Source organism: Mytilus trossulus, chromosome 9 (genome assembly GCF_036588685.1).
Source record: "Mytilus trossulus isolate FHL-02 chromosome 9, PNRI_Mtr1.1.1.hap1, whole genome shotgun sequence".
Taxonomy (NCBI): domain Eukaryota; kingdom Metazoa; phylum Mollusca; class Bivalvia; order Mytilida; family Mytilidae; genus Mytilus; species Mytilus trossulus.
The window spans coordinates 47595391-47667479 of record NC_086381.1 but is presented as its reverse complement, the minus strand read 5'-3'; the positions used below and the strand labels follow the sequence as shown (position 1 = coordinate 47667479).

The 72089-nt window shown below is 32.2% G+C and overlaps 4 protein-coding genes across 4 annotated transcripts; all 4 read right to left on the bottom strand.

The window, feature by feature from the left end:
* Positions 1 to 9622: 9622 nt before the first annotated feature.
* LOC134683034 (tissue alpha-L-fucosidase-like) lies at positions 9623 to 18734 on the bottom strand. The gene is made up of 8 exons (XM_063542053.1): positions 18178 to 18734; positions 16411 to 16517; positions 15527 to 15657; positions 14686 to 14819; positions 14196 to 14293; positions 13203 to 13335; positions 10832 to 11002; positions 9623 to 10249 (listed from the first exon to the last, which is right to left on the bottom strand). The coding sequence occupies exons 1-8, from the start codon at positions 18528 to 18530 to the stop codon at positions 9973 to 9975; spliced, it is 1404 nt and encodes a 467-aa protein (XP_063398123.1). The 5' UTR covers positions 18531 to 18734; the 3' UTR covers positions 9623 to 9972.
* Positions 18735 to 22624: 3890 nt separating this feature from the next.
* On the bottom strand, positions 22625 to 23251 carry LOC134684688 (glycoprotein-N-acetylgalactosamine 3-beta-galactosyltransferase 1-like). Its single transcript, XM_063543991.1, has one exon. It carries the CDS (start codon positions 23249 to 23251, stop codon positions 22625 to 22627), a length of 627 nt encoding a protein of 208 aa, XP_063400061.1.
* Positions 23252 to 30407: 7156 nt separating this feature from the next.
* LOC134684686 (uncharacterized) lies at positions 30408 to 31418 on the bottom strand. Its single transcript, XM_063543990.1, has one exon. The coding sequence runs from the start codon at positions 31416 to 31418 to the stop codon at positions 30408 to 30410; it is 1011 nt and encodes a 336-aa protein (XP_063400060.1).
* Positions 31419 to 43140: 11722 nt separating this feature from the next.
* On the bottom strand, positions 43141 to 54457 carry LOC134683033 (glycoprotein-N-acetylgalactosamine 3-beta-galactosyltransferase 1-like). The gene is made up of 3 exons (XM_063542052.1): positions 54111 to 54457; positions 49966 to 50624; positions 43141 to 45015 (listed from the first exon to the last, which is right to left on the bottom strand). Exons 1-3 carry the CDS (start codon positions 54376 to 54378, stop codon positions 44875 to 44877), a joined length of 1068 nt encoding a protein of 355 aa, XP_063398122.1. The 5' UTR covers positions 54379 to 54457; the 3' UTR covers positions 43141 to 44874.
* Between the last annotated feature and the right edge of the window lie 17632 nt (positions 54458 to 72089).

Below are 72089 nucleotides of genomic sequence, written 5' to 3'. Positions count from 1 at the left end.
TAGGCTGCATTTAACAAACCTTATTCAAAATCATATGTCTTTTTTAATAATAATTAGGGTATCTAGTTTTAAATAGTTTACTGTGACCCCGCTTGTCAACCAAGACGGCCTTCATGGCTAAGAAATAAACAAAGGGAGGCATGCAAGTGCATGATGTCAATTATTTAAAAACAGCCGTAGACATAGACAATTCGAAAGGGCCAGAGGATTATCTTCAAAATCTTGAGCTCTACCATTTGTCCATTTACTATAAAATTCTCACAATAGTTCTTAAATGACGAATTTGAAGTTCTTTTTATCAATTTCTATCTTTTATTTTCAAACATATCTATATAAGTCATATAGCAAAAATGACTTAGGAAGTCAAGAAGATATACAAATAAATCGACTTGGCCGATATCCTAATAAAACTTTTGACCTTTAATTAAGAGGGTTTTTTTTTCATTTCATTGCGTTTTAACACGCCCGTCAAAATTTTGACAGGACGTATTATTGTATACATCCGTCCGTTCCTCCATCTATCAGTCATTCTGTCCGGCCGTCCGTCTATCTATCCGTCCAGCGTAAACATGTCGCACTGTAACTTGAGAACAGCTTATCTAGTTTTCATCAAACATAACAAAGTTATTTCTTGAAATGGTCAAACGACCTGTAAACCTTTTAGTGAAAATCAAATGAAATCTTTTTGAGTTACAGAACTTTGTAAGTAAAACAGGAGTGTGGTTTTTTTTTAACATGTCGCGCCATATCTCAAAACGATTTATCATTATTGCATCAAACTTTACACACTTCTTAGTAATATTAATCTTAACTTCTGCATACTTTTTGGTGATGTTTTAAATTTTGTTTATTACGCGTTATTAAGGATTTTTTGGGTAAAAAAAAAGGGGGGTCACATATTGCGATGTATCTCAAAACCTATATAAAAAAAATATCATAGTGTTAATGTTAAAAAAATAATTAAATTGCTATTTAGGATTTATATTCCATTTCAAATTAGTTTAAAGATCAGTGAAATAACGGATACGTCTTTCATTAGGAAAATGTGTAGTACTATAATTACACTGTACCTATGTAAATAAATGTAAACACGCCAAGTTTACTTTATAATAAATGTATATTAAAATTCTGTCGAAAGACACTGTTCAGATCCGTGTTAACGTTGCTTTTCATAAATTGTTGGTTTTAAAACAATATAAAAAACCGGGTGATATATACAGACGAAACCGGGTGATTGTTTGTAAATAACAATGACGAAACCGGTGTATTTTAATTTGACATGACCCATTTCTTTCTTTCCATGCACAGATGTACAAGTATTGAGATGCTCATAATGACAAGTTTTGCAATCTCCGTGTCAGTATCTATCTTCCCGTACCTTTCTTTCCGTACAATGTGAACAATTTAAAGAGAAATTAAACAATTTCAAGGCAAGGTTCACTCAATTCGTCATTTTGACATGTATTTTAACTTATTTCTTCGTTAATATAGAACGATTGTAGAAAATATTGCATATCACAATAGGAAATAGTTGTATATGTATATATATTCTTCGATATCATTAAAAAAAATAAGAAAATAAGGAGAAATCTATCTTTCTTCTGTCTATTGATGTTCCGTCATTGTGCCGGATGTTAGATACCATCGAGTCCGATCAAATTTTCCCGGTGTGGTTTAGACACAGTGGTCTAGACGCCTAGTATGCAAGTCAGTAATTATTTATTTTATAGGATAACAAAGTTAGAACATAGAGCAAGATTTTCTAAAATCCTGTCACAAAAACTTAATTATAACAATACAATTTATGAAAATAATAGATTGTTTTATTTATCTGAAAGTTGACGTTTTTTTTTAATATAACATCGCTGAGTACTTATGTGATTGTATAGCTGTATCTTAGTCAATTAAGTTGGTATGACATAATGTATACGTTTATTAATCCAACACACTTATTGGTTTTCATTTGCAAATAGTCAGTTCATGCTTGGAGATGACAGACGTTATTTGTGATTCAATCTGATTAAAACCAAATCCATGTATTGCTCCCTGTATGACACGCCAATTCAATGATTTCATTTTAATAAGACTGTTTGCGACTAGTCAAATTGAAGAAATACTGGATCAATTTATGTAAGAAAAATTATAATTGTATTAATTAATATGACCCTCAATTTATGTCGCGTATTTATTTTCTGCCTTTGAAAATATATTCGTCTATCCTAGCTTCGACGTCTAGACGTCTAGAATGTGAGTCAGAAATTATTTATTCTCAATGATAACACATTTTGAATATAACTCTACAATTCATAGTGTCTGTTTCTCCGCTAAATATGCGGCATCAAGAATCAAGAACAATAACTGGTAGGATCTGAGTCAGAATAATAATGTGTTCGGGTAGGGTGGCATTTTTTTCTGTGGACTGTTACCTCATAAACTAGCATGTTTAATCACCGACTGGGCGTATCGGTCTTGTATTATATTCATATCCCATTAATTTGTTCTCGTCCGGATTATGCGTCTGGAAATACACGTCCTTTTACATATTGAATAACATGATCCTGGACGTTATGGAGACATTCAACGTCATCATCATTATCATAAGCAATTCTGCATCAATGTTGATTAATAAACCTTTTTTAGAGGATTTCTTATTATGTGTTGTATCTTCCTTTATGTAAGCACATTAAATTCGATAGACATCAGGAAAATATTAATTAAAGAGTTAATTACGTGAACGGATTTTTATCTCATTGACAATTGTCAATATCTTTATGTTTAGAATATACTTATGGTACAATATATCTTTATCAATGTATACATCTGTCAATTAATGTCATATAATCATTTAAACGGAGATTCAGCAAAATGACGGTGCGATATTCAAATTTGTTTCAACAACACACAATCCAGTCAATTCCCTAAATGTCGAATATCAATCGCATTGTTCTTTAAACGCTTGCGGTGATCACTTTCTAGATATTAATAAATTATCGATTAGGTAGGTAAAGCAACGTTATCGACCGTAGTGAAGAATTGGAAATGCCGACTCTGACAGGAAACAAGAGGGCAGAGCACCGACGGATTACTGAAGAAATTGTTTTACATTGTTTTCTGTCAATTTAATGCTCACAAGGAAGCTATTAAATCAAGAGTTCCAAATGATGAAGTTGAAATCATCACGAGTTGGTTGACCGTTATGGACTAACCGTTTCACAAATGATATCGGATATGTTTCTTACGTCGCAACTACAATCCCTTTCCCTTTCATAAATGTGACCTACCGAATTAGACTATTTACCGGATTTGTTATCTCATAAGCAACACGACGGGTGCCACATGTGGAGCAGGATCTGCTTAACCTTCCGGAGCACCTGAGATCACCCCTAGTTTTTGGCGGGGTTAGTGTTGTTTATTTTTTTAGTTTTCTATGTTGTGTTATGTGTACTATTGTTTGGCTGTTTGTCCTTTTCATTTTTAGCCATGGCGTTGTCAGTTTATTTTCAATTTATGAGTTTGACTGTCCCTCTGGTATCTCTCGTCCCTTTTTTTAATGGAATATTATACGACTGTCATACAAGTGTGCAATTTAGCTAGCTATAAAACCAGGTTCAAACCACTATGTTCTACATAATGAGATGCCTGACAGGTTATTTCCATTCATTTGATGTGTTTGAACTTTGGATTTTATCATTTGATAAGGGAATTTTCGTTGGAGTTCGGTATTTTTTTTAGTCAACTTTTTTCAAGTATTGTTGTATGTGCATTGAATCGTTCTCTCATAATGATACATCGGCTTTAACACGTGTATGTTATGTGGAAAAACACAACCAAGCAGACTTTAAGTAACGCAGTGCTTTTATATCAGTATTCAACTTAGTGCTCATCTTATTTGTGTTTGGCTTGTAAGATCCTTCATTGCGTATGTAATACAATTAGTCTTCATTGGTTATCATAAAACACAAATATTTAGATAAAAAGAATATTCACTAGTTTGTTTTTGAGTTTATCAATGTATCAACTGATAAGTGTACAGGTCAACTTTTATCGACATACGTTAACGTCAAAAGATAATTTCACTCACGGGGCCAATTTATAATACAGCAAACGTCAACCTGAAAAAAACCGTGGTACAAATATATCTGTCAGTTAGAATTATTTCTTTTTGTACCAGGGCAATTAATATGTTTAATAAATATGTTAATATTGCAGATACATACGAAATACAGTTGATAGCTCCTTAGAAAAATTGTTCAATCAGTTTTAGACCATACGCTTTCTGTATGCAAGATATATAACAAAAAACGTATATTTCGTATAAAGCTTTTCGTTTAGATTTATTATTTGATCATCAAAGTTCAAATGCCCTAACAAGACTTATATAAACCATTTTGTCTGTTACTTGGTTAATTGAAAAGAAAATATATTTGAAATTTTCAATTCTTTTTCAAACAGTGCTCGGAAATTACAAAATGTTCTTCGTGTGGAATAACCAAATTGATTAGTTTAAACGTAATAATAAAACCAATAGGAAATAATTTGAAAATGTGTTTGAATCTTATTTATTGAAATGTCTCCTTTGAAGTGTAATATTAGATAGGAAAAGTACAAATGATTTGCGGAACGTGCTGAATCAGGTGTTGGCGTACTTAATATGATATTAACTTTGTAATGACTGTGAAGGGCTCCATTGGTATGATCGTGGCAATTGTTTGAGTTAGGCCAAGGAATAATTTGTTACCCTTAACAAGAGGCAATGAATTGCTAGAGTTTAGGCATGGCAGTGAACCGATGCAGATGTTCCAAAACATAGTCTATCACAATTAATTTAGAAAGAATAAAGCTATGTTTTGCATTTTCACTTTTTATTTTTTTAGTGATCAGTTTTCCAATCATGCTACTACCTTGTGATAAAAATCAGGACAAGAAACTACGATCGAATATTTCAATGTAAATATAACAGCGTCAAAAGCAGAAAAGCGATAAACAGATTATCAATGGCCTTTCATAATCTCCTCTCTTATTTGTCGCCCTTTCACCAGCTTGCAGCTGAGATCTATATAGCCCACTATTGCATCAAGTGTGTTACGATATGTTTTCACTATTAACATTTTCAATCCTTTTTCAAACAGTGCTCGGAAAGTACAGAATGTTCTTCGTGTTAAATAACCAAATTGATCAGTTTAAACGTAATAATAAAACCAATAGGAAATAATTCGAAAAAATAATGTGATTGAATCTTATTTATTGAAATTTCTCCTTTGAAGTGTAATATCAGGTAGGAACAGTACAAAAAAATTACGGAACGTGCTGAATCAGGTGTTGGCGTACTTAATATGATATTAACTTTGTAATGACTGTGAAGGGCTCAATCGGTATGATCGTGGCAATTGTTTTGATAGAACAAGGAATAATGTGTTACCCGTAACAAGAGGCAATGAATTGCTAGAGTGTAGGCATGGCAGTGAACCGATGCAGATGTTCCAAAACATAGTCTATCACAATTAATTTAGAAAGAAAAAAGCTATGTTTTGCATTTTCACTTTTGATCTTTTTAGTGATAAGTTTTCAAATCATGCTACTACCTTGTGATAAATATCATGACAAGAAACTACGACCGAACGTTTTCAATGTAAATATAAACAGCGTCAAAGACAGAAAAGCGATAAACAGATTATCAATGGTCTTTCATAAACTCCTCTTTTACTTGTCGCCCTTTCAGCAGCTTGAAGCTGATATCTATATTGCTCACTATTGCATCAAGTGTGTTTTCACTATTAACAGTTCAATGTCAATATTAAAGTTCAAATCTTGTCGAGCTTTATGCATAATTAAAATTTTACTGTTAAGAGTGAATAAATATCGTATTATAAGAGATGTAACGGTAGCCTATGTTTCTCTATTTATTTTGTTTTAGACGATATGTAAAACAAGCTTATTCTTTCCTTTTCAAGATTTTTTAAATTTGGTGAACTCTATATCATATGTGACGTTAACAAAGGGGATAAACGTTCCAAGACAACACAATTGCTTAGAGAAAAAATTCCATTTAGACGAACAATATTACACAAAACACAACAAATATAACTAAAGACTGAGCAACACGAATCCCACCAAAAACTGGGGGTGCTATCGGGTGCTCCGGAAGTGTAAGCAGATTCTGTTCTACATGTGGCACCCGTCGTGTTACTCATTTTATTACAAACCAGGTTATTAGTCAAATAGGTAGGTTACATTTGGGAAAAGGGTACATGATTGTAGTTATGACATTACGAACATATCCGTTATCATCTGTGAAACGGATATTCCATGACCGTACACCAAATATCTATAGCGTCCGTAAAACTTACGACGGGAAGACTTAAAATTCACAAATTCTTGATGCATTTGGTTTCTTGTGAGCAGCAGGAAATTATGATAGACAAAAACAGTACAACCCTGTAGTATCATATCAACTGGCGCTGTTGAAATGTTGACACATCAAATGGAAAGTACACAATTGGGAAGCTGAAATCATCTCCATTGTAGTGAATCGAAGTTTATGTATTTAACTGATCCTCATCGCCAATTCCTAGATGTTAGTTAAAATATAAGGCAGACTTAAGGTAGATTCATGGTATACCGCCATCTTGGATTGTACAATCACAGTACAAAATCGGTCTAGTTATTTGACTAAATCTGCAAATTTGGAGACAGATTTGCAATTCAATGGTTAGACTGTTTTTCCATTTAAAGAAAAATTGTTAATTTATCGTAATATACCAAATATTTTAACAAATATCATTTTTTTTTGTTTTACAATCATTTTTTTCAAATATGCCATTTAAGGGGAGATAACTCTTTTAGTACAAAATTTATACTGGTCTAATAGGGATTTTTTTTATTTTTACTTGTAGCAAGAAAACAAGTTCGGTGACACCATGTTTTCTTTTTATTTTCTTAAAACATATTGTGAATCCTTTCTTCTTACAATTTATTTCAAAATTCTATCTCATAGAATTTTTTTTATGCACACTAATGTGTATTTTCTTGAACAAACTAACCAATTTTTGGCAATTTTCAACGACTCATAGCTTGAAAAATAGCACGGTGACCCATACTTTTTATTAAATTTTTGAAAAGAGCATAGAAAAAACTTCATTTTGTCAAATTATAAAAAAATTCTGTCTCAAAAAATATATACTGGTGATCTACCTTAACTGTATTTCTTTCGTAAACCTTAAGATCGATGATAGATTCTTTCAACATAGTCATCAAGTTTTCAGTTTTTATGAGAAGTACACCATCTTTATAGCGGGAATTAAACTCAAGGGTACTGTTAACTTCTTTTTCTTTCTTCTTAAGTTCTGTATGAAATCAGCTCAAATGAACAGAGTGACAAGTTGGCAAGAAGAGGGTACAGTTTGTTCCCACGTGATTGCTGATCGTTTGTTAACTAACACGTCCCCCAAGCGTATCAAATTAGTTGTCAATTAAGAAATCAAGCATATTGATAATGTTAGTTTCAGAAAATTTGTGGTTTGAAGCAGTGGTTTTTACAAAGTATATATAGGATTTTTCCCTTGTATTTATGTTGAGCATTATTTTTTTATGCAGCTAAGCAGGATAAACTCTTTTCATTTGTCTTATAATTTGGAGTGTGAAATACTTGTGTAAAGTGTATCAAGTCATTTTTCATTTAAAAATAGAGGTTTCTGTAATCATTTTCAAGCTTATCATAAAAATCCCTCCAAAAATGCATTGTTTCCAGATATGTCGCTGTTTGAGGGATAATATATTACGTTATCAACGTCTTTACCTTCCCCAGGTCTGTAATTGTATCGTATGTCTGTAAGGTTAAACTGTTATAACAGTGTCTACATTGTTTTGTCGGAATAATCAACCATTATTAATATATGTACAAAATATATCATGAACCTCGGAATGACCTATATGGATTATGCCTAATATGTTCATATTAGGTGGTCTGGATGGGGTTTTACAGAATAGAAGATAATGTTCAAAACGTTAATGAATAGCAGAATACAAGTTTACGAAAAACTCGAAAAAATAAAAATAGAGAATCCTTTAGTCAAAAGTATAAAGAATAACTGTGGACAATTATATATCTAGTCAATATAACGTGTTATAATAGATACATTTGTCTATATATACACCTGTTTGAGAGAATGAAGCTTAGCGATAATTTTAATGATAAAGATATAATGTATTGAACATTAAGGAATATAAAAAGGAAGGAACACCGTTTAAATCCGTATGTGACTTCAATACAATGTAGATGCATTATATAAAGTATTAAATAATCATATTGCTGAAAAACATAATTTAAATATGTATAGTTCATATACCTCTGTTTCTCGTGTACCCGTTTATTAGTCTATATATGTTATTGTATTTCGTTAGTAATTTTTTTATTTGATTTCAATCCTTTTTCTTTTTCAATGCTTGGAGCGTAATATGCTCACTGCTCAATCGCTAGACAATTTGCCCGTTACATTTTGTGAATATATTATGTAAGTCATAAAGGAAACGTCCATTGCATGTTTGGTTTAAAGAACCAATTAGATGAGCGGAATCGAACTTTCAACGCAGAATTAGTTTTAACAATGGAATTTTCTGTTGATTATGCTTGTAAAACAGATAATTTCAATCATCAACGACAAAAACTTGTCCGATCATATTTCCAGTTTGTTAATTAACGCCACATTCAGTGACACATGATCATCTTAACCTGGTGTTATATTTTCAGTGGCATTGTTGAACGCAATGTACACATCTTCACATGTGCACCATATGTTTTACAGACTTATCTCTATCTTTGAATTTCATTTTACATTTCTGCATGAACATGAAAGTATTGTATCCAGTTGACTTCTTGCATATCAAGTGTGATTTTTATGGAAATCCATTGATGCAAATGAGTTCAAACGGATTCTGAATCAACATATTCACCGTTATAATCCTTGTTGTTATTGGATTATACTTATACATATACCATTATATATTTAAATCTCTTAATATTTGCATTTTCAATAATTTAATTTGCATCTTCAGTTCCTATTCATTATATAACTGACTTAACCTGACGCTAAAACAACTGTTCTTTGTACGCTCCATTAAAAAAGCATTTTTTTCGAGAGCTTTGGTTTATTTTCAAAGTGAAATCATTTTAATCTAAGATAAACCCTTGTTATTCTGTGTTTGACCTACAAAATATGCAAATCTTCAGTCTGACAAAAGGCAATTGTAAGATATTAAAGATAAGTATTTTAAATCTTTTGTGTTATTCAGTGATTAGTATTGGCAATATTGATTTGTATGTAAGAGTGCTGAGTGCCTATTTTTTAGTCAAACTTACTTTGCTAAACATTGTTTTGTAAAAATCATGTGAATTACCGTTCTTTGAGCTAAAAAGTATCTTAACTTGATGTTTGAGTCGGATTTACTACAAAAGACATTGTCTTATGTCATGACAAGTTTGTGTTTATTATTATATTACATTTTTTTCTATGGTTTTCCTTTTAAGATTTAAGAATGATTTCTTTCAGACAAAATTAAATTTAAAAGACAGCATACACAAGCAATTCCCTCACTGCATGATTTGTTTCTGCAAAAAAAAGTCAAATGAATGTATTTTAATTTTATTATAATAATTGTCATTATATGAAGGCAGTGGCAAAAATGCACATGCATGACACAATTATTTATTTTGCTTATCGGACAATTTATGTAAGATATTTAATTAAGAAATAAATACAAACACACATTTGTATTATGCTTTTTTAAGACAAGAGTAGTCCTAACATTACCATGATTACATCATAGAAAAGTATGAAAATAATTGTGACAATATAAAATACAACATCAACAATTTTTTTCAAAAAAATAACAAGCACTATAAAAATATGAGATTCAAAAGTTCAGAAATCAATCAGTACAAAAACTATAGCTGTAAAAAAAAAATAAGGAACACATTCAGTTACGTCTAGAAACGTTTTTCAGTCCTGATATTTTCAATACCCATGCGTCTACACTAGGCATCAAGTTGAAAGGTATTGGTGGTATGGTAACGTCGATTCCTCCATATGCATTTGGTCTCCAGGAAAAGTTACCGTTATATCCTAACATGCTAACGACTGTTGTACTTGTTGTCATGATTGTTGATCCAAGTGATACCGTGTTGTTGTTCCTTGGCCAGGATAACAGGATTGCATACACAAACACATCTTGTTCGACCATATTGGAGGTGTACCTATAAAAATACTGACTTATTAACATTACATAATTGGAAGTTTACCAAGAAAATAATTGTCATACTACAATTTACAACATTTACTTATCAACTTGATTAGTTAACATTGTATTATGATTATATAGTTAATGGTTGAAATACAGATATATCTGAAATTCTAAAATCAAAGTTCACCGTGAAGACATTTTCAATTGCACTGGAAGCCTGAGGTCCTGGATCACAATTCAGTAGTTGCTTACAGATAAGCTTCCCAAAATGAGACGAATGTTGAGAAAAATACTCATTATCAACTGAACATAGTGAAGTTCATTGGTGTTTTTTTTTAAGATGTTACCGGCTGTTTTTCTAAACAGTTTTAAGATGTTACCGGTTGTCTTTCTTTGTCAGTAAAAACGGTAACTTAAATTATCGCTATCATTGTCATTTTTTCATAGATAAAATGGTCATGTCAGATTGCTTTAACTCATGACTCATGTTTATAGTGTTGATAGAGTAAGATTACTTTTATGAAGAAAGAATAAAGAACAAGATGATCTAATTGTATGCTAGTGTTTACAGGTAAAGCGAAATTGAGTGTCTTACCAAACGTCTTTTGTTACGTTGTCACTTTGATATAACCAGGGTCTGGAGCCATAAATAGCTTCTCCGTTGACTTCAAGCCATCCACCGAGTTTCAGCAATATATTCTGAAACACTGGAGTGATTGTGCCCTCTTTGGTGATTCCGATATTAATCAATATATTTCCTCCACAACTGTAAATCAAATATTATTGTATTAGTTCTAAAATTATTACAAATTCAGTCACTTCTTCTAGATTTTTTTTTTATCATAGTCATCTCATAGTAAAAATAACAAAGAGTGCACACGCTGGCATATCTTGCCTGCATGACTACCCGTTTGTTTTATCTAAGAAGTTTAAGGATGAAGGTGTTACTACAAGTATCACAAAAACATGAAAATGAGGTCCAGGTCAGATGATTCTGATATAAAACATTAAGTTAGAAATTATTTTTAAATTAGGGAATGTACCCTGCGAAGCTTTGATTCCTAACCCGGCTTTAGCTATGTTTTTTTGTACCTTTTTGGATAATAGCTCTTCATCTTTTTTTATAAGTCCTTGATATATTTTGGCCCCGACTATTACCGAAGAGTAATTTATTGTCGAAATGCGCATTTGGTGCAGAAAAATTAGTACCGTTTAATAATGTTATTACATTCACTCTATGCATCACATATAGTTGATATTTTGCTTAGTATCTGAGACACGGAACCAATCACGTTACTTGATAATGATCACTGATCAATGAAAGGAGGTCGATGTCAGGTGAACCCTGTCCGGAAAACATGAAGATGTTGCAAGGAACCCATCTACCAAACAAAGTCATCCCATTACTTATAAGAAATGAACATGACAAAAAACAATGTAGTTTTCATGTATGATAGACAAAAACTTAGTAGCATAGTATATCTACATAAAAGGTACAACTCATCAAGGTTTGCAAGGTTTTGAAATATAAAGCTTTATACAGATAGTTATGCCTATGTCGCGCATACTGCGACTATTACTGCTAATTTGACAGCAGGCGAGATAAAATCAATGCAATAGCATTTTTAAGAATCTGCAGGGTATGTGCCAGAGAAAGTCAACCCAATGGCCCAAATAAACAATCAACATCTAGAATGCATATGCAACATACAGTTTTATAATTCTATGTTGATATGTTATGTCTATGAATGAGTCTTATTCAGTGCGCATTCCTATTTTACCGAGTCTTGTTTTGCATGATGAAAGATGCATCCTGCTTAGCATGGGATGGTTACTTGAAACCTTGACTAGTGCATTTTGTTATAATTATACTGTTTGATCTGTGCAACTTGCTGGTGTCCTAATTGTACATGTAGAAATCAACATCGTGTATAATCGTTGAGTACCAAATTGCTTAGAATTAAAAGTATTGTATTTATCATGAATGGTGAAATTAAGATAGATATTTGTACATGTACACACAGTATTATATACAATAATAGTATATTATACTGTGTGTACATGTTCAAAATGATGAACTCATGTACAAATTACAATCAAAATATAAATGAGGTCAATACACACCTGACAGTTTGAGCGACCTCTGTCAGCAGCTCATGCACAGAAAAGTAGTCCGCTGGATACAGAAGAAATGCTAAACTTGCGGACTACTTTTCTACCAATCTACCAAACAAAGTCATCCCATTACTTATAAGAAATGAACATGACAAAAAAACAATGTAGTTTTCATGTATGATAGACAAAAACTTAGTAGCATTGTATATCTACATAAAAGGTACAACTCATCAAGGTTTTCAAAGTTTTGAAATATAAAGCTTTATACAGATAGTTATGCCTATGTCGCGCATACTGCGACTATTACTGCTAATTTGACAGCAGGCGAGATAAAATCAATGCAATAGCATTTTTAAGAATCTGCAGGGTATGTGCCAGAGATAGTCAACCCAATGGTCCAAATAAACAATCAACATCTAGAATGCATATGCAACATACATTTTTATAATTCTATGTTGATATGTTATGTCTATGAATGAGTCTTATTCAGTGCGCATTCCTATTTTACCGAGTCTTGTTTTGCATGATGAAAGATACATCCTGCTTAGCAGGGGATGGTTACTTGAAACCTTGACTAGTGCATTTTGCTATAATTATACTGTTTGATCTGTGTAACTTGCTGGTGTCCTAATTGTACATGTAGAAATCAACATCGTGTATAATCGTTGAGTACCAAATTGCTTAGAATTAAAAGTATTGTATTTATCATGAATGGTGACATTAAGATAGATATTTGTACATGTACACACAGTATTATATACAATAAGAGTATATTATACTGTGTGTACATGTTCAAAATGATGAACTCATGTACAAATTACAATCAAAATATAAATGAGGTCAATACACACCTGACAGTTTGAGCGACCTCTGTCAGCAGCTCATGCACAGAAAAGTAGTCCGCAAGTTTAGCATTTCTTCTGTATCCAGCGGAGTAACGGTCGAGTGTCATCACGTTCTCCCATTTTCTCTTGTGTAGTACCTCTGTTTTAAAAAAGTTAAATTGATACGGTAATGTTTATACTTTTGAATCACCAAGCTCAGATTCAAGTTATCGTACATTAATTGAAAACTAAATGTTGAATGACTATTTTGTCCTGTTATGATTTTTTAAAGAAAATATTGTAGAAATTCTCCCTTCTCACATGTCTATATGTTTCATTTGTCGTGTTACAGATGTTTAAGTACAAACCCGGACCCATTACCAAAACAAATTACAAAATTTGCAGTGGCACATATTTACATGCCTATTAAGATCGAGATTATATTATTAGTTAAGAATCGTCTAATTTTGTCTATTTATGTGCAATTTACACTTAGTCTAGTAACACATGAAGACAAGGCACTTGAGTCGAATCCATGTACAACAAGCTGGCCTCTTAAATTGATCATGTCTTCAATCCTTGTACAAAACTCCAAAATAGAGGCCGAAAATTTTATCTTTAATTAATTTAGTATATTTGGTTTGACGTTTACAACAAAACCTTACCGGCGATACGATCGGTAAATATTGTATTTAGGCAGCAACCATATTAACTTCAGCAGGTTATGGTTTTATGTCTGAGTTAGAAAACACATTTATTTAGTTTTTCAAAGCTATAAATCAAATGTGTTTCTCAAGATTTGACACTATAAGGTAAGGAAGATCTGGATTTAGAATAATTGTTTCATTATTTGCTGGAACAAAAATTGTTTTCATCAAATAGAGGATCAGAATATGTGTTAGGATAAAAACATACCCCCCCCCCCTTTTTTTTAAAGTTAAATGGTCGTTCCCCAACATTTGAGTTGTAATTAAAATGTTGTCACTCCAAGAAACTTATGTTGAAAAATCTACCACTCACTTGGATTGAATCTGTCTCCACAATTGACGAATCCTCCATGTATGCAGTTGTCATTGACACCCCATCTATCATTGGTCACAACATAGTCTTTAACAGGGCTGTAATATTATGAGAAAATACACATGTTGGTATGAATATTTTGAACTATTTTGTATCATAGATAACCAATGATGCTCGGTAAGAGTCCCGCATGACAACGTACATTGTGCATAGTAAAAGGAACTTTGATAAATATGCACACACATAGACATGTTATGTTTGTAAAACTCTAAATAGCTAATTAAGTTTTAAAAAAGAATAAATCTAACAGACACTATGAACATCTTTTCAAAGACAGTCCGATGATATAACAGGTTTACTGGCAGATGACATTATACTGTAAATCATGGTTTGTACCTTGCCTGGACCAGGCAGTTTTTTTCTGACGATTAACGCATAGATCTATGAAAAGAAAGTGTTAAAATATTTATTTATGTTACATTCTTCTTACCTATCGTTATAGAGCCAAGCAAGAAAATTTGTAGCATTCCAGTAGTCGTCCTTGGCAGCATGTGACCCATCAGACCATATTATTTCCGGTTTGTATTTATTGACAATTTCGTATAGTTCTGGCATAGTCTTCATCTACAAGCATTACAATATATGTAAAATAGATAAATAATTTCACTTCATTCCTATTTACAAAATTTGTAGATATTTAACTGTAGTGAGTATTTAACTGTATTGAGTATGGAGCTTTGTTGCTCAGTTTTATTTTCTGTCAATTGTAGCATGAAATAATAGAGAATGGTAACAAGGGTACACACGCTGAACTGTCTCGTCGGCTTTACTGACCATTTTATGTTACAAGTCTCAAAGCTAAACGTTTTACTTGAAGCATTACAGAACTTGACTTTTTGAAAGATATATGGTCAAGGTCATATAAATCGTGTCGGACAAACGTATACACCTTACAGCATTTTTCATACACCAAATATAGCCGAGGCCTTAGCAACTTCTGGCGCGGAGAGAATTAAGGTTAAGGTAAATAAACATGTAGCTGACCTGTTGCATTGGTATTTTATAAACAGAAAAAAAAACACAAAAACGTAACGTTGATCAATGAACCATAAAAACGAGGTCAAGGTTAGTCGAAACCTGTTAGACTGACATGTACTCATTATAATCATCCCATACACCAAATAGAGTTCCCCTACTGCTTATATTTGAGAATCCGACCTAATCACGTAACTTTGACCTTGATCACTGATCCATAAAATGAGGTCGAGGTCAGGTGAACTCTGTCTGATGGACATTGGCTTTCGTGTAAAATCAAGTTTAAAAAAACTTACAGAAACAAAATCTTGTGTTTTGAAACCATTAGCTCTATCTTGCTCAAATATTGGATTGAACCATTCGAACAAGGAGTGGTAAAGTCCAAAATGCATGTCTGTATTCTTCCTAATGGCGTCTGCAACCTCACCTGAAATAAAGCAAAGCACACAAATATGAAATTATCTGATTTTATATTTTCATTTCAGATAGAGGTCTGAAATCCTAAAGCAAATACATTTATTGCATGTTCCAGTTTGTGCTAAACTTAATTCATGTTCTACTACATTTTTAGCCACCGAATATAAAATATCAGATAGATACAAATAGAAATACTTCTATTAAAAACACAAGAGTTGACGTGGCCGGGTACTTGTACATCCCAACAACAAAATGACAGCAAGTACAGATCTGAGAGTACTCACAGTTACTGAAAATCAAGTTTTCTTTTAACCAGTTATAGTTTGTCATTTATAAAGAGCTTTAAATGGTCACATTGTTTGCTCATAATAGAGACATTATGTTACGAGTCTTGCATTTGCGGTCCTCCTTACTCTGAATTTGTATATGACCAGCTCTCACAATGCCATGTTAACTCATTCTCACGATACCTTGTTGCATGTAACCCAATATACATTGTGAACATATCGTATTCATAGAAAGCGATAAACACGGTATTATTTGATTATTTTCACCTTTTGACAGAAAACAAAATTTTATGATATAAAATAAACATCCATTTTGCATTGTAATACGACATACTCCACATCTCCTTTCATTTCATGCAAACTATGTAAAAAAATGTAGCAATCCCTTGGTAACAAACTGAATTACACATTTATTTCTATGATTCTGTTATAATTCAATGATGATTAAAGACATGTTTTCAATTGGAAAACCATACCAACAATATCTCTTTTAGGGCCGACATCCATGCTGTTCCAGTTCCAGGAATAGTTAGAAGGCCACATGGTATAACCTTCATGGTGCTTAGCAACTAATACTACATACCTACAATGTAAATGTTGTAAATATTCAACTAAAAAACGATGTATATTGAATTAGTGTCTTCCAGTTCAAATTCACTCAATATGTATTTTTCCCAAGTTTCAAATAATTGCGCTTAGATATCTTATAAGGCAAGAAGGGGACGGTTTATTTCTTTCGACTTTTGATTGATGAGCGATTATTTATTGTTGCTAAATGCCCCCTTTTAGCACATTTGCCTATACACATGTAATTTTGGTTCAGGAAGCCCGGCAATTTAGCCGGAGCACCGGACTGAAGCACAGGACTCCATAGCAACTACGATAAAAGTCGAACCTGCAACGACCGGGCTTCAAACTCACTTCCTCAAGAGTTTGAATTTCAGTTCACAAATGAAAGGACAAAGTTATAGATATGCCCCTCTCCATCTTCTTCTTTCGTTAATCAGCAACGGAAAAATACTATCACGCTGATGTTGTGTCATAAAGTGCAGGTGCTGTACAAGTTGTGATCAACAAAACCGAAAAGTAAATAAATATATACAAGTTTAAAATTGTGGTCGGTGCCAGGACCATCCATGTCATTGGTTTGTCATTGCAAAATTTATAATGGTATTGAATTTTAGTTTTCAATTTATACAAAAACGCAATCACGCCTACTATACTTGACCATGTCCTTAAAGTTTATTTATATTATAAAACCTGTGGTATTTTCCTGACCGTCTGTATTATATTTTTAAAGAACAATGACGAATTTATCAACCTATAAACATGATAAAAGACAACCGGTTTAATCATGCATGAAGTTTAAAAGCCAGTACATTATTATAGACAGGAAGTATATGGTTTATTTAAGGTTCATTATTACATAATAAAAAGGTATTTTAAATATAAATTATAATAACTGAGAAATGTAGTCGTGTTTACACCACATTTTTTTGTAGAATGAAACAAATTAAAAAGACATTGCATATGGAAAGGTTTTAACTTTAAAGATGTGGCAAGACCTAGATAAGTTATTGATTGTAAAGAATAATATATATATATATAATGAATAATTTAAACATGTAACTGAATACTCGACTATGATCTGAGAGTATCGACTTACATCTAGTTGTATGTTTTATATATCTAAATGCATGTATGCGCTTTGTTCATTGTTGAAGGCCGTACGGTGATCTATAGTTGTTAATTTTTGTATCATTTTGGTCTCTTGTGGAAAGTTGTCTCATTGACAATCATACCACATCTTCTTTTTTATTAATCCCCCTAGTTTCAAAAATAATAAATCTAAATGAACACCAAAAGATTAAATTTGTAAAATGTATAATACTTTAACCGGGATTAGGGGTCGTCGTACAAATCACATTCCGAACAGAGGGCCAATCTTTATCCACAGCTTCAACTCTTTGGTAGAAACAACACTGATTAAAATGAAAATGGAAATGGAAGAAGACACTGATTTACCTCAAAACTATAGAATATAGAGGCTCAATTGCATTTTTTTTCCGTGTCTTTAAATCATAAGCATGCGCACACATGACTAATTTTGTAATTTGCACCAGGTTGAAATAACAAATAACTTGGTTTAGTGCATTGAAGTACACATGTGTATTATAAACTATGACGATTATTGATTTTCTTTATATATGTATAGTACCCTGTACAGTATTAATTTTACTTACTTGGCTCCTGAAAGCTTCAACAAATTCGCCCATTCTTCTGCATTGAAAAATTCTGCTGTTAATTGTGGTGCAAAGTCTGGGTAGGTGAAATCAGGTCGATAATTCTCTTTCATGAAATCAACCAGAACGGGGGTCTTTGTCTTCCACTGGTACCAGAACCATTCTGACAAGATCGAAGGCACGGAAAACACACCCCAATGAATCAAAATACCGACTTTGGAATCATCAAACCAGCCAGGCAGAGGTCGTGAGTCTATAGACTCCCAGTTTGGTTCATATTTTTTACTTGAAGTCTGGACAATGCAAACGAGGAGCAAAATCAAAGTTACGTAAATTCCAATATTTACATGCATGTCTTAGCAAATGGCGTTGTCTATGTTGCCTAGCAATTTACACTACCATCAGTTTCTCAAACGAACAAAATTATCCTTGGCGGATTAAACTGCAAGTGTTATTTTCCAAATCATACAATGATGAATTTCCGCAACAGTACAATGAATTAGCGGACATCTATATGACTAAAAATAGATATAGTCATATGAACCGAACTCACTAATAAAGACAGAAAATCAACTAACCATAAACATTATAGGAACCTGATATTTAAATCTAAAAATAACTGTTCGAATCGATTGTTGTAATTGGTCAAATGAAATCGATGAAAGTATTAAGATTTTGAATCATTATTATATTGTAAATTAAGCTACTACAGTAATATAATATGATATACATGTATGTCATGTGTTATACATTTGTACATGTATGAAAAAAAAGACATGTATTATTAAACAAGGAAGAAATATACATATACACATCTGATAATGATATTAGGCACATTACAAAAAAAAATTGTTTCTTTCTTTATCATGTATATATATGTATGTATAGAAACAATGATTGCTACTACAAGAATTGCTGATATTGGAATATTGTATTTCAGAAGGTTCTCTCTCAAAACTGAAAAATGTATTTACTGAATCGAATTTGTGTATCATGACTGTCGCAAAAATATACCCTAAAAAATGGGAGCTTTATTGCCATACAAGAGACCATGCAATTGGTTTCCAAATTTAGTGAAATAGTTCCATCTTTTTTAAATATGACTAATGAAGAAAGATTTAAATTTTTGTATACGTGTGGTGAGCAATGGTGAGACTGATATAATTAGAATTCTTGTTAAATTTTAAATGCGACATGTACATTTCTAGAAATGCTTTATTAAGTACTTAATAACTTTGTGGTACCACCTCCTCATATAAATATACAATGTTTATGAATTTGGTATTATATATATGTTTGTATGTTTTGTATTGTCTTGGTATCAATCCTGTAATTTTGGATTTCACGCCAATAAAAATTACTTAGTACTTACTTAATACTTACTTATTGTATGCCTCCTAAGTATAAATTCGCGCGGCATTCCCAGAATATAAGAACATATTTAAAAACGATATCGTCTTTCGAAGACGTATGTGTGGTCGTGATCCACATGACCTTAGTGAAACAAAAGAAATTACGTAAACCATTGGGTTTTCTGATGACTTCTAAATAACAATTGAATTTGTTACTTAGTATTAGCTAAAACGAATAACAGGGAGTATATAACACGCAAATACACCAAAATAGATAAAGGACGACGTGGTATGAGTGCTAATGAGAAAACTCTCCATCCAAGTCACACATAATAAAAGTAAACCATCTATCGGTCATGATACGGCCTTCAACATGGAGCTTTGGCTCACACTGAACAGCAATCTGTAAAGGGTCCGAAAAATTACTAGAGTAAGTGTGAAACTGTTTGAACAGGAAACCAAACAGTCTAATCTATTTAAATTATACACAGATAAACATATAATAAAAAATGTAAATGTTCATCGATATATATATTTATAATAGTTTTCGTAATAATAATATACATCCAGTGGCAAATGTCTCACTCATGTTAAGGATGTCAAAAAATGAATAAATTAGTTTAAAATACCGTTTTATTTTTAGAAAACAAGATGACAACATTAAATTGGTACAAAACAAACATAAAAAAAACGAATAACAGACGATAACAACAAGAGATCATTTAAAAAAAAATCATCAATTACAAAAGTCCTATAATATTCTGGTGATTATTATATATTTGACTATAAATAGTATAAAAGTTATCAAACAGAACGAAATAATGACGTTATGATCAGTGTCATAAAGACTGTCTGCTCGAGTGGATGTTGTATAGTTTCATATGATATATGAAAAAATCCATGATATGCATCAAATCTGGTTTAACATAGTGAAATGATATGACATAATCACTCATACTGTCTGGGCCCTGTAATAAAAAAAAGATGACTGCTATTGTAAGTTTTAAAAATTGAAAACGAATTTAAAGAGTCGTCACATATTTTGTTAAATCAATTTAGAACCTGTTGTCTAGTCTGCGTGTAGTTTTTGTTCTTGACTGCTAGCCTGTTTTGAGTCATGTTAGCGGTTTTCATGTTGCTCACTTGTGGCAGCCAATATATTATGCTTAACATGAGGTATAAGAGTTGTAACTTTGTTATCTGCAATGCATGTAAGGTATTTCAAATTTAAGATTGGATATTCAAATGATGTTTAGTGATCACCTAAGGATAGATTTATGGTCTCTTTGGTATTCTTCCGACCGACAGTAAACCCTTCTCATACATGTAGCTCAGCGTCCATTTTGTCCGAGTGGGGTGAACGTAGCTTCGTCCATTAAAAATCGGATGTTAAGTACAATGCCTCGTGTAACGAGAGTGTGACACTCTTTGCATGCTAAGAACCATTACAAATACTATTTGACGGATAGATAGTTCGCCTGTTGCAGAGGTAGTCCAAATTTCCTAAAACTTCTTCCCAGACGGTCTCTATTACAGGAATACCAACGTAAATTTTGTGTTTTAAGTAAACTTATTCTTGTCCACAATATGCATGAAATATTTGCTATATATACTGAATAATTAGCAATCAACAATCAACAATTTATCAAAGTTATGCATATGATAACCTGTTAAATGACGATTTGTCCCTACATAGGTATTAATCCGAATAGTCTTGGTACTCAATTTAGCGAGACTACTGTGCTAGTCAATTAAGATTGGGAGTCGATTGACCCTACCCCGTGTGGGTTTCGAACGCACAATCTCATTGGTGACTGGCTTGTGCTATATATATTTTTAGGGGCCAGCTGAAGGACGCCTCCGGGTGCGGGATTTTCTCGCAGCATTGAAGACCTATTGGTGACCTTCTGCTGGTGTTTATTCTATGGTCGGGTTGTTGCCTGTTTGCCACATTCTCCATTTCCATTCTCAATTTTATAGTTATTGGACTACTGATACGTGTACAACACGGAAGCCGTTGTCCCCAAAAGATCAAATGACATTATGTAATAATACAACGGTTGATATTAAAGTGTAAAATTCATCAGAAAATTCAATGTGTTTAGTACGCTTTTATAGTTTTGAAGCAAAGGGCCTTGTTTTTAATTTATAATGGTTTACTAGTAATCATTAATATACAAAGATGTGATATGATCGTAAAGAGACAACTGTCAACCAGCGACCAAAATTAAATACATAGAAGTTTACAAAGTCACCTAACGATCTTTATCAATGAGGAAAAACCAAACCCATATTTGTGTTTGTCAACAGTGTATTTTCAGTTGATTTCCTTCTATAAATTACTATACACGGTACTGATCTTAATAAATATAAGTAATGTTTAGAGACCAATACAATTAAATATCTAGCTTATTGGACCAAGTCATGTGTTAATGTGCCTGTAATATTAGTTAATGTGCATGTCATACATTGTATAATGCCTCGTTCACACGTTCATATAATTCGAATTGAATTCGAATCGAATGCGAATCGAATTCGCTAATCGCGTTCACACACTCTTCTTTTTTTAATTCGAATTGAAAGTGAACGTCGTTTATAGAAATAAGTTTTTGTTAATCCGAATTAAAAGTGAACGTCGTTTATAGGACAGAAAAGCGAATTTGACGCGTATTCCAATTCGAATTAGAATTGACGTTAGGACTTTAAACGTTTCTAATGCGAATTAAACTAATGCGAATTAAACTAATTCGAATTAGTTAATGCGATTCGAATTCGAATTACGTGTGAACTCAGCATTAGATAATGTGCATGTCATATTAGAAGTCAAAATCTGTTAGTTATTTTTAACAGTTATTTTAATATTTACCTATTGTTTGTTTTATTGTCAATCATATCACATATTCCTAATTTTAGATAGAATAGAACCAATGTAAAAAATCTATCGCTTTATTGTATGCTTAAACAACAACAAAATAAACTCCACCTTTGACCTTCCAGTTAAGGCCTTTTTTGTTACTTGGTGGGTTTGCTTTGATATTATTTGTTTAAGTTCTCGTCTCTCTAATGTAAATTCTACATCTGCCTTTTGGTTTAATTTACCAATATATATGAGTTACCTTGCTAGGCGTCCTTGTGTTGTATGTATAATACCACGTAGGGTATGCCCCAAATAGGTAATTGTCTATAGGCAAATGATGAAACCTCGTCCGAAGTTGCTTATCTAATGTATTTCCAATTTTGACTCCGAATTTAAGTAAGCATTTAGAAACGTTAACATCTTCAGAGTGGCCATCTTGCTTGCATGCTTCACTACTGTTTCCTCTTGTTCCGAGTCTCATTAATGCCTCTTTACTCAAAACATAGCCCGGTCCTCCTGAGTTGAAAGGTTGTTTAATATCAGGTTTAACAAAGCTTTGTCCAAAGAAAATAGGTTCACTTGTATTATAATCCTTCAATACATATTGCAGATTTTCTACAATGACGTAAGTGTCATCATCTGCCTTAAGGAACCAGTCAGCTTTATCTCTGTAATGTTCATACACATACCGCCATGCTTGCATGGCTTTACCAGTCAAATGATTACGCCCCTCTTGTGTATCAAGACCTATCGCTGGAAAATCCTTATCCTGCTTAGAGCTCATAAATAACAAAATGTCACAGCGTTTTCCCCAAGTATTTTTAACGTGGATAGCAAATAAGTGTAAATTATTTGGACACGTCATTATCCAGCACAAAATGCGTATATGCACGCTCTGAGGTCCATCAGTTTCTAAAATATGAATGCACATAAAATTGTTAGATTTTACCGATGGAAATACATACAATAACATTAACCATGATAAAGTATAGAAATTCATGGATGTGAAGTTAGCAGCCGGTTCGTTATAAATTTGATATTCGATATTTAAATTCAGTTAAAAATCATTAAAAAAAAAAATTTGATAACATTATTAGCATGATTTTCTTAGTTAAATGAAGTGAAAAAATACGTAGGAAATCTTTTAATGACCCTTCCAGTTGTCTGAACTCACGTTGTCCTCGAGTATAAACTCTTCTAAATGCTAATAATGTAGTACCGGAGTTACCGGAGTTACATATTTGTTTTCATGTAATATAGATGCTTATAGATAACAATCTGAAATTATATATCTAAAACTTCTTAAAACAAAAACAAAAACCAATCACTTTACAAACATGAAGAAATATAAATACAAGTATAAATATACACAGTCCGCCAAAAGTTAAGCACCACCTATTTGTATTGCATGGAATTTTTTTCCAATTTAAAACATCAATTATTCCTCGAAAAAAAAACGTTCATGTAGCAATTTTGCTAACATATACCATAAACAAACCACAAATATAGTGTTGGTCACTTATGAAGGTTCGATGGCTTTAGGTTTTACGTTCATAGAAATAGTGTAAATTACACAAATCAGAAATAGTTGGCTAGAAGTACCTTGTTCTGTCCCGCCGTATTGTTTGTGCCTGTTCCAAGCCAGAGACATCTGGGGTTTATAAGTCTGGTCAAATTCAAGTTTATTTCTATGTTTCGGTGTTGATAGTGTAACGACCATTTTCGTTGAACTAGTACACATTTTTGTAAAGAGGCCAACTGAAGCCAGCCCTCGTGTGCGGTTTTTTCTCTCTCGCTGTGATGAATACCCATTCGTGGTCATATGCTTTATCTGCTCTTTGGTCAGACTGTTGTGTCTTTTACACATTCCCCATTTCCATTCTTGATCTAATTATTTTGTTAGACAGGAAATGTTTTGGTATTTTTTTTGTAGGTTCAAGGATAAAAAAAAGAACTCATTTCATATATGGACCTCTAGTTTATGCAGACATTCGAAGATATCTATTTTACTAGACTTCAAATAATATTCATAATTAAACATATTTCATCTCTTTCGTTCAAGTCCTTTATTGATAGCTTTAGTGAAATCTCTATATTTTTTACCCTTTTAGTTGTGTTGCTTCAGTTTACATTATTTCACTAATCTCACAATCAATTTTGAATAGATCAGTTCTTGCATTGGTTGTATGTTTATGAAGCATTAACCTTGTTTTAGTTTCATTTTAAATAATGTCAAAAGACGCAACCTACAAAATGTAAATGTTTGCAGAAGACCAATTAGTTCCTTTTTATAATTGATAAGGAAAACGCAGACCTCGAAGAAGACACCCACTTACATGTACTTGCCTGTTATCAAACATAAACATGAAACTTACTTTAATCATAATAATTGTTCATAGTTTCTTACAACACGTTATCGAACGGAAGTCATCTCATGAATCTTTTTGAAGGTTTTACCAAGAAGGAGTACTTAAAAGTTTGTTGTAGACTTAAACATTAAAGGAGTATTTCGATAAGGTCCTAAAATAGCCCCGTTTTCTTGCGTAAATTTAAAATTCGGATTTATCGACCAATATCACGCTTAATTATAGCCAATACATTGACTAGCTAGGATATCAACCATTTTGTTAAAAATTTTACGTTTCTGCGTTTCATTATGACGTCACAAATTGTACTATTATTGTTTTTTCACGAAAAAATCAATGAAAATGGGTGAATTTCCATAAATCATTGGACAGGAAACATAGAGCACATACGTCGACAACAAAGATCTTTTAAAAAAATGCTGGTGAAAACATTTCACATGCCTTATTTGAATCTTAAGCTTGTCGACGCCTGCGCTCTATGTTTCCTGGTCCTTTATTTGGTTTAAATCTAGCTGGTATTGTCAAATTTCACCAAAATCCCTTATCTTGACTTTTTTGGGATGTAAAAATCAACGTGTTGGAATTAAACTTTGACAAAAACAGTTCTGTTTAAATTTCTTACATGTCTGTAAGGCAACTTTAAGCATTTATTATCTTGAAACAATGAACTTTATAATTGGGGCCAAATATGGCCCTTACCGAACTTACTACTTTGGTATTAAAATTGCATAGATGATATCATAGGGAACATGTGTAATAAGTTCCAAGTTGATTGAACTTCAACTTCATCAAAAACTGCCTTGACCAAGAACTTCCAACATGAAGCGGGACAGATGGACGGTACGACGGACGGACGGACGGTACATCGGAAGGGCAGACGCAAAGACAGTAAAACATAAGGCAATAAGTGGTGCATAATAGTTGTATGGACCCTTCATGGATAAACCATGTATTCCGAATTTTAGCTAAAAAGTCAAAAACAATATCAGTGAAATTATCCTGTGACGGTAACTTGGTATTTACTCGGTTTTTTTTTAATTTTTTCTTGTCCTCTAGAAAATAATATATGGTGTACTTACTTTCAGGTTTAAAAGTTGAACTGGTGAAATCCACTGAATTTCTATGTGTTGTTATGTGTTTTGTCTCATTACTTTCCATGAATATTCTGCTATTGTTTGCTGTGAAATCTTTGCTTTTTCTAACAAGTACTCTAGCTCTGAGCCTTCTTTGGGAAGTAGGTGTATAAATCATCGTGTAAGATATTGCACAGAAAACGATACACAAAAGAGAAATAAAACCTATGACCTTCCAGGTAGGTTCAGGTAGAACAGAGTTGTTAGTAAAATAATGACAATTATGGTTCCCGTATTTATTTTGAGATACCATGACGTCTTCTCTGGAATTGAAAATAATAGGTCATATATTACATTACCAGTCTGTGTGTAAATTTTTGTAGCATCAGATGTTTTAATAAATTGTATTTTGACCAGATGTTACTTTTGATAATCTTTTGAACTAAGATTTTCGATTATTTGTACGTATGTATATCTACAATAAAAATCAATGATCTATATTAACTGAAGCGGTCAAGGAAAAATAATAGATACTCGGTTTATATATTAAGAAAAAGGCATTTCATTGAATTGATTACAGCAAAATGCATTAAGTGTGTAGGTAAATATTTTAATACAAAAAATATAGTTTGTTAGTTGTCTTGCCGTGAAGTAATTATTATGTTAGGTATACAAGTACCCTTCTTTCGGGGTAGTCTAGTCCTACAGACAGATATATTGGTTATCTGCCTGACTATTCTACTCTTGAAAAAGGATAGTTTTCCTAGTAATATAAAAATGACTTCATTGTTTAAATAGTGAGCAATCTAATCAAAGATAATGCCTTTACCTACACACTCAATGCATTTTGCTGTGAAAATACTCTGGAGCAATAGAACTTACATTTGTATATGAGATGTAATCAGTTATACTTCTTTTTTTTTTAATTAAAACTCTATTTTGTATTTGTATGAAACTTGTTGATAATAACCGTCACGACATAGCACAACAGCACAATAGTGCTGAACTTGCACCTAACACCAGTCAATAAATCTATAACTATATATATTTTTAAACATTCATGTACATTGTACATTGTATTAATGTAAGGTTTATTTGGAATGACTTTTACAGCTGTTTTAATCAAATTGGGAGGATCCGCGGTGTTGACGAATGTTCACCTTTTTTACTAATAACGCAGTCCCACTAGGCCACGATTTAAAGGGCGTAGTAAAAGCATAGTGAGAGCGCACAAAGGTCGTGATAAGATCCCAATAGTCGCTGTACCATCGTAGTAAGAGCGTGCAGAAAGACTGATTCTATTCTATTCGGAGAGACTGTGCTACGATCTCACAGCGACGTAATTACGACCTTACTGCGACCATCACGTTCTCACCGCGACCCAACTACGCTTCCACTACGAGTTCATCACGTTTACACTCCGCTGTTCAAGACCATGGTGGTACGATTTTAGCATGCCATTCCCGCCCTCATTGCGCTCTTCTTACGACCTGACTACGTTCATACTACGACCATTCTCATTGTCATTATCACATACAATATATTAAAGGACAAGGTACAATAAGGGCCATTTTTGGCCCCCTCTCCAAATGAATTGAATTTTATAATTTTAATAGACTATATGTAGAAGCTTAAAAAAATGACAATTTTTTTTTGTAATTATCATTTGTTGGTTGTCTAGCAACCAATTTAAATTCTGCTATTTATGCACTATTTTTAACCATATTCATTAAAACGTGTGTCTTTTTTATATGAATAGAAATGTATCATTGTACAATACATATATAGAAATATCAAACTATAATGTCTCATTCATCTGAATTATTAAGTACTAGTATTTATCATATCTTAGCCATCAGAATGACCCTTAGCAACAGCACTGTATACTAAGCAACCACAGCCTTTAATATATCTTCAAGGTTTATGTAACACCTAATGTGTTAACCAAAGCTAGGTTTGCTAGGTCTATTGTTAGGTAATTACATGACAATTGTAAATAACTTACATTTTGTTAGCTTTTTAATGCTTAGAAACTCCCTAGCAACCGTATTCATTGCGTAGCAACGACCTTCCACTATATGATTTACGCTGAAATTGTACTTTTCTTATTTTAATTTGTCATCTATACGATATTAATATTTTGTAGATTTATCACTATCCAACTGGAATAAGCTTGTTGTTTACTAAACAAATAATCTCCCCCCCCCCCCGCACCCACCCACCCCCACCCCCACCCCCCCCCCCCAAAAAAAAAAATAAAAAAAAAAAAATAATAAAGTATTACGAAAAAGTTTTACAAAAAAGGCAAAGTTATAATGACCTTCAAGGCCTTTTTATCATTATATCAAAAGTATTATGTTAAGCCCGTGTACAATAGCAGTTAAGTAAAAAAAAAAAGAATTCATTACTGGAACTGTTGATTTATTTAATGATCAAACAATTATATAAACAATGAAATAACAGGCAGTTTTCTTTGACAAAATTACACAATGTTCTGTGAATGTTCGTGGAACCAATGAAAATCATCCTTTGTAAATAGTTGCACTGCATATAGATAAAATTGAAATGTGGAATGTGCATGTCAAAGAGACAACATCTGAATATAGAGTATAAACCGCCAATAAGTATAACTTACTAGGTTAAGTATATATTACGCAGAAATTGTAAAAAAGCATCTTAAGACATAGTGTAATATGGACAACAAAATGTACGCTGTTGGTCTGAATGAAAAACTGTCGGATGTCTGTATTAAATGTGAAGGTAATTAGATAAACCTATCATAGTGCATAATCATATATCAACCACATTCCTTATAGAAATGTATAGTATATATGTACGTAATACCACATAAACAGGGTAATCTCCAAAATGACCAAAGTCTTGTTTATCAAAGACACATAGCATCACACGTAAAGCAGCTTCAAGGAGGGAAAATTTTAACTAGATTTACTGACAAGGTGTACCAAATCTTCTATTTTAGTATAGTTGTAGTTCATTATTTAGATTTATATATTGTTTTTGTAGAGTATATAAAAAAGAAGATGTGGTATGATTGCAAATGGGACAACTATCCACAAAAGACCAAAATGACACAAACATTAACAACTATAGGTCACCGTATGGCCTTCAACAATGAGCAACGCCCATACTGCATAGTCAGCTATAAAAGGCCCCGATAAGACAATGTAAAACAATTCAAACAATGTTCAGTAAGAGCAAAAAGACTGATACCTAAGCTATGACTAAACCTCACGTGGATCTAACTTCATTGGCAATCATAACACATCTTCTTTTTTATTTATCTGACATGTGACTAAAAATGTGTACAAACATATTCTTATTCTTAATTAATGAACAGATAATCAACAGTAGAGTATGTACGTTCAGCGAGAAAGAAACGTATTCAACATTAAGATCTAAAAGAATTCCGCAAGACAAGGACAATTTTAATCGGATACTGATTTCGTTTGTTAATACAACAATGAAAAAAACCCACCCCTGTTAAATAAATTCACTATTTCTATGCATTTACATCTTAACCTCTGTCAATAAATATGAGTGTAAGAGATTCACTCCTCAATGAAACTGTCACTATCAGAATCGGAATCTGTTTCAAGTGGCACATCTTTTGCATTCAAAATTGAATCTGCATATTTACATGTGCTTGGTGTCTCTAGTTCCCACCTGCTATAACCAAGGTACCACATTGTAGATGCAATATGCGCACAACAACCAACCACCCGGGCGCCAACTTTACATGTGCAATACCAACCAGTGACGTCATCTCTACTAAATTCAATCCATAGACTGTACACTCTTGAGGACGAATGTCTGGATGTTAGTTTTACTCGTAGTAGATTTTGACGGTCACGGCAAGTCTGGAGCATGTAATTGTCATCAGAGAGATGGCTTTCTGTATATTTTGGGGCTTGCTTCAGTTGATATACTCCCATAGTAATATCTCTGATTTGTTGGAGAGTAAGTTTTGGAAAATCTAATACGTTTTCCGTGCCATTTACTTCAGAATAAATAGCTTTTTTGCGAATTAAATTATTGTCCTCAACATACTTCTGTACCTGGTTACCAAGCTGTGCTTTATCCAGCATAGTTTGGCCAATCTCTTCATTATAAAAATCATTTATCAGTGGAGCCCGGAAGCAATTAATAAATGCAGAAACAATTCTGACAAAATCTCCAATATAGGGAACAAAGTGGTTTGAAACGACTTTGTCGAGAAAACGCCACTGTTTAATTCGTCCATTGGCGCTTTCAACTACCCACCGAACTTTTGTTATAAGTCGTGAAGAATTTGCCTCCTCGGTAGTGTGCTGTTTTTGTCCCTTTTTGATGAAACAGGGCATCTCTACTTTCAAGTTCAAACTCTCAAGAAAAGCTTGAGCATCTCTGAAACCTCTGTCGACTACTAGTACGTCATCGTCCTTTATCCAATTCTTTATATCTTCAGCATTTGTTTTAAATAAATGCTTGGTAATTGAGGCATCGTTGTTGTGGCCATTGGCATAATATGGTCCAAAGACACTCAAAATGTAGCCATCAGATCCAACTATAATCATGGGCTTGACTAAAGGTAGATTTTTGTGCATACTGTAGGTTTTCTTCTGGAATGGTGGTATGAACTTTTCTGTATGTATATATATGTCCCATCTAGGATCAGAACAGCTGTCTCTTCATTGTTTCCTGTAAACAATGTTTTGGCAGTTGGAGTTGTATGACTCTGGGCAAAAACGGAATGACTCATATGGTTAAATCCTAAAAATGATGGAACAAAATTTTTAATTAGAGATTCTCGAGCTGAGTGTACGGCTCGCCGTATATTGTAGGACTTAAGGCTGAAGAGAGTTCCCAAGATTGTGTTCGATAATCCAGTGCGTAATTTCACAAGGAGAATAGCAAGACATGTTCTTATTGAGCGTACTTCAGAGTTTCTCAAGTCTGTAACATGTGTGGCGACAACGTCAAACTGTTGTTTGGTGAGTCCAGTGAGATTAACAAAATCGTCATCTAGCATAGCTATCTGGACATCGAAATTAAGTTTTCCAACATCTTTTAGCATTGACCTGGTTCTATCCAACAAGTTGTTTACATCCGTACGGTTGAAGAATGTCGACGGAGAAGTATGCTTTAATGCTTTCAGAGCCTCTTGCTTGAAGTATTTACCAACAAGATGATCAGAACAACACCTACTGTTCGTGGATATAAAGATGCCCTTGTCTATAAATGTTTGTGTCTTGGCTTCATTGGGAACAACAATAAGTTTATGCCTATTTGAATTCTGCTTCTTACAAACAATACACATACGGTGTGATTTTGTGGTAGAACATATAGGAAGTTGTATGGTTTTTGGACTAAGGACGCCTCCAGAGCTTGGTTGTTTTTTTCCATTGCTCTTATTTTTTTCTGCAACAGTCACATTGTTAACTAATTTGTTAGCCTGAATTTCTCGTTGAATTCTTGTTCTACATTTTAAGCAAATTGCGTCATGTTCATACACATGTCTTTTTAAAATTGACTCAACATAGCTCCGTAATCCAGAATTAAATATTGCTCGTCGGTTTGTCTCTTTTAAATGCATAAAATGCAACTAAAATTTCGTGGGGTAGGCATCTTCACAGCATTACCTAAAAATGAAAATGAAGGAGAAATTATTTTAATTATTTATTCAAAAATCGTTTACTCTAATTTAACCTCTATTTTTAGTTGTATTATTTATCTTCCTGTGAACCATAATGCAAAAAAAAAAAAAAAAAAGCAGATTAAAATAAAAAAGAAGACGTGATATTAAACAGAAATCAAATGTATTTATACACAAGTATGATGACGAGAATGTTATTATACAGTCGCGGTAGTTTGAATATTCAACAGATGGACAAGGCGAATGCAATATACATGTAGCTCCTCTTTTAGACCGGGTGTAATATTCTGTATAAGACTAATTTTAAAGTGTCTAGTATGCCATACGAGATTCATATTCATGCAGCATATATTTAAACAAGAAGTGACAGTCTTGGAATATTGTGATGTTTGAATGGTTGCTTTCATTGACATTAACCCAACATTAAGTTTCCCTTATATCATTATTTTTGTTCATCTTTTCAATAGCAGATCACCTTCAATGCCGAATCATTTCAATCTAACGGACACTTGTGCTTATTGTATGGTCTTGTGCCGAGAAGACCCTTGCAACCAGTTTTGTTAAATTTGTATAAAAAAAAATAAGAAAATAGTGTTGTATATATTTACCATTCCTTATGTTTCTTCATTCTTATCACTGTAAATACTGTATGTAATCCCTTATGAATGTACCTGAAATAGATATCGAAATATATGTGCAATATATAATGAGCGACTGCAAAATGATTTATCTCAATTAAACAGCCTTAAAAGGCTACATTCTCTTAACTTGTAAAATATATATAGTAAGGAGGCGTCGGCTAAAGACATGTATTTCACATTCTGAATTATAATACAATTGATAAACCAGATGCTTCGCAGGGCGTAGCTTTATACGACCGCAGAGGTTGAACCCTGAACGGTTGGGGCAAGTAAGGACACAACATTCAAGCTGGATTCAGCTCTAAATTTGGATTGTGATTAAATAGTTGACACAGCATAGGTTTCTGACACAGAATGAATGTGTTCTAATGAACTTAAAATTTTTGTTTGTTCTTAGAGCAATTCACTATGCTGTTCAATATTAATCCTCTCAAAATAATGTTTGAAGAAATTTTCTTTTTATTTATGAAATTTCAAATGAGAAAAATTTAACCCAATCTTTTAATCAAATCCCCCTTTCCCTTATTCCAAAACTAATCTCAATTAAAATATTCTAATGGAGTTTGCAACAATAACTACTCATTTAAATACATCATAAAATAAACTGTAAATAAAATGTAAAAAAACTGCTTGTTATCACTGAATGGTAAAGATTATTTAAATTTATCAGTTGGTAGTAAAAAGTGAATATACATTGTATATTGTATATAACAAAGATTTAAGTTTCTGGACAAAGAAAGATAACTCCAATTAAAAAAAATTCTTGCAATAAGATATTTCTTGCTTACTATTTTGGACAAAGAAAGATAACTCTATTTAAAAAAAAAATTTGCTATTTCACAATATTGTGAAATAAGATATTTCTTGCCATTGCACAATGCTGTGCAATTGAAAAGACTTGCTATTCCACAATACTTAATATAATAATTTTAGATCCTGATTTGGACCAACTTGAAAACTGGGCCCATAATCAAAAATCTAAGTACATGTTTTGATTCAGCATATCAAAGAGGCCCAAGAATTTAATTTTTGTTAAAATCAAACTTACTTTAATTTTGGACTCTTTGGACCTTAATGTAGGCCAATTTGAAAACGGGACCAAAAATGAAGAATCTACTACACAGTTAGATTTGGCATATCAAAGAACCCCAATTATTCAATTTTTGATGAAATCAAAAAAGTTTAATTTTGGACCCCGATTTGGGCCAACTTGAAAACTGGGCCAATAATAAAAAATCTAAGTTCATTTTTAGATTCAGCATATCAAAGAACCCCAAGGATTCAATTTTTGTTAAAATCAAACTAAGTTTAATTTTGGACCCTTTGGACCTTAATGTAGACCAATTTGAAAACGGGACCAAAAGTTAAGAATCTACATACACAGTTAGATTCGGCATATCAAAGAACCCCAATTATTAAATTTTGATGAAATCAAACAAAGTTTAATTTTGGACCCTTTGGGCCCCTTTTTCCTAAACTGTTGGGACCAAAACTCCCAAAATCAATACCAACTTTCCTTTTATGGTCATTAACCCTGTGTTTAAATTTCATAGATTTCTATTTACTTATACTAACGTTATGGTGCGAAAACCAAGAAAAATGCTCATTTGGGTCCCTTTTTGGCCCTTAATTCCTAAACTGTTGGGACCTAAACTCCCAAAATCAATACCAATCTTCCTTTTGTGGTCATAAACATTATGTTTAAATTTCATTGATTTCTATTTACTTAAACTAAAGTTATTGTGTGAAAACCCAGAATAATGCTTATTTGGGCCCTTTTTTGGCCCCTAATTCCTAAACTGTTAAAACCAAAACTCCCAAAATCAATCCCAACTTTTCTTTTGTGATCATCAACCTTGTGTCAAAATTTCATAGATTTCTATTAACTTAAACTAAAGTTATAGTGCGAAAACCAAGAAAATGCTTATTTGGGCCCTTTTTGGCCCCTAATTCCTAAAATGTTGGGACCAAAACTCCCAAAATCAATACCAACCTTCCTTTTATGGTCATTAACCTTGTGTTAAAATTTCATAGATTTCTATTCACTTTTACTAAAGTTAGAGTGCGAAAACTAAAAGTATTCGGACGACGACGACGACGACGACGACGACGCCAACGTGATAGCAATATACGACGAAAATTTTTTCAAAATTTGCGGTCGTATAAAAAGTGACCGAAGACTACAACAGTCATGCTGCTGATATCGAATTTATACTGAGTCAAAAGTTTAATAGTAATTTTGGGGGTCCTTTATAGTTTGCTGTTCGCTGTGAGCCAAGGATCCGTGTCACAGTCCGTACCTTGATCTATAATGGTTTACTTTATAAATTGTTACTTGGATGGAGAGTTGTCTCATTCGCACTCATACCTCATCTTCCTATATCTATATATTATGTTGGTTGAACAAAATAACTATACCATTTTCGAAAACAGGCATACGAACGTCCATGAATTTCATTATGTGGTGTCCATGGTTTACATAATCAGGATGTCAATTCTATATAGATCTGTAATAAGACAGAAAAATATATATTATATGAAACCTTGCGCATCAGGTCGTCCAAGCATTTGTGTGACGTTTAATTATGTTATGATATATGTATATATATTTATTTTTGTCATTTTTACTTTAAAATCCAAGGGCCTGAAAATCTATCTTAAAATACATGTATCTGTTATCTGTTAAGTTAAACCTTAAAATATCAAAATATGATTATCATTACTTATGTGTTGAGTTTTGTTTTATTACATCGAAATGGGAGCGGAGGGAATTATCTGTTAAGTTAAACTTTAAAATATTTCGTGTATGTCTGAAACAACTATGTTATATCTACAATAAAGTTATATATAAACTCCCTTTGTTATAGTCGATTTCGTTGAGTGTGTAGGCAAAGGTAATATCTTTAGTAAGCTTGCTTGTTAGCTGAACCATTCAGTCAATATTAGGTCAGTTGTACTGCCCTCTTTTCAAATGCATTGATTGTCCTAAAAAAGGGAGTTCAAACCCCCCAGACCCTGGATCCGCCACTGTTACCTTTGGCTACACACTCAATGAAATCAGCTGTAATATTATTTCTTCAAATGACTTCTATTCAACTTCTCTCCGGGACGACATCGAAAGTTCAATGTAGGATAAAAATTCACATAGTTTTTCCACAGACACCCCCCCCCCCCCCCCCCCCCCCTTTCCCCCCAACTCCCTTAACTTAATCAGTTGGTGAATGATTGACCATTATGGATACATGTACATGTTAAATTGAAGTAAAAAAAAACAAAAATAGCAGCCATTTTATGATGCCCCAAGTTATTTGATGTAAGTTTGATATACTTCATTGATCTTTTGATGTCATCCCATATTGAAAAAATGATTCCAAAGGCAAAAAAAATTGAATGAGGCTCAAACTTGGAATAAAAATCTGTTGCATACCATTGAAGTGACTAAAACTTTGTTTAGAAATCAGACTAAATTGCTGGCTATTATATCATGAACTCGAATGCATTTTTCTGCTTTTCTTTCTTTTTTTGAAAGAAAATAAAATGATACAAGTAAAAAAAATACTAACGTAGTATTGAGATTCGAACGTAGGACGCCCGGACAAAAGGTAACGAAGTTCCCACTAGACTACGTTGTTATCATATCAGATACAGCGTAAAACGACATACTTATTATCACTATTGATTTTTTTTTAATTTTTATGTTCTCCGTTAATTCTATTTGTTAGTTGAATTCATTGGGAAATTGGAATTATTTAATTGTTCAATTTTTATGTTAAGTCATAAGAAAAATCTCCGGTTGATGATACTGTAAGCAAAAATGTTGTTTTCGGCGGTAGTCAATTTCTCAAAGTCGTCTGCAACCGGACCGATATTTTGTTCCTAATTTTGACATATTCTGAGTGGAGATATTTTTAACTTGAAACGAAAAATTATTTAATCATTCCAACTCTTTGTAGCTTTATATCATATCATGACTCAACCGGTCTCAGTTACACATGAAAATGGCTGTTTATCGTGTGTGCCAAATGCATACGTTTTCACCATTTGTTTGTTGATCCAAATTGGTAAAACAAAATCTAGATTGATAATAAGAAAAAAAATACAATTTGAAGAATGTTTGCCAAATCTCAAAACTAAAAACCTCACCTTTGGAAATATTCTTGATGTAGTTTGTGGTGTCTGGTAATCACAGCCGAATGCGGAGTTTTCAGCCCTTTCTCCGATTTCGCTCCGATTTTACTATTACGGCGAAGTTGTTGTTTTTTTAGGAGATAGTTTTATTTATATTTGAAGGCCTCCGCCAACGTGAGCCAATAGTTTCTTTTCATTATCAGAAAATTCCGTTTGAATGCTATCCTTATCACCATTCTTTTCTGTGGCTCACGTTGGCGGAGGCCTTTAAAAACTAAGAATTTCAGTCCAAAAATCAACATTTTGCTACCTTTTGGTGTACTTAGTAAACTTTAAGCAACCTAAAATCAGGTTTCTGCTTTACCAAAAATTAAAATCCGCATGAGCTTCTAAAGAACAGATATATGCAAATTATTTCCAATTATAATTTCGTTTATTTCATTAAGAAAAAAAAATGACAAAAAAGGGGGCCAAATACGGCTCTTAGTGTACCTTGTCCTTTCGGCCAGGTTTAGTTTTTCTGTATGTAATTATGACTTTTTTCTCTAACGGTTCATTCATAATTCACACATCTGTGTCATCTCTGTTATCGTTTCTAAAATATCGTGATTTGAGCTTGATGTACCAGCAATAGGTTGTAATTTAGGTTGAATTGGTCGGTCCGACATTTCTGCTTGATCAGGATTAGTAACTATCGGAGCTCTCTCTGCCTCTACATTGTACATCAACCCCTTCCACCACGCCGATATTGGTGGCATGACTGTATTGTTTCCGTATTACGTATCTATGTATTAATCAGAAATAGAAGAAATGGAACTGTATTGATATGGAACACGATATTGACGTTATGGCTTAAAAAACGTAGTAAGATCTGCATAAACGTAGTATAATCGTGGTAAGAACGTGCTATTTTCGCAATAGAAGTGTGGTAAGATCGTGTTGCAATCGGATAACTCATTGTATGGTCATAGTGAGGACGTGATGAGCGTAGAAATATCTTGATAAGGGTAGTGAGGTCGCAAATTAAGCATAATGAAAACGTTGTATAATCGTAACATGATCGATGTAGAAGCTTATGAGGACGAAGAAGCAACGTAAAAGCAACGAAAATTTACCCCTTCATGTCATATGTTTCTTTCCTAAAAGGTTATAATGGTAACATCTGTTACTTCAATACTAACAGTAATACAAAATATAACAAAATGAATAAAGTGGAAACAACCTTAATTTTTCCATATTGATATAAAATTAGTAGGTTTTTTCTATATGAATGGGTTTTTGAATAAATAAGCATTTTCACCTGCATGCGGAAAAAGGATATTCACCGCGCAAATTAAAACGTCGCGTGCTTTTACGTGCATGTACTTTTGGTTAAAAAAACGTTTGATGTACAATTGGTTATGGTAAATATCTGCCATTACATACACTTCTCTTGGAATCATGATGGGAAAAAAAACAATTACTGTCTTTTTTGTCAATAAATATGTGGTTTAATTGACTTTTGAAAAACTGCCATTGGCCTCAGTGAATATTAGTTTTTCAAAAGTCAACAAAAATTCATATTAACCTCATCGAATGACAGTAATTGTATAATATAAACTTCTGGATGCATTTATTGAAATATAAAATTATTCTAATTTATTTATTTGTTGTTTCCACTTCGAGGAACTACAAAACATTTATATAATATGGTCATAAAGCTAATTTGATTATCTCCCCTTGACTCATCACTTGTCGTTTAGAGAGCTACCCTTTGAGTTCTATGGGGCGGGAAAAAAGCGGGCGGATAGACTGAAATTTGAATTGAGTTCTATGGGGCGGGAAAAAAGGGGGTGACTAGAATGAAATTTGAAAAAAGACGAAATAGGAGTTTTAAGATAATAAAAAAATGGCAGGATGAGCAACTTTGCCAAAAAAATTAGACTGACAATTTATGCAAAACAAAGTCAGGAAAGTCAAATAAAAAGGAAGGACCAAAAAGTTAGAACAAAAGGCAGAACTATTTTTTCAACCTAGCTTCCCCTGATTTAGCACCCACCATGCCTAATTAATTTCATATCATTATTTGTTATCCTTTTTCTCTATGTTGTAACAGAACTTCATAACGACAGCACATATTTTGTTTTTTTCTCTTCAATTTAATATCTTCATGTTTGTTTCGTGTGTCTGTGATATCGCTTAATATTTAAAGTTGAATATAACATTTGCTGAAACAGAAAATAAATGTAACAAAATACTCCAAATCACCAATGTACTTCGGTTGAACTTGTCCAGTTTTTTCCTTTTGATTTACGGCTAGGAAAAAATCCTAAAGGATTATATATTATATTTGTGGTTAAGTAAACAAACAAAAACAATACTTGATAGTTCTATTTATTCATCTGCTTTCTATACCCAATATCATAATAATCAAGGAGTCAGTAATAATACATTTAGATGATTTTTTTTTGATTTATTTATATGACATATGTTACCAGTGAAGATATTATCAATATTTAAATCAATTTCATCGAAATACACATTTTATAAAATAGCCATCTTTTGTTAAGTAAGTTATCAGACAAAGTACATGTACTGCATCAAGTGCATGAGTTTTAGCACGGACCTTTATAAAACTTATGCCCTTTACCTAATTTGATCCTTTTTTTGTGTGTGAATTTGGATTTCGTTAAATTGTGACCTTTTCATCCTTTTTTATATTTTTTTTTCTTTGTTTATATCGATTTTTCTGTAAAAAATACACTTTGTTTATTTGCTGTAGCCTTTTCTTGTGGAGAGAGGGTTGGCGGTTCTCCAATGCTAACTAGTTTAAGTTTTCGTTTTCTGCATGCACTGGTGTGTTTTCAATTTGTAGAAGAATACGTTAGCGTGTGTTGGTAATTTATATGTAATAATATTATAAACCAGATGCTCCGCAGGGCGCAGCTTTATACGACCGCAGAGGTTGAACCCTGAACGGTTGGGGCAAGTATGGACACAACATTCAAGCTGGATTCAGCTCTAAATTTGAATTGTGATTAAATAGTTGACACAGCATAGGTTTCTGACACATAATGAATGTGGTCTAATGAACTTAAAATTTTTGTTTTGCCTTTGTGCAATTCACTATGCTGTTGAATATTAATCCTCTCAAAAAATGTTTGAAGAATTTTTTTTTTTATTTATGAAATTTCAAATGAGAAAAATTGAACCCTCCCCCAATTTTCTTTTTCACATCCCCCTATCCTTTATTCCAAAACTGATTTCAATTCAAATTTCTAATGGAGTTTGCAACAATAATTACTCATTAAAATACATCATAAACTATTGAAATGTAAAAAAGTGCTTGTTATCACTGAATGGTAAAGATTGTTTTAATTTATCAGCTAGAAGTAAAAGTGAATATACATTGTATATTGTATAACAGAATGATTTAAGTTGATTCAACTACCTATTCTGGACAAAGAAAGATAACTCCAATTGAAATTATAATTGCTATTGCACAATATTGTGCAATTAGATATTTCTTGCTATTGCGCAATACTGTGCAATTGAAACTACTTGCTATTGCGCCATACTGTGCGATTGAAAATTTCTTACTATTGTACAATACTGTGCAATTGAAGATTTCTTGTTATTGCTGAGTACTGTCCAATTGAAAATATCTTGCTATTGCACAATACTTAATATACTAATTTTAGATCCTAATTAGGACCAACTTGAAAACTGGGCACATAATCATAAATCTAAGTACATGTTTGGATTCAGCATATCAAAGAACCCCAATAATTCAATTTTTGTTAAAATCAAACTAAGTTTAATTTTGTACCCTAGGACTTTAATGAAGACCAATTTGAAAACAGGACCAAAAATTAAGAATGTACATACACAGTTAGATTTGGCATATCAAAGAACCCCATTTATTCAATTTTTGATGAAACCAAACAAAGTTTGATTTTGGACCCCAATTTGGACCAACTTGAAAACTGGGCCAATGACATTTTTAGATTCAGCGTATCAAAGAACCCCATGGATTCAATTTTTGACAAAATCAAACTAAGTTTAATTTTGGACCCTTTGGACCTTAATGTAGACCAATTTGAAAACGGGACCAAAAATTAAGAATCTAAATACATAGTTAGATTCGGCATACATGTATCAAAGAACCCCAATTATTCAATGTTTTATGAAATCAAACAAAGTTTAATTTTCGACCCCTTTGGCCCCTAATTCCTAAACTGTTAGAACCAAAACTTCCAAAATCTATACAAACCTTTCTTTTATGATCATAAACCTTGTGTTTAAATTTCATAGATTTCTATTTACTTATACTAAAGTTATGGTGCGAAAACCAAGAAAAATGTTTTTTGGACCCCTTTTTGGCCCCTAATTCCTAAACTGTTAGGACCAAAACTCCCAAAATCAATCCCAAACTTTATTTTGTGGTCATAAACCTTGTGTCAAAATTTAATAGATTTCTTTTTACTTAAACTAAAGTTACTGTGCGAAAAACAAGAACATGCTTATTTTGACCCTTTTTGGCCCCTAATTCCTTAAATATTGGAATTAAAACTCCCAAAATCAATCCCAACCTTCCTTTTGTGATCATAAACCTTGTATTAAAATTTCATAGATTTTTATTCACTTTTACTAAAGTTAGAGTGCGAAAACTAAAAGTATTCGGACGACGACGACGCAGACGAGGACGCCAACGTGATACATGTAGCAATATACGACGAAATATTTTTCAAATTTTGCGGTCGTATAAAAATCAGTACGTGGTAATTAGTATGTAAAAACAGGGCAAATCAACTGCTATTGTGCCATTCGAAAATGTCTTCCGACCTCTACCACCTTTCATAGATCAATGCTTCAAATGTAAACTGTAAAGTGCTATCAACATGACAGCTTATTGTCAATCATATTGCCCAATTTTAAATTCCCCAGATATATCTGAATCCTCTGAATTTAATAACCATATTTACAGTATGCAAAATTCGATGATATGAGCAAAAATCCTAAAATTCTTTTGGAAGACATATTGTTTATGTTTGACTGTATGGAAATATGAAGAAATGCTAAATACAAGTTAAGGAATATTGTATTAAGACTCGTTTCGTGACATTGTTAAGCTTATATGCGGTATTAGGTTTACTCATCGGTGAAGTCCGTTTGGTGACCCATAGTTTTTTACTTCTATGTCAGATGGTTTCTGGGAAGAGAGATGTGTCTCATCGACAATCATACTACGTCTTTATTTTAACATTCACATATATATGAAGTAGATGTGTCTTATTGGTAACCATTGTGTCTATCATTTAATAATGTAATGACCATGTAAGAAAAACCCAATTGAAAGGAAATTGTTGATAATTAATCTCTCCTTGTAGACCATTAGTCCAAAAAATATATTCAGCTCAGCAGTCATTTCTAAAAAAAAATCCCTGTATATTCAATATAGATAATACAGTCGAACCTGCTTAAAAGACCACCTGTATTAAGCAAACACCTGTGTTAAAAGACCACCAATGTTAGATCACTTTGTACTATATTTCATATAAATTAAACCTGTATTAAGATAATATTGAAAATGATAAAGGGGAATGTGTCAAAGCGACACCAACCTGAACATAGAGCAGACAACAGCCGAAGGCCACCAATGGGTCTTCAATGTAGCGAGAAACTCCCGCACCCGGAGGCGTCCTTCAGCTGGCCCCTAAATAAATATGTATACTTAGTCGTCTAGTTCAGTGATAATGGACGTACACTGTAAAAGACCACTTGTTTTAAGAGACCACATTTTTACTCTCCCATAAGTAGTCTCTTAATATAAAATAGGTTTGACTGTATTTAGAAAAATAAGAAGCAAACTCTCATAAGTTTACCACTCAATTTCGCTATTCAGTGGTTGGTCAATGTTGTTCTAACAAAATTCCTTCAGTTTGCAGATATTTTGTTTTTATTTTATATTTATATAGAGTTTGCAATATATTTCGGTTTTGGCGTTCCTGGTAAAGTAAGATTTATTACACTGTACAGTCATTTATATATCGTCAGCGCTTAGTATTCAACTCCAGCGCTGAATGTACATCCTCGGCGCTGGACTTTATTTTTTTTTAATTTACGCCAGACTTTAAAGACCATAACTCATTATCTGTACAAAACCAATATGTCTCCGTTCATATGGACTACTTTAGATTTTTTGTCCTTCCAAGCGGTTGTATTTATTTCTAAAACAGAAACACACTTGCATGTCTGATTTCGTCGTCTTTGCATTAAGGGAAATTTAACATTATTAGTAGATAGATATAAGACGATGTGGTGTGAGTGCCAATGAGACAACTCTCCATCCAAGTCACAAGTTATAAATGTTAGCCATTACAGATCAAAGAACTGTCTTCAACACTTAGTCTTGACTCACACCGAACAACAAGATAAACCATGGTATGTTATTACATTTCTTATCTTTGACATCAGTCTCATTTTTTATTTGTACAATGTACTTCTTCACTTCTTCACTTGTAATACATAGTGCATGTTTAATAAAAATCACCTCATTAAACTTTTTACTAATTATTAATTCTCAGTTATACATGCACATGTATATACATGTGCCATTAAAAACAGTAATAAATGAATGCTGACGGCTGTACGGTGACAACCTAAAATTGTTTAGTTCTTTGGCATTTGGTATCATGTAGAGAGTTGTCTCATCACATCTTGTTAATGTTATACATGTATGTAGCAATGGATAATATCATGTATGTGTGTTTGCTACAGTGAAAGTCGCCATTCCCAACCGAGATTTTGCAATAATGTATAATCTAAAATGTGCACGTTACTAATGACTCCTTGCTTGCTGTTTCCGAAAACTTGTTAGGAAAAGAAAAGTCAGTATAGTTTTTTACGCATTTATTTATTATAACCATAAAGCAATCTAGTACATAGTACTATTAAAGTTTGGCATGCTGGTTGTGTCTTGTACATGCAAATTAATGAGGGGTGGTGTCGGAAAAAAAACACAATCGGAGACATACGTAATCTAGAGCGATGGTCACAGTGCAGCCAATATTGTCTCGGCGATATCCAGACATAATAGTTTGAATCCCGGCTAGTGGAAGAACAAAAATTTGCAGATTCAAAATGTTAGATATATAAATATAAATACTCTTAATATAAGCACAACAATGATAATGCAGAAGATTTGTTTGTTATTCCCTCCCCGGGATCAACTCATGCTATTAGATTCGAGAAAACACCGCCTGCACTGCGTCAGTAGATATATATTAGTGAATCTCCAGTAAAATATTTGATTCTCAAAACTCTAACATTTAAAAAAATAAATATATGAGTCACACAATTCTATAGTTTGACCCCTTATTTTTTGAATATTTTATTAATGATATCATTTCGTTTTTTTACGAGATGTGTGATCCAGTGTCTTTAGACGAAACAGCAATGAGTAGTCTTACAATGTACCTTTACTGGTGATGTCTATACTACATGTAACACCATTACATAATGGTTCACAACTTGCTGTGAACAAACTGAAACAAAGTTGTTACCAATGGAGATCTAGATTAAATTGACTGTACAATACTTTGAAACAAAAATCATGATAACTTGTTTCATTCTTTATTGATGTTGAGTAAAAAGGTTTTGGAATACAGCCCAGAACAATATTCTATTCTGCAATAGTGTTTTTCTCTGTCAAATATCAAGTTCTTCAGGAAATTATTTCAAAATGGAATACTGTTCCTAACAATATTCCACTTTGACTTTTTTCTATAAACATGATAAATACATTTGTCTTCCCTGAAGAATCCTATTTTACGAAGTTGTAAGAGTACTTCTCCCTACAAGAACGTGGCCGTATACTTGTGAAATAGTGCATCTAATAATTCTCATATATACAGAACAATTGCATGATTAACTGCATGAATCACGCAGTTTTTTTATATTTTAACTGAAAATACTTAATATATATCATTTTTTAAAAGACATCAAGGCCGTATAGTAATCTATTTTAGAAACTGTTGTTAATTTCTGTGTCATTTGGTCTCTTGTGGAGAGTTGTCTCATTGGCAATCATACCACACCTTCTGTTTTAGATGTTTTTGATATATACTAGTATCAGACACATATCTTCTATTATAACCTACTTAAAAAATTGTAAAAGTATCACTTATAATACATATATATATTTGTTATTACCAACACTATAAAATACTGTAACTGTATACTTGTAAAAAATCTTATTTGTTTATAATCTTTCTTTAGAGATACAAATTGTCATGATACTATCTATAAAATATTTTCCCACTTTATAAAAACAAAATATAAAGTTACATAACATCGCTCTAACTATAGTCACCATCGTCACTAAATCAATGAAATATATTGACACATAGAAAAAATTTCATTTGGAATCTGGTCATTCTCTCGGACATTTCTTCATAGATTGATACATCACGTATTAATATTACATAATAATGATCGAAATATAATCATGGGGACACTATTTTAAAGAACAATAAATAACTTCACATATTAACTGAATTTGTTATACACAATAGTCTCTGTACCCCCTAAAATATTTTGGCTTGCACCTATAGCATAAAACATTTTATGTTCTTGTTATTTTCAAATTATCTATTTTCATTCAGTTGCTGCTCGTCAAAATATATACCATAAGGTCTTAGATGGTAGATAAAATAATCCATGACATACATTTGCTCTGGTGAGATATAGTGAAAAGTTATTGCATAGTCACTCACACTCTCTGTACCCTGAAAAATAAATATATACATACACAAACAAACAAACAAACAAATATTTATTTACATGAAGCAAATTACGGCTTTCAAAATACGCAGGATGATTACAAAATAATTTTCAAACATGATATACTTAAAAATAGATTAAACATACATTACAAGATTGATTTTGAATTAATAAATAAACTTTTAATGTCAACTCAAAAGTACCTGAAATAAGTCTTTTTTTATTAATACAAACATATACTATGATCTATTGTGTGTTTCTCTGGACCTTTTATTGGATATGTCAAAAGGAAGAACATTATATATTTATAGTATGAACAGTATCCGCTTCTAATTGATATAATACGTTTTCAGAATTATAAGTTGTTTACTTCTAGCATGGAGGATTTAAGTTGTTGTAACATAAATTGGATTTTTTCCTTTGATGTTTATATGAAATAATTAGCTTAAAAAGTATGGTGAGGGAAAACTATGGTATATTATATGCAAATTGATGTTGTACCATCCTTTGCAAATTAAATATGCAACTCAACTAGAATCCAAAGGAAAAAGGCGGAGCTTCAGCCATGGTATAACATATTCATGTTCATGTTATTACATGGTTGAAGCTCCACCTTTTTTTTTTTAAATGTATCCGCCTCTAAAATATTTAGGAAACTGTAAAACGTTCTAAAAGGTCAAGATTATCATTTGTTTTCATTCTATAAGAAAAAGCAATAAATTATGTGTACCACATTTTAAGAAACCTTTTTAAAACTATATAGGATTGTTACGAACTCCCTTAATTTTGGAAACAATTACTAAATGTTTCTTCTTTCAGTTTTGAAAAATATAAAATGTAAAACTATCATTTCCTTTCAAATTTCGATTTAAAAGCGGGTCTCCATAGAAAAAGGAATAAATATCGGCTACAAATATTTGTGAAAAAACATGATTATTTTTTTGGCAATCAATTAGGGGGACGTTCACTATCTACGCCTCCTCGACCCGCCACTGTTTAAATACATTGTTTTATCATTAAAATTGTGTGTTAATAAATAATCTTATAATCGAATTAATAAAGAAACGGAAGAAAATCATTTTCAACTAAATGAAAATTATGTAAAATATGACTAATTTGTATCAGGCAAGGATCCAAAAAGGGGGGGGGGGGGGTCCGGGGGTTGGGGTTGAATGGGGACATGTAATAGGAACCATCCCCTTCTTTGTCCTGAGTTAGGACTTCCCTTTTTAAAATGGCTGGATCTGCCCCTGTGTATGATACATTGAAAAAAAAATCTTACCGTCATTAGAATAATTATTAAATCCTTGTCGCTGGAATCCGAAATTTTTGTTTACCTCGATCAGTCTGTTGACATTATGAAATTATACCTGCGCATACAATCATACACAGGGTGCAAAACTAAAAAAAACAACATTTTCTTTACTTTCTGCAAATTCCGGGGTTCTATTACATGAAATAAACAGGCGATCATACACGAAGCGCAAAAGTAACTTGCGCGAGCTTCCATTTCATTGGATTAAACTGTAACGTGATCAATTTCCAATTTTAGTTGAAGGTCTTGAAGCTGTCAATCATTTTATTTATGTTACAAATTTTATATACCATGTGTCTTACTCATTAACATATTTAAACAAGCTCATCCTTCGGATTCGTTTGTTTAAATATGTTAACTCGTAAAAACCATGGTATATATAGTACTTGTTTTGTTTTGTATATCATTACAGAAATTGAAACTACAACTCATAAAACAAAAAAAAGGTTTGCGTCAATTATATGGCTATTATAATACAAACAGGAATATTACTTGTAACCTATATTATCTTACCTCCTATACATTTCTAGGAATATGATTGGTTAAAAGCGTCCGCGTGGAAACCGGGTATATTCAATATTAGGTTAGTTGAGAGGAGGGCCGGGCTTATTCCATACACGGTTAGTTACTTACTGTAGTGGAGTTACGTCCCTTTATATTCCATATAAGGTAATAAGGAGGCGGGGCTTATTTCATACACCGTTAGTAGTGGTGTTCCGTCCCTTTAGAAAAACAAAACAGTACTGAGAAAAAATCTTAAAGGTTTCAACAGACGAAGAAAGTGATGATAAAGTGAATTTTTTTTAGAAAACACATTTAAATATGATAAGTTGTCATTGTTGGCATCATGTTAATGCTAACTGTATTGCAGACTTGCTCATTTTGATAGGTCACTAGTCTAAATTTTACACGTTAAGATAGTCGTTAAGATAAATTCGTTACATAGTGTGCTAGTGACGTAATACGGTATATATATAAATACAAAGGGTTCGGATTAAGGTATCATCCCTTATAATAATCCGTCACCCTATCAAAAGAAGAAGAGAAATAATTGCAATTAAATAGTTTGTTTCATTTTGTCAGATTTTTCCTATATATGTATGTACCGGTGGCGATGTGCGTCTCAAGGACGTTGTCAATACGGCTCGCTCAAAATGATATCATAACAATAAAAACAATGCTAAAGGCCAAATAGGTTTGTATCATCTCAAAATTGTTGAACTTAAACTGCATACGTAATTTTTTCTAAGCTGAGAACAATGCTGTCATACAGGAGCGTTTTATTATGTATTAGATCAGAAATGATCCGTATTGTTTTCTATATGTGTTTTGATTGCTCATGTTGCAGAGTGTATGTCTCTATTGATTATGCATGTACAGGCGAATATGCATACTGTTCCCAATGGTACATTGTAGACACAGTCGGTATTTCGCTTTTAAAAATCGTGCTTAATTACTTGGTTTCTCTATTATATAACCAAAATGAAGTTACGGGTTTAAATCAATTAGTTACCAAAAAACCCTTATCTAAAACAATGAGGATACATGATACTAGTATGCCTATTTTTAATAAAAATAATATCAATTGAATAACGCCTGAAATAAATATCTTAAACTTAAATCCAGTAAAATATCGAATTTCACCATAAAGTAAACTATAAACTGACGGGGTCAACGCTGATATAAAAAGGCCTTTTCTCAATGTCTGATTAGTAGTTTCAAAGTTTATTTTGACCAGCTAAATTAACTTAAAATAATATAAATCATACTCGACACTAGTCTGAATCATATCCGATTGAAAAGAAATGATCATATCTGAACCATAATCGATCAAGGTCAGCAACGGAATCTGTCAAATACCAAAACAAAAAAACAAAAAAAACAAAACAACTGAAGACACCAAGCATTTAATATTACAAAGTGCATGTCTTGGCAAACAAATAGACATCAAAAGGTAATAAACTGCTGCACAATGAGCGCATGATACGCCCGACGTCTTGTGTGGAAGTTTTATGCAATAATCATAAATAGTTTCTGAGAAAGTTTTAAGCAATAACTATATATTGTTTTTGAGACACGGCGGTACATGTGAAACCCCCAACCCTGTTTTTTTTTTTTTTTACAAAAAACTAAATATCACTAAAATAAAATTTTAAATCAAAACCAAAAAGTATGCAGATCTTTAGATGATATAACAAAACAGTGTGTAAAGTTTTAAGCAATACTCATAAATTATTTTTGAGATACGGCACAACATGTAAAAAAACCTCTCCCCCTTTTTTACAAAATACTCAATAACTCAAAAATAAAATTTTGAATCATCACGAAAAAGTATACAGATCTTTAGATTAATATAACAAAGACATGTGTAAAGTTTTAAGCAATAATCATAAATCGTTTTTGAGATATGTTACGACATGTAAAAAAAACCTCCCCCTTTTTTACAAAATACTCCATAACTCAGAAATAAAATTTTGAATTATCACCAAAAAGTATACAGATATTAAGATTAATATAACTAAGAAGTGTTTAAAGTTTTAAGCCATAATCAAGAATCGTTTTTGAGATACAGTGCGACATGTGAAAAAAAAACACACCCCTGTTTTAGTTACAAAGTGCTGTAACTCAAAACGTTTTTATTTTATTTTCACCAAAAAGTATACAGATCATTTGACCATCATTATAAACAACTTTATTAAGTATCATGAAATTTAGATAAGACAGACGGACAGACAGACAGACAGACAGACAGACAGACAGACAGACAGACGGACGGACGGACGGACGGACGGACGGACGGACACCGGACATTTGTATACCATAATACGTCCCGTCAAAATTTTGACGGGCGTATAAAAAAGCGTCACTTACATGTAACAAGAAAGTCTATGGACTAAGCTACAGGTATTTCAAGAATTCGTGTGTAACTCATATTCTACGTTTTGGAAAAAGCAGTTCGTTAGCAAACTAAACTGATAACGAAATTCGAAAAGACAGTGTGCATTGCAATATAAGATGTCTTTAACGTCCATAGCTTCTATGATAAATAAGAAAATAGAATCGTATTCAAAACAGTGTGGTCCTGGCCATTGATTGACGACCTAAATTATCCCATTGACTGGGACAGATTAGGTGAACGTCTGTAGGTAACAATCACTGCTCACTATGTACTTGTTAAAGACACTGAATCTGTGGGGTCACCAAAGGTTCTCAACACCTAAATAAAGCAATTCGAAAAACGAATCCGGAATAATACGATGAGTTGATTTATATCAATAATATAAATCAAAACATAAAGGTTATTCCTGAATAATTTTTCGAATTATTTTATTATTAAAGGCGTTAAGAACCTTTGGTGACCCCACAGTTTAAATTCTATAATAAGTAAGAAGTGAGCAATGGTCGTTACAGACAAACGTTCACCTAATCTGTCCAAGTCAATGGGATAATTTAGGTCGTCAATCAATGGCCAGGACCACACTGTTTTGCATATGATTCTAATAATTATTGTCACATTTAATTATATATTCATATCAGCAACATGAGCAATATTTACCCTCCCGCAGCATGCAACTTATACCCCTAGGTTTATTCTGTTTTGTGTTTCATTATTTTGTGCCTCTCTTTTAAGATATATTACCTTTTGAGGGTCATTCACAGAAAAACTGTAATACCATTTTGGATAATTTCCTTTCAAATGATATTCTGGGATAAAACAGTGGAATCTACTTCGACCTAGTGCATCAGTAGAGTTGCCAATCTTAACACCAACTTTTTCCATACATTCACCCATAGTGACATCTTCTGTCGGTCCATGTTGCTTGCATACTGTAGAATCATTTCCTTTCATAAAATATCTTGTTAATGCTTCCTTACTTAAAACATATCCCGCCCCACCACTCATATATTCCTGTTTATTGTAATTGGTAAAATGTTTACCGAAATAAACAGGATCACTTGTGTTATAGTCTTTTAGAAAATATCTTAAATTTTCCAGAATAACGTAAGTGTCATCATCCGCTTTCATAAACCAATCTGCTTTATCCCTGTAATGTTCATATACGTATTTAAATGCAAGAATTGTCTTCTCAGCGAGATGTTCTCTACCTTCTGAAACATTCAGACCAATGGCTGGGAAAGTTAAATTTGACACTGAGCTCATAAAAAGTAATATATTACATCTTTTTCCCCATGTATTTTTTACATGAAGGGCTTTTTTGTGTAGGTTCCGAGGACTTGTCATTACCCAACATAATACCCGAATTCTTCTTCCTAGATCTTTTGCTGTTATGTCATTATCTAAAAATAAAAGAAACGGCAAAACTGTCAGGCATTTTTGGTTCTCAATTATCTTCAACTTTGTACTTATTTGCCCTTTTTAACATTTTTTTATTCGAGCTTCACTGATGAGTCTTTTGTAGACGAAACGCGCGTCTGGTGTAATGTAAAATTTCAATCCTGGTATCTATGATAGGTTTATTTGTATATAACATTTGCTTGTTTTATTCTGATCAGTATGTTTGAGATATAATGACGAAGGTAATGCATTGTTTTCGAACGAAAATATTCTGTTCGATATTTGAAAGAGCTGTCGGTTTTAAATGCTTCGCAAAAACGTATATAATTTCGTATTCCTAATGTTTAAAATCGTGCCTAACTGATAAGACCGTCCTTTTTAGATAAAAGATCAGGCCGGATATATTTGCTGAGTATGAATAAAAACTGGTCCGGGGTTTCTTTGCTGAGTTTGAATTACTAAATAAACTACTACTTGTTGACCATTCGTTCTTGAAAGTATCAGCTGTCCAGTATTTTTCCAGTTTATATTGGCATTACATATCACTGATATGATCCCATATTTTGACTATTTTATTTATTGTGTCTGTTTAGTTTACACATCATTGTAAATATAACGAAATTTGATCAGACTGTCATCAAAGTGAGAGGGCTAGCGCTATAATTCCAGATTTAATCCATCATTTAATATATTTAAAAATGCCTGTACGAAGTCAGGAATATGACAGTTATTGTCCATTCGTTTTTTATGTGCTTTGTTATTTGATTTTGCCCTGTGATTATGGACTTTACGAATTGATTTTCCTCTGAGTTCAGTATTTTTAAATTTTACTTTATACATTGTGTTCATTTTCTGTGAGTTTACTATGAATCAAATGGTGACTATTGTATCAGTTTGTATTTCATTGTATTACATTGTATTTCATTGTATTGCATTGTACAGTATAGAATTATTGTTTGATTGTATTGCTTGACCCTCATGGGTGTAATTTTGCAATAAAGATTATTATAAATTGAAAACATCAAGGTTTTCCCTCATTTTTTTTTTTGGGGGGGGGGGGGGGGGGGGGGGGGGGGTTCGAATGGTCTTTCACTTTGAATTTGTTTTGGCCTTCTGACGGTTTTGATTTGAGCACAACTGCTGAGTCTTACAAAATGTATGTAGACAAATATACATGTGACGTAACACATTATAATAAAGATAAGGAGAAGACTCACTGAAGAGGTTTGAATGCCATTGAGACAATATCCACCAAAGTTCAAATGACCTTATGTAAGCAATTATAGACAATCGTACGGCCTTCAACACTAAGACAACTCATACCATATATACAAGGCTCACACATGAATAATTTTGTTGAGGGAAACCTTTAATCATATCTAGAAATGAGAGAATCTTAAAATGAAATTATTTTGATAGGTCTGCATTTATTGCCGAGTCTGCGAGTTTTGTCTCAGAAATCTCGACATAGGGACTGCGATTAAGTGACGGCGGTGGCGTTTACTAACCTGTTAAAAGATTTGCATTTTAGAAGCTGAAAGACCTGGATACATAATAATTTGTATATAGCTGTGTTATGTTAAGAAGTTTCGGTCTTTCATATGTTCGTTTTCCTTGATCTGATTTAATGGTCCAGTGTCTACTTGAAAAAAGTTTTTTGATAATGTTAACTTCATTCTTATAATGAGTAATATGATAACTATATTTGGTATGTGCATACCTTGCAAGGTCCGTATGCCCGTCAGACAGTTTTCACTTGTCATCGATCTCATTTAATGGATCAGTGAACAAGGTAAAGTTTTGGTGTTCCAGTCCATATCTCAGACACTATAAGCAATAATAGGTCTTCTATGCGTGGTGTACATGTATGGACTGATCATATTATGAACATGTCCAACTGGTAGGTGTCATCTGAGCTTGACCTATTTTTCATGGTTCAGTGGTTATAGTTAAGATTTGTTTTTTTGATCTGTTTATCTTACACAATGTTTTCAATGGGTCCACTTTTTTACTGTATGGAATGATAGTAAGGTGTACATGTCAAACTTGTAGTGTCATCTGACCTTGACTTCATGTTCATGATTTAGTAGTCAAAAGTTAAATTTTTGAGTCAAATATATTTGTTGTATGGAAATATTTTATCATGTACATATCAGTCAGGTTTTATTCGACTGTGATCTGATTTTCACGGTTCATTGCTCAGTGTTCAGTATTTGTCTTTTGGTCTGCTTTTCTTTTACTATAACTGTATAAGTAAAAGGTCAACTAGATTTATTGTATAAGGATTGTGAGCTGTACATGTCTGCCTGGCATGGTTTACTTTACTTTGATCTCTTTTTCATGGTTCATTTGTCAAGTTTATTTGTTTTGGTTAAGTCTGTGAATCTATAAGCATGATAATCAATAGGTCAACTTTATTTTAATAAATTGAATGATTGAAAGTTGTACATGTATTTCACGTTAAGTTTATATGACCTTGACCTCATTTTCTTGGATCATATTTAATATATGTGACAGTTGTAGTAAATCTTTATATTTAGGACTATCAGCATAATATCAATGTTTAATAAAGAAGACGAGACAGTTCACCGTGTGCACTCGTGTGCATTTAGTTCAAACCATTAAAAGTTAACTCGTTTATACCATATTTTACCAGGAAGACCAATCAAGAGAGGTTGTCATCGAGTCTTTGTGATGATTGCTTAAGATTATTGAGTGGACAGGAATTGTTTGATCGTTATCAATAGGATTTATCGTTACAATTGAGGCTTGGTTATTTTATTTTGTTAAACTGATTGTGTTGACAGTTGATGTTCAATTGGAATCAAGCGAACACTAAGTATATCGCTACGATTGAGGCCTTGTGTTGTTTTATTTCATTATTTAAGGAATGACTGTAATATTTTTTCTGTCTATGAAGAAATAACATGAACAATGTGGTGCACACTGAATAACGCGCGAATAGACAGAAAAAATATTGCAGACATTTCTTATAATTTAATTCTAAATTCCATTTTAAACCGTAGAAAACCATGAAAAAACGTTGATTATGTCACGATCACATGCCTGGATTATGTCTACGGGCTCATAACAAAATAACGTCAGCCAATCAGAAGACGTGTTATATCCAAAATTAAATTATTTAGGTATAAACAGTGGATTTCACATGTTACAGTCTTGATCAATCGCATACATTGTTATGAAATTTGGTTTGCAATTTGTGTTATTTGAGAAGACATGTCATCCATGGTATTGCACATGTATATGTATCAAGCAATTGTCAAATACTTTTATTATTTTGTTTCTAGGTGCGATCTCTGCTAGATCTGTTACCGTTTTCCCGCTATCCCTAATCCAAATAATCATTGAAAACAATTGCGTTGGAGTTTTAAGCCATCACATTTTTAACTGATATACTATATGAAACATTATATTCATATTTAAAAATCTATCATGAACGGCACAGTTTCATGATAGGAGACGCTTACCTTGATGCATATGTCTGTCGTCGATGTTGCTTGCGGTTTGACTGGATGTCCTGTTTGATTTATCATACTTTACAAAATCAGACAATCTACCTGATATGTTTGCCATAGTCCCTAATTCAAAAAACGAATCAAGTGTTTTCGACGCTGAAGATTTTGTATGTTGATAACGAGGATGTAAGAAAATCATTGTTGTTAAGAAAGCTGTCATAATCCCAATGACCAGTCCAAGAAGAAAATGTTTTTTACAAATATAACTATATCGATTCATTTTGCGTACACAATCTACAGACGATTCTAATACATGTCAATGTGTTCAAAATATACGAGATCGGCTGATTTTCGTTCATTTAGTCTGTCTGACAAAAACGTAAATAAATGAAAAGAAAAAAATAATTATCGATTGAAAACAGACGGTTGTTTAAAATTATTATATTACCTAATCAAAATTTCTAAAATGATCTTATCTATAACATAATAAGATGAACAGCTTGCTAAAAATATAGCTATCAATAAAAAAAAAAGTAATGCAATACAATGTATATTGGGAAATGTAAAGTGAGCTCATTCAATAAAAATGATTGACATGAACGATCATTGTAGATATTTTTTTGTCACTATAGAAAACTCACAGTTGACATTTCTCACATTTATGACTTTAAGTTCACATTGCTCACATCTAAATTGATGTTAGTCTTTTTTACGTTAACATTGATCAACATGACATTTCTCAGTTTCACCAAAGCATTTTCTCAGTTCCTAGTGGATTTTTTCAGTCTCTATTTAGCCTTTTATTAGTTTTTTTTTCATTTATTAGCGTTAAGTTGATATTTTTTAATTTATTTCCAATTTGACGTTTTTGTAATTCCGACCTGGTGTTTCTCAGTTCCAAACTGATATTTCTCATTTTAGCTTGTCAAGTCTTTTTTGTTATTCCAGTTAAAGTAAGATGCTCAAACTAAAAACTTATCGATGTTAAGTTAAAAGTAATAATAAATACTTATTTTCATACACACTAGCTGTAAAATTTAAACACTTTTCGATTTACGGTGTGATAATTTCCTTCTATAACAATTTGAAACGCTTGGCTAAAATTTAAAATTCAGATTTTAGGATTTGCAGGGGTAGAGAATAGTATTACATCATGCTGCGCCATCGGTTAACAATTGACCATAGGTAATTGAATTGGGAACAGGACAATTTGTTTTTTATAAATAAAATGTAAACCTGCTCATGTTTGTTTATAGTTTCTACTCATATTATCTATTTTCGTACATTATTAAAATCAATAGAAAACCAATTTAAACATAAAATCACATTTTGGAAAAAAAGGGAGAGGCCAACAAATAAATTGTCCTGTCCCCAAATACCTACGCAATTGACATATACAGTTTATATGATCTGGATCAGTGTTGATTCAATAAATCAAGCAATTATAGTTTAAGTCATATGAAACGAGTGACTGTGCATGGTGAACAATAATGTTTATCGAATTCTTGAACCAATGCTAGTATATATATCATAAACTTAGTCTTCTGTACACGATCTAATCATGTTTTACGCAAATATATCGTTTAATCGTCAATTTATTATCTCTCTGTCTGTTATGATTTAACTAATATGGCAGCTCATTAAATGTCGTGTTTTGACTCCGAAGTTTACCGATTGTCACCTTATTGTAAACAATCAACAAAAAAGGATGGATATTGAGCACGTGTTTAACATGTTCATTTAGATAATAGTTTATTTCAGTGACAGATCCATGCGTTTTGCGATTTATACTGTAGGGTTCATGCTAAGGTCACTTTGCATACGGAAAATATGTCGGCGAATTGCTTCCTGGAAGCAAGCAATTCAAAAAGTAAACTTCTTCTAAATGTGGACAAATTAAAGAATTTTCTTTAGAAAAAAGTATATGAAGATTAGTTTAATTATGAAGACTTTGCATTTTGTTATAATAATCATCAGCATCATTTGTTTTTTTAATTTTAGGTTTCATATGACTTTAATCCACACTGCATGTTTTCATATCTTTGATCGGCGAAAAGATTGCTTACATGTGAAATACCACTGTCCCAGGTTAGATTTGGGATCCCGCTAACATGTTTAATCCCGCCACATTATTGATGTATGTGCCTGTCCCAAATCAGGAGCCTGTAATTCATTGGTTGTCGTTTGTTTATGTGTTACATTTTTGTTTTTCGTTATTTTTTTTACATAAATAAGGCCGCTTGTTTTCTCATTTGAATTGTTTTACATTGTCTTATCGAGGCTTTGTATAGCTGACTATGCGGTATGGGCTTTGCTCATTGTTGAAGGCCGAACGGTGACTTATAGTTGTTAATGTCATTTTGGTCTTTTGTGGATAGTTGTATCATTGGCAATCATACCACATCTTCTTTTTTATATTATTTCCCATTTTTTGTAAATGTCGTAGTGTTGGTCAGATATGTTAGGTAGGCTTTCTCACATTGCACTATTTCCTCATTTTCTTCCATTGTCCTAGCAAATATCGATGACCATAAGATCTTTGTTAACCCCAACTGAATAGTCTTCATTCATTCTCATTTTTGGCTTTTTAGCTATAATATAAAATTGAGAATGGAAATGGGGAATGTGTCAAAGAGACAAAAACCGGACATTCAAAACAATCAGTTAAATAACCTGACCAGTCTTTTTTGTAACATACATGTACAATGTAATAAAGGATTGTTTACGATTGTGATATTCACTACAGAAAAGATCGACATTGTTTAAATAATTTTACATTTGCATTTGCACTGACAAAATGTATAAAATAAAATCCCAAAAATACCGAACTCTGAGGAAAACTTAAAACATAAAATCCCCAATCGAATGGCTAAATCACAAAAATCCGATATCCGAGGAAAATTAAAAATACAAAGTCCCAAATCAAACGGCCAAATCAAATGCGCAAACACATCAAACGAATGGATAACAACTGTCATATATCCCTGACTTGGTAGAGATATTTCTTTACGTAGAAAATAGTGGATACATGAATAAAAAATGTATCAAGTATATAGTAATCAGTGCACTATTTTTATTATAATAAAAAAAAACTGTAGTGAAAAGCAAATGGTTTTTTTTGTCGCCATTGATTATAACAAGCGTCTAGTACAGATTGTTAATTATATATTTTTTGATAAGGATAACAATGAACGTCCACTGGAGTGTAAAAAGAAATAATGCAGCATCTGGAATCAAAATTGACGACATTTTCTTTTTATAAATGTATAAGAATTATTATTGTTAACTACTATGTTCATGTTTTTTTTACGTCATAAATTGAACGAAACACATTCGTCAATAGTCGATCAAATTGAAATTGATTACTATATACACCGAGCGTTAGATCAACAGGAAACTCTTTCACGAAACAGTGTGGGGATATTTGTTTTATTCTTACATAGAAACACTGAAAGTTCTGATTAATTGATGGTTGGTGTGTGCCAACACAAGTTGAGTTCGAAATCTCAACCTGAGTATTTACTGGCTAGTGATTACAGTAAAACAACTACTTTTTTTTAGACCACTCATCCACCGACGACCCCTTCCCCACCCTATATTTACCAAGGGTGAAAAGAGCGGGAGTGGATCGTAACCCTTGGCTAGCGATGATGTAGAAGTAGTCGGGAAACAGAAATTAGAACATCAGAGGAACTGAAACATTGGGTACATGTATAAAATAATTACTAATAAAATTGAGAAAGGAAATGTTGAATATATCAAAGCGACAACCACCCGACCATAGAGCAGACAACAGCCGAAGGCAACCAATGGGTCTTCAATGTAGCGAGAATCCCCGCACCCGTAGGTGTCCTTTATCTGTTTAGATTTGTGAGTTAAATCAACTCACAATTAATGAGTAGAAACTGCTTACAAAAATGCAGCATAAGTGTGCTATAAATACGTAGGAATATAAGTTTAACTTTTATACCCCTTTATTAGGAAAATCAGAGTAAAACGTACAGTGTTGTCTTTAATAGATGACCAGAATTAGTGATTCCGTCATCGCATTTGCTTATAAACGAACCTAAATCATGGAGTTGATAGTGCAGTGGTAGAGCTTCCAGTTCATGCTAATGGAATCTAACCAGCTGAAAAATAGGTATGTCAAACGGCATTTATTAGTTAGGTCATTCTAAAGTCTAATTTAGCAGTCTTCAAATTAATTCGGCTGTTGATTGAAGTACAGCTTAAGCAAAACGCGAATGTTATAGACATTCGAAGCGGTTATATTAGAATATTTGAATATGGAAAACATCATAAAAAAGCAAAATACAAAATCAAAATCAAAACAAGATGCAAAGTCACTCAGCTTTGTTTATTGAAATGTTCTTAACATCAATGGATTATTCCGCTTTCATTACGATTACTGGACTAGTAAATTTTAGATATTAGGGAGCAACTACCATACACACAGAAAAATTAGTAGACGCAGTAATTCAAAACTCTTTTTTTTTGTCATCTGTAAATGTTTTTATAATAAAACTTAAATATCAATTATGTGATCATTTCAGAGCCAAATATATATTGCATATAGTTAAAAATGCATGGACAACCAGGGCACAAATATGGTCATTTGTTAAAAATGTCCAGTAACAAAACTTTCGAAAACTTTTCGAGAACTTTTCTTATCCCACGAATTGATTACCTAAGCTGTATTTGGCACAACCTTTTTAGAAATTTGGGTCCTCAATGTTCTACAATTTTGTACTTGTTTGGCATTATAACAATTAAGATCTGAGCGTCACTGATGAGTTTTATATAGAAGAAACGCGCGTCTGGCGTATTAAATTATATTCCTGGTACCTTTAATAACTAAATAAACTGTTTTACATTAGAAAAAGTCTCACTATGTTCATACTTTCCCTCTGCCTATCTTGAATATATTTTAGTTGCGCGTCCTTTAATTGTTAAAAGTTAAATTAATATGAAAGCAATTACATTTATACAATTGAACATGTTATATTTGCCAAACTACATGTATTACATTATTCTTAGAGATATAATAGTAATCAATAAATGATGTACGTTATGTAGGTGACATTTTTACACACACATGAGCTTTTGTTTGTAAGTGTAGACAAAGCATGTTCTACATTTACCATATGATTTGGCTAAAAACGGTGATGAGTACGGTTCTACTCTAGTAGGGAGATGAGATGGGTAGATTAATGATATAAGGGTCATCCTGACAGGCTTGAAGTGAGATGAAATGGTTTGATCGATGTTAAAAGAGTAAAAACTCTGACTACGAAACAAAGAACAGCGTTGTTTTAAATATGTGGAAAGGTTTTTTTTTCAATGAATTTTTACACTTTTCTTTTCCATAACATTTAGATGTCTTTTTGTCTAAAACATGAGTAATATGCACATGTATTAAAACGACAGGACTTCATCAATGTTTATAATCTCGTCAATCATTAAGATACAGACAAATCAAATAAAAAAACTAGAACTGAAGGAGGCACAATAATTCCAACAATAAGGGGACAAGGTCTGTACACAGCGCACGTAACCCTTTTTTGCGTTCATCACTCGTTATCCGAAATTCACACCGAACATGTTTTGCAGGTGCATATCTATCTTAGATTATTCAAATATTTATTTTAAGGTTTCACAAATATAAAAGGTAAATGCAATAATTGTAAACGTTTACAAATATCATATTATTACAATAAAAAGCGAAAATAACACGAAATAAAAGGCATGCAGCCGAAACGCTTTTCTGGATATACATTCCACAAGAATGCGCAAAGCCGAATATTTAAATACGTTTTTTTACACGAGTTGCAGAGATAAGTGATATTCATTTATCATAAACTGCCGTCTTCAGGATTGTAATTCATTGTATTAATACCTATTGTTCACAAAGTAATTGTTAGATATGCCATGGTTAACATTGTCAATTAGTATCGGTTGAATATTAATGGAAGCTCCATGAATGCATAAATAAATAGGGAAATGTCAGCATGAAAGTGGGCCTAATTTATTTTCATACATTTGTATAGTCCGTTTGATTTCTATAAATCTTCAGAAATTAATTCTTAAAAATTCATTTTTACTAATAAATATTTTTTTTCTTCATGTGTGTTAATGTATGATATTTACGAACTCTGACTATGAACATCATAATTTTGAATCAATAATCAAAAAAGTTACTCATTAGGTCTCTATGTTATTTCTTTTTAATTTAATATTAAATACTCAATGGAGTCAGTATTAGTAGTGTAACAGCCTTCCAATCAAAACAAAAACACTAGACATGTGCTTTAAACCTGTTTCAATGTACCATGTGATTTTACTCATTTAAATAACTCTGGTCATGTGATTACTGAGTTTTCTGTTTGCATGCTTTTGAATTTCTCATTGCATATAGAAAGCTCAGTAATCACATGACCAGAGTTATTTAAATGAATAAAGTCACATGGTACAAAAACAGGTTTTTTGATCAAAGGTTCAAAATTATGATTTTCATAGTCAGAGTTCGTATATATCATACATTAACACACATGAAGAAAAAAAATATTTATTAGTAAAAATGAATTTTTAAGAATTAATTTCTGAAGATTTATAGAAATCAAACGGACTATAGTAAATTATTGATGCAGACATTTTTAAAAATTTCTCAATCAAAGTTGAGAGTTAATGATATGTTTCAGTTCATTCTACATATATTTTCTAACATCATTTATTTTGACATTTTTTCTTTTTGGTTCTTTTGAAATACGTCAATACAAGGTTTAGGAATACAACATTTCCAAACCTTGTATATGTTGATGTTATAAACGTACAGATTTGACAATCGATAATTTCAGATGAGAAAAAAGAAAGAAAACAAAAAAAACAGTAACTTGTTGACCGTTTGTCGATTTTGTTATCTTACAAAATGTGAGAAAGATATAATAAAAAGGTAGAGCATGCTATATGAAAGGAGAAATTTAAATGTATTTTTTTTTTAATTGAGAAAACTAACTGTTTGATGGCAATGCAAACAATGCATACAATTTTTTCTAACTAAAACGTTATATGTCATGTAAACGTAGTTTCTTTTAAAGTAAAGTATTAACATTCAGCGAAAATGAACACACACAATCCTGATATACTGGCAATAAGTTGATGGGAAAGTACGGTGTTACAAAAAAGTTATCGAATATTAAAAATTCCAATCTGTGAACATTTATTCATTTGGTTTAATCGACGGTGAGAAAAGTTACGGCACTTGGTCACTGGTAGATAGTTGTCTCATCCTTAATCCAACCAAGGTGATCAAATACTTCTTTCTTCTTTTCCAATTTATATCGTCAAACTATGCCGATTTTAAACTAACAATTTTGAGGCATTTTAGAGTATAAGTAGTTGTATGAATTGATTTAAAGGAAGCCATTAAAATCATTTAAGAAACTTTGGATTGTATTGAGTTTTCAGCAAATATTAAAAGATCAGTTTATTCAAGAATGATCAACAAAAATTAACAATTCGCCCAAGAGGCTGTGTTATAAATTGTACACACATGTTTTTAAATTTGAACACTATTTATCAGTACTACCATTCAATTTATCAATAACCTTATGTTAATTAAGATGTGGGAATAACCGTTTGCCCATTGAGACGGGAAGGTGGCGCAAAATCCAAAGATCTGAAAGATTGTGTCACCTTTGCGTCTCAGCTGACATTGGTGGTGAATATCATGTCATGTAAATGTTTCAAAGATAAAAAAATGCAAATACTTACCACAATATTGTAATAAAAATGTAAATGTTATTAATTTAAAACAAGTATGTTTAACCCACAATATTGTTGAGGTTGATAAACTTTGTAGATTTATTAAATCTATATTCGTGAAAGTCTATCCTCTTGGTTGATACAATTATATGTTTATTTATCTCTTGTGTAAATATTTATCATATTAATGTGTATTAAACACATGCTATAGCATATATGTGTTATATATATTATTGTAATATCTTCTCTGTAACTATGTGTTTGGTTTATGAGAATAAAGATTATTCATTCATTCATTCACATTCTACTGTGTACGATTTCTATAATTTCACCATACAAATCCTATGGCTAGATGTGCTGCATACTGCGTCATCAATTTTGCCAAATGATGAACTGCATGTGTCATTTTCATGAACCATAAACAAACACACGTCTCGGGTGTTTAGTGAGTTAGGATTGTAATTGCAGTAGTCTTCACCATCAACTTTACCGCCGCCATTATCCCACATCGGGTTATTGTTAACAAGTCTACCATAAAGTGCCACTCTCTTTACTAAAAAGAAAAAAAATGCTAAAGATACATTAACCAAATAGGATTATTACATATCATATCTATAAAAAAAAATAGATAGAAGTTTTAAAATCTCGAAAGTTTTTACCAAATACTGTCAAGATGATATGTTTCAGAGATAGAAAATCTCTATTTAGAAAAAAAAAATCAAATGTTTTATAGTAAATAAGTAGTATATACATAAAAATGAAAATACCAAAAACGATTTGGCTTAGAAATGACAATCTAAATCTTTTATTACAAAATTAAATAAGTATGGTTATATCATATAGCAACTTTACCTGACCATATCGGGAAATAGGTATTTAGTCGGATCTAAACACGTACTTGTGATTTGGTTAAAACCGGGTTTGATATAAATATACGAAGAAATGTCGAAATGTTCATGACGTAATTAAATCCGTACTTCGGTAGGACGGTGCAAGCATACGATTTTTATTGCGTCTAACACTTTGAGAAGCGAATAATCTTTAACTTATTAGTTCAAATATTGTGTAACAACGTTAATTTTGAGCTATGAAAGTCAAGTGGCTCGAGCATTTTTCTGAGGAAGTTTTAAAAAATTGCAAAGAAATAATTTTACAGTGGGTTAGCTTTCATTAGTCTTCACTATCTATATATTAACAACTTTTGGTTATATTTATAATTTAGAATCATCATTGAAGGTGGCATGCGATTGCACAGTTAATTAATTATATTGATGTGCCATTTGTATGCAAGAGTGACATTCCGTTGTATTATGAGCCAATTCGAAAAAGTTATGCGATTATTCTCTCCCCTTAACAGGTTCATTATTTTATAAATAAGTTTACGTTTCTGATATAATTTTGAATAATTACAAAATGTATCAGTTCAATATATTTCAGTTTTTGTTATTGGTATATCAAAAACATTGATGTACGAATATAATTTCATCAATTGAAACGTTTAAAATGATTACATACCAATATAAAGAACCATTCATCCTTTTTGAAAAAGACTATGGACGAAAATTGTTTATCTTATCTTCTCTTAATGATAGATTGATAGGGAAATAAACCAGCGTTTTCTCATGGTAATCACAGAGAGGGACCGGCGAGCAATTTTTTAATTGTAGCTTTTTCAACGTCAAAACTATTTTCAACTAAAAACGAATGATACAAATATAAGGACTTTGATAGCTAAATCTACAATTTTTATTAGATATTATGACTTTTTATTGCAATAGATTATTATGCTATATAATCATATTTAAATTAGATTTACTATCCAGTTAATAATAACAATTGATCCAATTTTACTGCATCCGTATGCAAAATTCTGAAAGGTTTAGTTATATATTTACAGTCATGTGCAATACCCAAATATAAGAATCCAAATAATAATACATAGATCGAGGACCGATAATTGTTAACGCCTGTGCCATTTGATCTCAAGAGGACAGTTGTCTCATTGCCAATCACACCATACAATCTCATATCTATTATACGTGTTTCAACATTACAACAAGGAATTTGTTGAAAATCTGTAACAACGACAGAAAAGGGTGATGAATCAGGACTGATGTTTGTACGGTACTTTTCTAGATACACCTAATATTCTTGATCAGTTTATTGCCAGTGTGATATTTATTTAGTAACATAATGTCCTTTTTGAACAGAAACCTTTAAATCAAAATATTATTGTCATTCTACACAGTAGTAGCTAGACCCTATCATGTTTGTAACTATTATTACACGTTTAGCACTGTACCTACTCAGTTTACTGACATGTACTTACCTGCTTCAGGTTTGTTGTAATAATAGGTTTTGAACTGGTCATATAGACTGGACCTATTAAGCACGGGTAAGTGTGCACCTTCACATTTACAAGCTGCCAAGCTTTCATGCCATGTAAGAAACTCCGGATAGAACTTTACGCATGTGTTACTCCATGGTATAAGATCATATCCGCTCTGACAACCTACGACTAAATAAAAAAGGAATCAATGAAAAAACAGAAAGAAACCTGTTCTGTGTCCGGTTAAATTAACAAATTCTTTAAGTCTTGATTGAGTATATATGTTATTACATTGAATTTCATTATTAAGCATGTCTGTTTACGTACAAAACTAAGATAATTTCTTTCGAATGTAACGTGTCCCGTGATTGACTGACGTTGTTTTCTTTATCAGCTCATAGACATAAATTTGTCATGTGACTGTGCCGTCATCAACATTGTTTCATGATTGACTCCGGTTTGAAATGGAATTTTGAATTAAATTATGAGGAAGAAATGACTAATATTTTTTCTGTCTTTTCGAAATGTTGTGCACACTTTAAACTAACCAACAACGTGCTCTATTCAGTATTAACACAATTCACCAAGATATATTTTGTTACAGTTTTTTTCCCTAATTCTTAGCCGATTTAACATTTCTTAACCTGGTGATCATAAGGCAACCATGCCTGATGACTCATAGAAAGAATACATTTTTCAGATGTTGAGAAGAAGAAATAAGTTTCCCTGTATACTGCATACAGATTCATTTGAGAAAGTGAATCCAATACCAAATTTTGTGGAATACAAAATTTATCCTCTCTCGACTGTTACATTATAATATTTTTACCGTGCGGCGTTCCTCGCGTTCTAAATTTAAAAATTAAACTGTCTCGACTGGATAAATTTCGCATTATTCTCGATACACTGGTAGAGTATGTTCATACATACCTAATTTTTTTGCTGTAATGAGAAATGATACCACTCCTCGCACCTTGGCAATTTTGATTTGACACCGTAAGTGTACAATGTGATCCTGAGTTGTCATGCTGAATGGATCGGCATTTGGGATTAACGGAGCAGTGATGAGAACATTATGTTGCCGATCTCGCCTGTACTGTCCGTTCAATGTAATTGTCATAACTTGTTCCAGTATATTGAGAGTTGTACCAATTTGCACATGTTATAATTCCTGTAATAAGTATTAATGTAAATTCATTTTTGCAGTATTATAATTAAAGTTTGTGTTGGATTTTCACTTCAAGTCCTCTTCTTTCAGGTAAAGCTTATACACAATTTTCGCATTTTTTTTATGAGACACTTCGGTTATTAGAAGTTTTTGATGTAAAAATTTCATTCAAAGTATATGGAGAAGTTGAAACAAATAAAAAAATGAACATTTTCCAGGGTAAATAAGATAAAAAAAGGTTTTAGAAATGATGAAAAGGTTTTGGTCAGGTAAAGGCATAACTGTGAAAAAACAAATAAGGTTTTATTATATATAAACAATTTAAGATCAAAGGCCATTGCAACAAATTTCATTAATCCTTTTCAGCTTGAACCATGTAAAACAAACCTTCTTTTATTTCTGTATTTTGGTACTTAAACAAATGTGAAAATAGGAAGATGTGGTATAATTGACAATATAAAACAGGTCTCTGCAGGAGAACAAACGACATAGAAATAAACATATATTGTTTATCATACGGTCTGCGACAGTAAGCAAAACCAATACCTTATAGACAGATAAAAAATGACCCGAAATGTCGAAATGTAAAACGATTCATGCGAGAACATTGATGGAATAACCTGTGTACAAAATAATCAACTAAAACAACTACTAGTATGATATAGATATTAAACAACAAGCACCTAATTACAGGCTCATGACTTGAGATAAGAACATACATAATTGTTGCAAGGTATGATAATTTCAAAGGCGTCAAAGCCTTCATTAAAGAAGGACGAAACATACCAGAGGGACAGTCAAACAGACAAACAATAGTACACATGACACTACATAGAAATCTAAAGAATAAGCAACACACACCCGTCAAAAACTTTGGGTGGCCACAGGTGCCCCGGATGGGTAAGCAGATAACCTGTGACAGTGTTGTAACAATACAACATACGAATAAACTATCAAATATTCTAGATAAGTGTATTTTTAGGCTGGATATTTTTACCCTGATAGTTTTTGAAGATGGTTACGGTATGAATCACATGATGGATGTTAACATTATAAAGTATTTACGGACAAGTATTCTGTAACTTTTAAATTGTTATATAAAAATCATTCAGTAACAGATGACAACTAAATTTCTACCAATCTTTCGGTGAATGGTTTAACAAGCGTTATGCATGTTAAACATATTTTTAATTTATTAGAACGAAAAGAGTAAGATAAAATTGATGTGAAAGCCACAAATGCAACACATATAATGTGCATGTTTTATAAATTCCCAAATGCTGTTGCGTGTGCATTTCCAAAAACAAACGTTTACATACATTACTAAATATAATTCTATAAATACCTTGACATAAATAAAAATAATTTCGAAACTGTTGATACTGTTATATCACACATCTAGAAATCAGTTACTTTACGTCTATATTTAGTAACTTTTTCGTAATTTGAGTATCTAAGACAGGATCATAAATTATGTATATCATGTCATATTTATATGCTGTAAAAATATCATGTATTAGTTTGAAAAATAATGCTTTAGTTTCTAAGCGTAAATTTTTTTTTAAAGTTTTTTTTTGTAAACTTCTCAAAAATACAATTTCTCATCAGCAAAAAAAAAGCCTAATTAAAACTTTACATTTTATTCCTTCATTCTATTGGTATACCTTTGTTTTAATATTTTATACCTCGCTAGATAAATCATTTACAGAAGAAATAAAAACTAGTGTACTTATACTTACCGAAAACTTGAAAAAAATAAAACACTTGTAAAAGATAAACATTTGAAGTCATTTCTGTTTACTCTTTGACAAATAAGTGAAGACTGATTATATCTTCGATTGAGACAAAATACTTATACAAAGAACTATCGATTTAACTTCTAAAATTTCTTAGCCCACTTCAGATGATTCGCATTTCGGTAAACTACTGTTGCATTACATTACACAATTAAATTAGTTATCCTTAATAATATGGACATTTTAGTTGCTTAACAATATGGAATTAATAGAGGATTATGGATTTGGTAGACTACTTGGTGTTCGCTCTATTATACAAGCAAAATGTCTAATTGATATCGATACAAACTATTGACCAACAATAGTATTCTTAAAGTTGGGTTTATTTCTACTTCTAAATCTTGTATTCTCAATAGTTGTCTTAGTTATTAAAGGGGCACTAGCTACGAGATACATAAAAAATCTTAAGTAAGAATTTTTTTTTGTTCAATCAATAATGACAGTGAAATAGTGAAATAATAATTCGCTTTTAGCAGCCAAAATGGTTTAATTTTGTCAAATTAAGGTGGTATGGGTGTCTTCCTCCATCTTGGATTGTAAAAAACAGAGAACCAAAGGTCCAGATTTTCTATCAAGTTAGCAAAATTTGATGCAGGAATGCAGATAGTTAATGTGAATTTTCAGTTAAAAGAACCAATTTATAAGAAAAAAACTTATAAATATTGATATTTTTACAAATGATGATTATTTTTGGTTGTTTTAAAAAATAAATCAAATTGGCATTTTAAGGGGAGGTAACTCTAAAACGGTGCATTTTCTGAAGGATTCTACATGGAATTTTCCTATTTTGTATTTAAGCCTGATAAAACGTACGGTGAACCTATCTTTTCTTTTGATATTCTCAAAGCATTGTCTGAAAGCTATCTTTTCCTTAAGTATTTAACAATTCTATCATTTTGCTTAGTTTTTAATCACAAAATTGTGTTTTTTCCTGTATAATCCATACAAATTTTGTCATTTTGTCACGCCCTGCAGCTTAGGAAAATGCGCGGTGACCTATCATTTTATTACATTTTTCAACATATATCAATATATACTATGTTTCGGCAAAGTATGAACAAATTCTATCATTTTTATTTTAGACTCCCATACCACCTTAAGCGAAGAAACATTGATAATAACTCATTCACTTGCCAGTGAATTAGTCGACCTCATTAAATCCGTATTCATGTGAACTTCAATTTAACCCCTAGTTAGAGATTGACAACGCATGCATTATACGTGTACAGGTTATTCAAAGAAAAAGAATGTCAACAATGAAAGTGAAACTACGGTAAATCATTTGATTACTGTATCGATCTATATAAAATCGTTCTTATACGGTTAAAAACAATAATAAACATCAATTTTTAATTTATAAGATAAAATCAAACAGACATATAAAAATCCAATTGCACGTGTTGGTTTACATACAAGTCGATTTCCTTTGTTGCAAGCACTATCAAAACAACCCAAGAAAACAGACAATGTCGTGGCTTAATTTAAACCCTCCAATTTGTTCTGCTTTTATTGTTTCTTTATTTGTATACTGTCAATCCATAACAGTCTTTTTAAAAGCTTGTTATTTTTAAACAGAGTAGCAAACATCCTAAAAACTAAAAAGGTGTGACAAATTCTGTTTTATATTGAAAGAAAACTGTTCACATGCATATGATATTTGTTCATAAGCAGATAGCTATTATATTTTAATACCATATTTGGTATTTGTATTTGTTTTAGTTGACCGTCAATTATTGATGAAGAAATATCATCAGTTGTGAAAGTTTAAACTTACTATACTGATATACATTACTTAATCATAGATTTTCACTTAGAAACATTTTTTAATCATAACCTTACGTGATAATTACATATGCTAGTTATACTGCGGGTGTGCATGAAATTAATTGTTTGATACAGTGATTCCAAATTAGCTTCTTTTTGTATGACGTCTCAACACTATTATTGCGCAATAAAAAAAAAAACATTTTTAAAATATCTATTCCTAATATTGTGTTGTACTTATTTCCAAGGGCATCATCATTAATTTGTCTTGCTATATGCGGACATTATAACATTTATATAGTTACGTACTAAAGTACTGTGATAAAGAATTCCTCTCATGTGTTTCAAATGACAATGCCATGAATAAACAGTGCAAAACAACTGTTTACATCTCCCACTGTACCAATAATTAGTCTTGCGGTAATTTCAAATATACATTTAGCTTATAATTGATATATTCGTTACATATAACTAATGTGAGACCAGAATCTTGATAGGTTGAAATGCTACGAAAGCAGTGCTTTTAAAAATTAGTATCGTTTAATAACTCATTCTGATTCAAAAATGTATTTAAGCGAATGAAATGTAAAACTAATCGCTTATAAATTCAAATGAGGTTTATTTATTTGACATACAAGCCAAAACAGCAATGATGTTTGTATGCTTGTTTTTACATAATTGAATCTAACTGCCTACCAATATCGCACTTCTTTTTCAATACATCCCTTCTTAATAAGTCTATTCAAAATGTATGCATACAAAATACTACTGTCTGTGCTGAAAATTGATCTTATGCATTGACGAATCCATCAATATAAATATATTTAGCTATTATAACTACATGTTGATCGTTGTACTCTATTTCTTTACCTTTAAGTCGGTTTGTTTTGTTCACACATTGCTGTTAATAAAAAGGAAATGTATGTGGTTGTGAAACAATTGAGCGGTTAAGCTAGCTATAAAACCAGGTTAAATTATTTACCATTTTCTACATGTTCTATATCAAGAAATGCCTGTACCTAGTCAAGAATTTGACAGTTGTTTTCCTTTCGCGGGGAGGGTGCTAGTTGCTACATACCACGTTATGATGTTTCATGCTGATGTGAATTCTTATTTCTTTTCACAGAAAAAAGAAACTCCCAGTAGCAATACTCATCTTTGCTGATGCATAAGTGTTTAAAAAGTTATCAAAGGTACCACATGTACCAGGATTATAATTAAGTACGCCAGACTCGCGTTTTGTCTTTATAAAGACTCATCAGTGACGCTCAGTTCAAAATTTATTTATAAAACAAAACAAGTATAAAGTTGAAGAGCATTGAGGATCCAAAATTCCGAAAACAATTGTCAAAAACAGCTATTTGTATCTCAATCTCCTGTGGCGATTACTTGTTGAATAATTCAACTCTTACATGTACCTAAATATATTTTGATAGCAAAAGTGAAATTGTCCTGTAATGATCAAGAAAATATAAATTCCAGAATAAATATGATTTCAAGAAATTAAATTGATATATAGGTGTGTGATGCACTCGTTTTTCTAATTAGCTATCGGTTGATATAATATATGTCAAAGAGTAATGTTTCGATTGGAACTTACGAGATTGTAATTATTCATAGAAAAGTACGATCGGTACGTGAGGCCTTATTGTCATTATTCTTATTTCGTAACTTTTTCGATAATCGCTCACAGCTTATTAATAAGTCTAAGATGTTTCTTTATACGTACTTGCACCATACCTAATTAACGATGCTCAGGTATAAACAAATAAAATAATTGTAAAAAAGTCAATTTCATCGTTCAATGCATACATTGAGAAATTTTAATTATCTAGAAACATGCAGCACGTGCACAGGGGAGCATCATCTAAGTTAGATTTATGATGTGGTATAATTGCCAATGAGACAACTTTAAAAGGACACACAATGACACAAAAATTAACAACTATATGTCACCGAAATTCTGCTTTTGTAAAAACAAGCAAGTTGTTGCCATGAATACACTAAAAGTAAATATCTTGAACCATTGACCTACTGAGTATCTGATCTATGGAAAAGACTTGTTACAAACATATGCACATATATGACCCAAACAGTTGGCTTAGATTTGTTAGAAAGCAAGGAAAAGGGGATGGTAAAACGCATATATATTGCTATCTAAAATCAGATCTGATCCAGTTAAAAATCTAATTTTCAGGAAAAGAGCAGTAAAACTCACAAAACAAATCAGACTTTTACTTAACTTTCAAGAAGTTTTTAAAACAATTTGGGTCCTCTTTGTACAGCTCCTGTAAGTCTCTCATACTTTAGATTTTGCCATTTGATTAGGGACTTTCCGTTTTGAATTTTACACAGTGGTCGTCTTGTCAGCCACTGCACCAGCTAGATTTCTCGGCACCTTTTGCTGTCTACTTCCTTTTTGTTCGTCTTTTACGCTCTCTTTCCTAAATGCTTTTCAACTTCGTCCTTTATTTGGCCTTTTTAACTTTTTTGGATTCGAGCGTCACTGATGAGTTTTTTGTAGACGACACGCGCGTCTGGGGTATTTACAAAATCTAGTCCTGGTATCTATGATGAGTTTATTTAAGCTCCGTTACAACTATAATAACCTGTCTATCTGAGCTCTAAACACCTTGCCACACAATCAATCTGCTTTATTTCCATGTAGATATTTTAAATGTATGATTTTACTCAAACCTTCTGTGAGCTCCTGATGGTATTTATGCTATCAGGTATTATGGTATTACTTTTTCGTAGATTTTGATACAGGCAAACTAAAATTAGAGAACGGAAACTAATTGTTAAGACATACGTTTACATACTTACGGACGGACAACGGTAACACTTAATGCCTCCTCCGCTGCAGTTGGTGATATAAAAAAAAGTTCAGATGGATGTACTGAAATTGTACATACCCGACCATTACACAATTATCGCTACGATCCCTCTACGATCAAGTCGATCTGATCTTGCCGAGATCAGACTTAGATTGTGTATAGTTGATTTTTTCCAGCTAGTCGAGTTAAGATCGCGTAGAGATCGTGATGTGGTCGGAATTATCGAATATCAATTCAATTAGTGGTCGGGGTGGCATCGTGATGAAGTCATCAAGGGGTCGTGAATGGTCGGGTTAAGTTCATGTACAGTCGGATAGCAGTCGGGTAAGAATCTTA

What these genes read in the sequence shown, in the direction of transcription:
- LOC134683033 (XM_063542052.1), bottom strand. Translation starts at nt 54,378, where the DNA reads ATGAATCGATATAGTTATATTTGTAAAAAACATTTTCTTCTTGGACTG. An exon ending in CGACAGACATATGCATCAAG is followed by an intron (nt 50,625 to 54,110) that starts GTAAGCGTCTCC and finishes TTTTATTTTTAG; the next exon opens with ATAATGACATAACAGCAAAA. An exon ending in CTGTGAATGACCCTCAAAAG is followed by an intron (nt 45,016 to 49,965) that starts GTAATATATCTT and finishes TTTATTTTTCAG; the next exon opens with GGTACAGAGAGTGTGAGTGA.
- LOC134684686 (XM_063543990.1), bottom strand. Translation starts at nt 31,418, where the DNA reads ATGCATTTAAAAGAGACAAACCGACGAGCAATATTTAATTCTGGATTA.
- LOC134683034 (XM_063542053.1), bottom strand. Translation starts at nt 18,530, where the DNA reads ATGCATGTAAATATTGGAATTTACGTAACTTTGATTTTGCTCCTCGTT. An exon ending in CCCTAAAAGAGATATTGTTG is followed by an intron (nt 15,658 to 16,410) that starts GTATGGTTTTCC and finishes GCTTTATTTCAG; the next exon opens with GTGAGGTTGCAGACGCCATT. An exon ending in AACGTAACAAAAGACGTTTG is followed by an intron (nt 10,250 to 10,831) that starts GTAAGACACTCA and finishes GTATTTTTATAG; the next exon opens with GTACACCTCCAATATGGTCG.
- LOC134684688 (XM_063543991.1), bottom strand. Translation starts at nt 23,251, where the DNA reads ATGACGTGTCCAAATAATTTACACTTATTTGCTATCCACGTTAAAAAT.